The sequence below is a fragment of the Hippopotamus amphibius genome, chromosome 17, assembly GCF_030028045.1.
Source record: "Hippopotamus amphibius kiboko isolate mHipAmp2 chromosome 17, mHipAmp2.hap2, whole genome shotgun sequence".
NCBI lineage: Eukaryota > Metazoa > Chordata > Mammalia > Artiodactyla > Hippopotamidae > Hippopotamus > Hippopotamus amphibius.
The window spans coordinates 54491974-54544258 of NC_080202.1; the positions used below are offsets into that span (position 1 = coordinate 54491974).

The 52285-nt window shown below is 50.1% G+C and overlaps 1 protein-coding gene across 6 annotated transcripts; it reads left to right on the forward strand.

Annotated features, from left to right (window-relative positions):
• Positions 1 to 7591: 7591 nt before the first annotated feature.
• On the forward strand, positions 7592 to 43072 carry USP36 (ubiquitin specific peptidase 36). 6 transcript variants are annotated; one of them, XM_057716284.1, is made up of 22 exons: positions 7783 to 8832; positions 9666 to 9738; positions 9968 to 10130; positions 11746 to 12007; positions 12523 to 12744; positions 20391 to 20501; positions 21168 to 21270; positions 24080 to 24147; positions 24604 to 24674; positions 25357 to 25439; positions 26644 to 26755; positions 28701 to 28841; positions 29404 to 29504; positions 30391 to 30529; positions 33006 to 33653; positions 34267 to 34397; positions 35938 to 36513; positions 36970 to 37163; positions 39194 to 39295; positions 40008 to 40123; positions 40476 to 40627; positions 40909 to 43072. In XM_057716284.1, exons 4-21 carry the CDS (start codon positions 11755 to 11757, stop codon positions 40605 to 40607), a joined length of 3303 nt encoding a protein of 1100 aa, XP_057572267.1. In that variant the 5' UTR covers positions 7783 to 8832; positions 9666 to 9738; positions 9968 to 10130; positions 11746 to 11754; the 3' UTR covers positions 40608 to 40627; positions 40909 to 43072. The 6 variants fall into 6 exon arrangements, with proteins under 6 accessions (XP_057572266.1, XP_057572269.1, XP_057572270.1 ...); XM_057716283.1 differs by lacking the exons at positions 7783 to 8832; positions 9666 to 9738 and adding an exon at positions 7592 to 7732; XM_057716286.1 differs by lacking the exons at positions 7783 to 8832; positions 9666 to 9738 and adding an exon at positions 7592 to 7732 and having other exon boundaries at positions 36013 to 36513.
• Positions 43073 to 52285: the final 9213 nt, after the last annotated feature.

Genomic DNA, 52285 nt, shown 5'->3' on the forward strand with positions numbered 1-52285 from the left:
CCACCCTCTGGCCCACGTGTAGAATTTGTTATTCTAGGGTCGAGCTGGAAGCTTTGTGTTTGCTGCAGCTGCTCCCTAATCAGCAAGAAGACACTCATCGCTGCTGCCTTGTGAAGCAAGAAAGAGTTAATGGGACAAAGCATTGAATGCTGTCCACTGCAGAAATATCTAGATTGTTTTTTCTTTCTTTTTAATTGGAGTATAGTTGATTTACAATGTTGTGTTAGTTTCAGGTATACAGCAAAGTGATTCAGTTATACATGTACATATATTCTTTTTTGTTTTATTTTTTATAAATTTATTTATTTATTGGCTGCGTTGGGTCTTTGTTGCTGTGTGCGGTCTTTCTTTAGTTGCAGAGAGCAGGGGCTTCTCTTGTTGGGAAGCACAGGCTCTAGACGCAGGGACTTCAGTAGTCGTGGCATGCGGGCTCAATAGTTGTGGTTCGCAGGCTCTAGAGCACAGGCTCAGTAGTTGTAGCCCATGGGCTTAGTTGCTCCGCAACATGTGGGATCTTCCCGGACCAGGGATTGAACCCATGTCCCCTGCATTGACAGGTGGGTTCTTAACCACTGTGCCACTAGGGAAGTCCTATTCATTCCTTCTTAGATTCTTTTCTCATATAGGTTATCACAGAATATTGAGTAGAGTTCCCTGTGCTAGATAGTAGGTCCTTGCTGCTTCTCTATCTTAGAGTAGTGTGTATGTGTTCATCCCAGGCTTCTGGTTTATCCCTCCCGCAACGTTTCCCCTTTGGTAACCATAAATTTGTTTTCTATACCTGTAAGTCTGTTCCTGTTTCTTAAATATGGATTATTTTTTCCATATGATGAGGTCTATGGGTAAAATTGTTCAGAGGCATACTCAAATAATAATACAAAAACTTTCTGTGTCATACAAATGACCTTACTTGGCATTGGTGCCCGTCCTGACCTGCAGGCTACATTTGGGGTCGTAAACAACACAACTGTTTCATTTATTTTATGTATTTAGGTCAAACGTGACTTTTTAAAAACACTTTTCCTTATGGAACTTTTCAAACACATACAGAAATGCAGAGAATGACATAACAAACTCCGTGCACCCGTGATCCGGTTTCAACGATTTTCCCAATTTTCTTAAACTTTGCAAACAGTTTTAAATCAGTCTGAAAACCCACATGTGGGGTAACCAGATTGTTAGGGATTCTACCAGACATCACTGTTTCCCCCTCAGCCTTGCTCATTCTATGAAAGAAAAGCAATGGGGGCAGCTGAGGACAACCTGGCTCTCTGGTCGGAACCCCCAACAGACACATAGGTTCAAAGTGTAAACAGCAGCAGCCGCTCCAGGACCCAGTTTGAGAGACCACAATGGGGGGTGCGGTAGCGGTGGAAGAGCCACCAGGGCTGGTGAAAATCTTTCAGACATTTGAGGGGCAGGGTCTTTTCCCTCCTAACTATTCCTGGATCTGTTCATCTGATCTAACTTAAAATCAGACCAAGACAGTGGAGTTGCAAGATTTCAGTAGGGTCAGCTTTATCCCAACAGCGATGTGCTGTTGCCATGGTTTTGCGTTAAGACTTTCAAGCTCAAGGACAGGTCTATCTCTGGCCTCGGGTTCAAGCTTCAAGCCAATCCACAGCTCACCCTGTCACAGGCAGTTGCCTTGAATCATCTGACAGTGAAAGCCAGGGCTTTGATTTGGGAAATCATTTAGCTCTAATTGCACATTTTCTCCTCCAAGAAACAAATTGTGGAGAGAAAAAAAGAGACATTCAGAAGCAGGAGATAATTCTGCATGTAACAACTGGGAGGAATATTTCTTTCTAATTAAATGAAACAAAGGCGTGAGACAAACCCAAGCTGGAGTCTGCAGAATGGTGGGGTGTCGGATGGGGGTCAAAATCAGAGAAAGGGCAAGTGTTTGGAGGATTTGAGGACAGGATCCAGGATGGGGTGCAGAGGGAATGCTGCATACGTGACCTAGAAAGAAATCTGAAAGTTGCATTTTTATTTTTAGGCCAATCAACATGTCTTGCTTTGTCCTTTGAAGTAAAGTTGGGGGGTGGAGGGTGGGGGGCAGCAGGAACAAGATTCCAACCAGGGAGGCTCCCTAGAGACTCAGCCCCCAGTGTTTGTCTTGGGTGCTGATCACATTGGTACGCTCTGTCCAGCGTGTAGCAAAACCCCAGACTCCTAAACCAAAAGCAGGTTTCAACATCAACAAACAGTAGAGGCACGGGAGCCACTCTTATTAGAAATCCATGCTTCCAGACCTCAGAAGCAGGCCTTCCATGGGACAGAAGTCTTGGGTCTGCCATGGTAACTTTTTTGTGTACAAGTCCTGTCCATCTTCTTTCATGATCTGTCCCCAGTTCAGGAGACTCTGCTCCTGAACTCCCAAGGGCTACTGCTTGGGAAATTATTCTGATAAACCTATTAATTCCAGCCATAGCTAACGTTTATCCCATACCAGGACTTGTGCTAAAGGTTTCACGTACATGACCTCATTTAACACCTGCCAACTCTGAGAGGTGGTCCTCTCACCTCCCCATTGGATAGACAGGGAAACCCAGGCCTGCGGAGCTTGAGTTTACTGGCCACCCAGCCAGTCAGTGCCAGGGCTGGGATTTGAACGTAGTCAGAGGTGGAATCCTGGGCCCAGCTCTTCAGTAGGACACACACCTGCCCTCCTTCCTCAGCATCTCTAAGGACCAGGGACGGAGCCTCGAACAAAAACGTGGTTCATGTGGAAGCCGGTTCTACTCCGCAGATCAACACCTGTGCAGCTGCAGGTAGGGACGCTTGCCTTCCATTTGCAGGAAGAGCCTTCTAGTGGTTTGTTCTTATGTAACTGTTTTCAGAACAAGGGCAAACTGCTCTCCCTTTTTCTGAAATTTGAAGCAATGGTAACAGCAAAATCCTAGTATCAGTGAAGACACTTGATCACACCAAGATACCTTGTTCCAAGTTGTAATTTGTAAACTTAGAGAAAAGGATAAAATTCAATTATCCGGAAAATTCATCTCTATATGCTTTACCCTCCAAACCAGGACACTTTTGAGAGAGAAGGGGGTGCTATTAACAATTAGTGGGGTCAACAGGTGTAAAACAGCACTGTTCTGGGCAAACCATGATGCAGGGTCACCCTGTCACTATGGGACGCTTTCCAACAACACAAGGTGTACCAACCCCCCCGCTGCTGTATTCCCAGGTGCTAGGGCTTGTTCTCAGATGCAGCACCCCCACAACTCCGGGGCCCAAAAGCCTTATCCTGCCTTCCTGTGATCTGGGAGCAAAGGTGTACCAGCTAAGGCAGCTCTGGATGCTGTAGCAAATGGCCGAGTAGCCCAGGGACTAACACAGAGGAGTTTATTTCTTGCCAAGACCAATGGGGATGTTTGGTTGGCACCCTCCATGGCTGATTCAGGACCTGAGCTCTTTCTCCACTGCCTTCTGGTAACTTGGAGTCCTTTGTTTTCAGCCAGAAAGACTTTCAACCTCCTTGGCTTGGGAGTGACACCTACCACCTCCTCTCCCAGGCAGTGGATGGACTGAGTTACCATTTAACCATCCAGCACCATTCAACACCACTCAACAGGCAGCTTCTGGCCATGGCCCCTCTGCCTCTACCCACCTGCTTCCTGGACAGGCCCAGACGTGGCAAGGAGAAGTCTAGGTGGGCCTACTATGTGTTCCCTGGGCAATGCTGGGGGCAGAGGGCCCGAAAGCAAGGTGGCACCAGGACTTAAAAGACAGGATCTTAAACACTCTTGAAAAGTTTATATAATCTAGTCCTGAGACCAACAGATGCATGCAATGCTTTGAGGACAGCAACAAAGCCGTGCAAAGCACCACTGTGCTACAAAGAATAACCAGAGGGACGTCCCAGATGGTGCGGAGCAATGAAGCCCGTGCACCACAACTACTGAGCTTGTGTGCCACAATTACTGAAGCGCCTAGAGCCCATGCTCCGCAACAAGAGAAGCCACTGCAGTGAGAAGCCCACACACTGCAACAAAGAGTAGCCACCACTCGACGCAACTAGAGAAAGCCGGTGGGCAGCTAACAATTTAATTAATTAATTAATTAATTAAAAAAGAATAATGAGAGCCAGCTGAGGGGAAAGGAACAGACCAAACCCAACCCAGCAGCAGAAGCAACACCCAGATGGATAAAGTGAGAGGCCTTGTGGGGGAGTTTGGGGGAGGGAGGTGGGTTTGCAGAGAGGAGGGGGAGGAGTTATGAGAGCCTTGGGGATTGGGGATCGCCAGCTTCTATAAAGATTCAAGCAGGATTTCAGTATTAGCAGGTGGGGAAAGCTACTCCCAAACACACAGGGAAAATAGACATGTGTGGCATTTACTCTGGGTGAGTTTTCTTAGAGAGGAAGCTTTGCCTGGGAGGGGAAAAGGGAGGCAAGCGAGGGCCACCGCCAGCACAGGGATTTAAGGCCCTGTCGGCTACTTTTTGGCCAAACCACCAAACACAGGCCCAATCCCATTGCAGGCCATCTGCATGCAGGGGAAAGAAGGCCTAAAACAAAGCTCTGGGAGCCCTGCCACGTGGCTTTTCCTTGGTGAGTTCAACCAGACCTGGGTTTGGATCTAATTTGGCAGTTTCTAGAAACTGGAAATCGTTAGGGTCAAGTAGGCCCATGACTGATGTAAAAGTCAGAAGAACAATGATTACTTTACAATTAGAAATGTGATGTAGGTCTTTCCAGAAATGAGCGTAAATCTCTGGTCATCTCCAGGCTGTGAAACCGGGGGAGGGGTCCAGTCCCTTTTACCTCAACCTCCAAGGTAAAGGGCCCCCAGGAGACTTCTGGGCAACAACACTGTTAATTTGTTAACACACCTTTTTTAAGGTAAGTTCTAATTTGATTCATTTTGGTTACAGCTTTTTTTTTTTTAATTGAGGCTATTTTATTCTTTCATCTTCAGTGTTTCTCTAGTTTTCTCTTTCAGAATTTAGAGTTTATTCAATTTTCTCATCTCTAGTATTTTATTTGCCATTTATTTAGTTGGATTTCACATGTATCCACAGTGCACCTCCAGTGCACTAGGCCCAGGGACAGAAAGATGAAATGAGACATGGGGAGGGGACAGGGAGGAGGGAGGAGAAGTCCAGAGAACATTCCAATTGAATGTATAAGTGGAATGTGCCGCCAGCCAAAGGCAGCACCAACCTGATGTCAGGGATGGAGGGAATCTAGGAAGACTTCTTGAAGGAGGTGGCACCAGAGGATGTGGTTGAAGGACAAGCTGGAAAGGGAATTTTATGCCAAAGAGAAGCCTGAGCCTGGAGTAGAGACAGCCTGATTTGGCCTGGGAGGGCCCCTGGATTTAGCTTTGCTGAAAGATCCAGGGTAGGGAGTGGCTGGGGAGGAGGGGGAAAGGCAGGCAGGAGCCACCCCTGGAGGCTATTAGAGGCGGTGCTAAGGAGCTTGGCTTTTCCATCAGCAGGGGGGTGGGGGGTGGGGTGGGTGTGGACAGGAAATGGTTTCAGACAGGAGTGAAACGGGTTCAGGTAGGCCTTTTAAATATATTATTCTGTTTGGCAGTTTGAGCAACGCACTTGGCTACATAGTATTCCAGTAATGCAGGAGAACACGGACAGGGGCTTTACTAGGGCAATTGGATGGAGGGGAGGGAATGGCTTGAGGAATATTTGGAAAGTAAAATGAGCAAAATTTGTTAAGAACTTACATGGGGTTAGGAAGAGAGGGGAGCCCAGGATGCCGGTCAGGCAGGTGGATGTTGGGATTACCGTCTGCATCAGTTCAGGTCCAACCAGGAACACCAAAACCACTCTGCACAGCCTTTAAAACTGCGGGGTTTAAGGTAGGGATTGGTTACATCCTGATGGAAGAAACTCCCTGGGAAGCCAAGAAGGGAACAGCAGGAAGCTGTTAGCACCTCGAGGGTGGAGGGGCAGAGGGAGGGGGGGCAGAGGGAGGAGGCTACCCTACAAGAACCCAGGGAGAGGACAGGTGGGAGACTACACCACAGTATGCCTCTCTGGATGGAGCTGGAGCCACTGCCAGAAATTCCACTCAAAGCAAAGAGGGAGGGAAAGAAAGGCCTGCTTCTCCATTCCTCCGCCCCGCAGTCTCAGCAGTGCCCCCAAGTGGCCAGACCCACTAGGAAACCAGCTGAAAAGGACAGGGATTTGGTCTGAACGCCAGCACACCAGCCCAAGTAGGCAACAGGGCAGAAAGGAGAGGCAGCGGGGTGGGGGCCACACCGTTTCACAGATGATCACATGGAGACCTGTATTAGTTAAAAGAAGTGTCCACTCTAAATATATGCAATTTATTGTCTATTAACTGTATCTCAATAAAAGTTCTTAAAAAAAATAAAAAAATAAGTGTCCAAAGCAACTTGCTAATTAGGGCAGAGCTGGGATAAAACAGGTCTCATTCCCTGGCTAGTTGCCAGCCCTCCACCCCCCAACCTGCCCCCACACTTTTAATCACTCATTTATACATTGTATCAGGCCTGGAATAGTGAGAAGGTCTTTGTCTGAATCGTTGTATTACGGCACAGACTCGGGGACAAATCCCAATCTGAATTTCTGTAGTTGAGGATTCTCATAGACAAGGCAGAACTCAACCTCTGGGCTCCTGTGGGTTTATCTTTGTCTGCTTTTTCAAAAACTAGCACCTCCCCCCACCCCCGCCCCCAAGTGATTACTACAGGTGAATTTTGTTCCAGTTGCACCCATTCTCTCTCTCCATCGCGAGTCCCCATTTGAAGGACGGTTCGGGGAGGGAGCAGGACGACTAGCTCCAGGTTTCCAGCTGGCCCACCCAGGATCGCCCAGCCTGCCCTTCACGCTTGTCCGCCAAGGACACAGCAGATTGGGTTGTGTACTCCAAGTGCTGCTTTTTGGGAAAAGTCGTTTATTGTGGAGTAACAACGTTGCTTTGTTTCTGTGAGAGTATCTGGAGGTCAGGCCTGGAACCGCTCTTTCTCCACCTGCCCCGGGGAACCGGATGGATGGCAACCAAGCAGATTCAGCTGAAAGGGATTTTTTAAAATACTGCAAAAGCAAAGCGTGTTTGCAAACATTCAACCCAAACCTTAACGTAGTCGTCAAGGGATGACGCTCTTGGAGGAAGGGAGTGGGGTCAGGGAATTGCACGGGGACGGGAAAACTGCAGAGGTCCAATGCCTTCACTCTCGACCCCTTCATCCCAAGAGCTCTTTTCTCCGCCCTCCGGGCTTTACTGGGCCCGCTGCCCTCTGCTCGCCGGTCCCGTGTCTTAGTCACTAAATGCCCTAGAGGGTGCAACCAGGCCCCCACGCGCCACCGCCCCGACGGCAGGTGAGGCGGAGGACCGGCCCGGACGCCACGCTAGGTGTACCCGGCGCGCGGGACCCGGAAGCAAGCGCCTCGCGTGCTCTGCCGGAGCTCGCGGGGTGCCGGCCAAGAGGGCGGGGCGTCTGGGCACTGCGTGCTTGCGTCATCGCGTAGGCTGGCGGGGCCGCGGGATAGGGAGGTGACGTATCCGGCGCGTAAAGCGGCTGTGGGCGGGCCCAGGGAATACGGCCGACGCTAGCACCGCCTCTTAAAGTCGCCTGAGCCTTTCGGTGTCCCGCCGCGCGAGCGGCGGACCGCGGCTCCTTTAAGCGTCGCCGTGACACGTGTGTGAGGCGCCGGAGGCCCGGATGGTGCGTGTGCGGGGCCCGTGCCGAGCAGACGCCAGCGCTGCGGGCCTGCTGCCGGGCTGGGCGAGGGCCGGGTAGGCTGGGGCCGGGTCGGGCGGCGCGCGGGCCGGGTGGAGGGCTTCCGGCAGGCGGGGCGCGGGAATGTGCCGCCTGACGCGGGGCGCACCCGGGGACGCTTAGCGGAGACGTGGGTGTCTGTCCGTGAGGAGTCTGGGTGTCCACAGGGAGGCACCGGGGCTGCACCGTCCGAGAGGGGCTCCGGCGTCCACGGGGAGGCCCCGGGCTGCTCATCCACGAGGGGCTCTGTGGGCCACGGGGAGGCCCGGGAAGTGTTCCGTCCGGCCGGGCTGCCCCGGGTCTGCTCTCTGCTCTCCTTCACACACCCGGAGCGATCTGTGGTGCAGGGGAGAGATGCTCCGGCCCGGAGTGCAGGCGGCGGCGGAGGCAGCAGCCCGTGACGGTGTTGGGCACAGTTGTTACACACAGAAGTATCATCTATGCAGGATTCAGACTTTCTCTGGGATGGCTTAAGTCAGGATCAGGGGGAGGGCGTTCAGTTTTGGCGGCAGAGCTGATACCTTGTTTGTGCCCTTTTAGTAAGAGATGTGCGAAAGCTCACCCCTGGAGAGGGTAACAGTCCTCGCGGTCGTGGTCATGGTTATGGGGAGGGGGTGGGTACGAGATTTGAGTTTTTTAAATACCCATTTCTTTGGTTGGGTAGTGTTGGGTCTCCCCTGGCGTTCTAGGAGCTAGAGCAGCGGCTTTAAACAGAGGTGGATGAGAGAGGAAAACATTCTGGCCCTAACGTAGTCCACTGTCTGTAACGGATGTAGGGAATCAGGCCTCCAAGGAGCGGGGCGCTCAGTTTGCTCTTTCTTGGCTGGGGACTGATGCTTGCTCTGGTGAAGAGCCTCCTCTAAAAGCGCCTCAGGGAGGCCTCAGCCCTGTGCGTCTGGGGCTCCTCCCCGCCAGCACGTGGTTGACCCTGTGAGTCTTGAGTGCAGTTTATGCTGGAAAAGTGCATGTAAAGGGGGGAGGGAGAGAAAATGTGCTTGAACGGAGGTTGTTTGGAGGAACTTTGGGTAGCGGTGGAAATGTGCATGGATAAGTGTGAGCTGTTCCTGGACCGTGGTAAACCAGGACTGGAGAGAGCATCCTTCCCGAGTTTTGAAGGGTGTGTTACCAAGAGTGTACATCAGAGGGCTTGATGATTACAGGGACATTTTTCTCTGGGTTGCTGCACATCAGAGCGAAATCATTTTTAGGTTGTTGCTTAATGTTTCGGGTGGAATTGGTGATGTAGAGGTTTGATCTTTCTGTCGAAACTTGAAAAATTCTGTAAGTTCAAAATCTCTTGACTCTGTATTGAGGAGTGGGTTATGTGGGATAGGTGTTCTTTAAGTAATTTATCTCAAATTAAATTGGGTTAAATTTCCCAAGTTCTGTTTATCCTCTAGCTTCGAGAGGTTCCCAAACCCATGTCCACCCATGACAGAGTCCTCAGCAATGTGTGATCTTGACAAGAAGAGGGACGTTGTAGGGATTTTTCATGAAACAGAAATCCTACAAATTGTCTTCAGTCAGAGATCGTGTTCATTATGCTTTTTTTCTTTTCTTTTTTTTGCTGTTAATATGCTTTTATTTATGGACATCAGACACAGTATCTCTGAAACTTGCTGTAAAGTAAAGTGGGGACAGGAGAGAAATCGACTGGTCCTGCACAGTAATTGTTGACGCTGAATTAGGGGAGCATGGTGGTTCCCTGTGCTGTTCTGTCTACACCGTGTATGAACATTTTGCAGTAAAAAGTTTTTAAGCACCTTAATTTGCTGTAATCGTAGATTACAGATTGTGGTTGGTAATTAAGGAAAAAAACAGACAGCAGAGTGAAAATTTGGCAACTCTCATTGCGCCTTCGATTTTCTTTTTTTGTGGAAATCTTACTGGCTCATGAAATCTGAAAGTTGGAGATGATTAGCTGTTATCTCTTACGTGTTGCAAATGCAGTGGAAACTGGAGTTGACTGGTGAGGGTGAGGAAATCTTTATTCACTGGGCTTGTCACTGGCGTGAACGTTAAGGTATGAAACACAGGGCAGTGTTTTCATGTCATGTCCATTGAAAGCACTGTAGCTAGTCAGCTCATTTCTCCTGCACTCTTCCTAAGTCCCGCGCTATCCATATTCCTTCTGCCTTAATGCTGACTGTTCCCGGTAGGTGGTTGGCCTTCCTGCTCTGTGTCCGGGGAGTGGGGCTGATGAGACAGCGGGAAGAGAGCTAGCCTCATGTGACGCTCTGTTCACCCCACAGATTCTGACGCCCATTCTGGATGACATGCTTGTGGCTCTGGTGATTTAACAGGCCACAACCGGGGAGCACGTGATTTTGAGGGCCCAGCACTGTACCTGCCCGGTCCAGCCAAGCACCTGACTGCATGCTGCAGGAACAGCACGCCCAAGTTCAGACACCCCAGGTAAGCCCACATGTGGTCCAGCAGCCATGGTCCAGTTGGTGAGAGCTCTTAGATAATTCCCCTCAGGAAACCTTCTTTTATTTTTTTCGTGTCAAAGAGCTTGCGCTTACTTTTTTTTTAAAAATAATGTTCTTATATTTCTGTTCTTTACAGAAATTTTTATAGAAAAAGAAATTTGATCCACATACAGAATTAGATGCTCCATAAGCAAAATCTGGATGGTTTAATAAGAGGCGCTAGAGGGAGTCCTTTCACTCAAGCAGAGATTTGGGTCCACCTTACTAGTTGGGTCTTCTGGGTCAGGCCAGAGACCGCATGCCCGAGGGAGTCATCGTTTTTCTGATGGGAGTGAGCTGTGTAAAGAACCTGCTTTTCTAATTGTGACTCAAATAGTCCTTGAGCTTTGGCTGGGATGGTTGAGGTGAGAGTAGTGGGTGGGGAGGAAAAGTGGTAGATACAAGTATAGCAGTCAGAGGTGATGGGGGTTTCCGGTTTGTTACAGTTTCTACCCTGCGGCTTTAGGGACTGTGCCAGCACTCAGCTCTCACCCAGTGTGTGTCTCCCCATTATCCTCACAAGCACCTTTGACACTGTTTTTATTCCTATTTTACAAAAAACAGTCTCTAGCAGTCACAGTGATTGTCCCTGGAGTTTATAGTTAATCCACAGTGGAATAACCCAGGCCTGTGGCTTCCAGAGCCCGAGCTGCTGCCACGCCCCCCCACCTGCTCCGCGCCCTCCTTAAATTTAGGTGTCTTGTGTACACTGTTCTAGTCCTGTTACTGTCTTTTCTCTCTTCCCTCACTTTTAAAAAGATGATCTGTACAAACACCATCCAATGACACAAGCCACAAGTATCATCGAGTTTTACAGTGGCCACATTAAAAAGTAAAAATAAGCAAGTGAAATGAATTTTCACAATATGTTTTATTTCACCCAGTATACCTAAAATATGATCATTTTGGCATATAACCAGTCTTAAATTTACTGAACTATTTTGCATTTGCAAACTGAGTCTTCGAAATCCAATGTGTATTTTACACTTACAGCACATCCCAGTTTGGACCAGCCTCATTTCTCGTGTTCAGTGGGCCCAGGAGGCTCAGGGCCTTCGTTTTGAAGAATGCGGGTTTGAACAGATGAGTGTGCTTTTCTCACTCGCCACGCAAATTCCTTTATTACATGGATTTGTGTGTGACCAGAGTGTCTTGCGAGAATTAGTGTTTCTCTGGTTTTGAGCAGACATTAGAACCACATGGTCTCCTTTTGAGGGAAATTGCAACAAGCATGACATCCAAAGTCACTTGATGGTATTGGTTGAAGAGATGACGCTGAGAGGGTAGTCTGGCCTCCTACAGGACGAGTCTGTCTGTTTAGTGCTGTTTAGGAGGCACTTTGTCTTTTTGGGAGGAGATGTGTGGTTGCCCCTGTGTCCAAGTGGTCAGTAGTACTATGTCTTGTGTCTTAGGCGTCCTTTGTAAGGTTGGCAGCCGATCCAGAGCCGCCTTTATGGTGGGTCACATCCATAAGGCCTGGGAGGGGGTTTTCAGAGAAGGGATGCTCTGTTCCTGGGACCCACTTAGCTGCTGCTCTGTGTTCCTTCTTGTCCCCACAGTGATGCACCATGCCCATAGTCGACAAGTTGAAGGAAGCCCTCAAGCCTGGCCGCAGGGACTCGGCTGACGATGGGGAGCTGGGGAAGCTTCTGGCCTCCTCTGCCAAGAAGGTCCTTCTCCAGAAGCTGGAGTTCGAGCCAGCCAGCAAGAGTTTCTCCTACCAGCTGGAATCACTGAAGAGCAAATACGTGCTGCTGAACCCGAGGACAGAGGGAGCCGGGTGCCACAGGAGCGGGGATGAGCCACAGGCCAGGAAACAGGGTACAGACACAGAGTGTGCTGCAGAGAGGGCCTCGCTGTGTGCTGACCGAGTGGAAGGACAAGACCTTGACTGATTAGTAGGAACAAAGACAGAGTGTGGTCACTTGTGAATGCTGTGTGGGGGGTCAGTAGATTTTAGTTACAGAAGTATGGTACAGAGTTGGTCAGAAAGAGATCTGTGTCCTCAGAGGTTCAAGAGCAGAGCTTGGAAACTGGAAGGACAAGCGTGCTGGGCTTAGAGTGCCAGGGCCCGGTTCCCCCAGCTGCTTGTTCTCGGAACCTTGTCCTCTTGTCCATAGAGGGGTCCTGGGGCTCTGGACTGAGGCCATCAGGGAGAGCCGTGGGGTGACAGGTGTTTTCCTGGGCTTCAGCAGTGGATAACGGGAACCCAGTTACCCCCAGATGGTGCGTTCTGAGCACGTGCCTGCCGAGTGTGCCATGGAACTTGCTTTCGGTGGCCTGCCTGGGCCGCCTCTCAGGTAGCCTCCTCTCTCTCTCCCTCCCCCCTCCTCCAGGCAGCGAGCATGTGTACGAGAGCTGTGGTGACGGCATCCCTGCGCCCCAGAAGGTGCTCTTCCCTGTGGAGCGGCTGTCTCTGCGTTGGGGGCGCGTCTACTGCGTGGGCGCGGGGCTGCACAACCTTGGCAACACCTGCTTCCTCAACTCCACCGTGCAGTGCTTGACCTACACACCACCCCTGGCCAACTACCTGCTCTCCAAGGAGCACGCACGAGGCTGTGAGTGAGCACGGGGTGGGGGGAGGGGGGGGTTTGTGCACACGTGTGGCTGTGAGTGTGCACTCGCAGCGAGGCAGCTGTGGGTCCTCAGGACCAGATGGTCTCCCAATGGGGCAAACCCTCACGCTCACGGTGCTGCGATTTCAGCCTGGGTGAAATTTCGGAGTGAAGCTCACGCTGTGTAGTAATTGATAAATCCTAAAGCTGAATTGTGCCAGTTGCAGGATGGGCCATGGAAGAGAATCACGGTAGAGTAATGGTTTCTAAACTGGTCTGAAAATAATTACCTAAACAGAAAAAGGGGTTTTCAAGAGATACCTTCAAAATATGTATGTTCAGGTGTTTTATACATCTAAAACACCCTCCAAAGTGGAAATTGAATATGGGTAAAATAAAGATGAAAGGGAATATAACTTACCCAAACTGAAGAAAACAGAAAGTCTGAATAGCCTTCCAACCGTTAACAAAATTAAATCAGTGGTTAAAATTTTTCCCATGAAGAAAACACCAGGCTGAGACAATTTATTGGTGAGTTTTATGAAACTTTTAAGAAACAGGTCATTTCAGTGCTCACAAACTCTTCCAGAGAAAAGAAAAAGAGAGAAAGCTTCCTAGCTCATTCAGTGAAGTTCTCTTAACTTGGATAACAAAATTAAACAAGCACAATATGAGAAAGAAAAATTGCAGTCCCATCTTGTTCATGAATATACATGTAAAAATTCTAGATAAAATACTAGCAAATTCAATAAATTCAAATCTTTTTTTTTTTTTTTTGAGCCCTGGTTATAACACAGTGCTATAGTACAGATTTCTCCTTAGCACTTGTTGGGTTCTATGTGACTTTTGCCCTTAAACTAAGAGGCTTGAAATTTCCATGATTCTTAAGTTCTTTTTTTTTTTTTTGGCTGCGTTGAGTCTTTGTTGTTGTGAGCAGAGGCTATTCTTCATTGTGGTGTGCAGGCTTTTCAATGCAGTGGCTTCTCTTGTTGCAGAGCGCAGGCTCTAGGTGTGTGGAGCTTCTGTAGTTGTGGCACATGGGCCCTAGAGTGCATGGGCTTCAGTAGTTGTGGTGCATGGGCTCAGTAGTTGTGGCTCATGGGCTCAGTAGTTGTGGCTCGTGGGCTCTAGAACACAGGCTCAGTAGTTGTGATGCACAGGCTTAGTTGCTCCTCAGCATGTGGGATCTTCCCAGACCAGGGGTCAAACCCGTGTCCCCTGCATTGGCAGGCGGATTCTTTAATACTCCACCACTCAGGGAAGTCCCTCAGTAGTCTTAAACAGTGTGAGCAAATTGTGTTCATCCTAGTAATGCAAGGATATTCTAATATCAGAAAATCTCCAAATGTAATTGTGAAGCGAGCGTAGCACAACACTTACAAGCGCTGCTCTGGAGGCTGGCCTGCTGTGTACACATCGTGATTCTGCCACCTAGTAGCTGTGAGTCCTTGAGAATTACCTAACCTGTTACTCATCTGCAAAGTAATAATAGTATGTCCTTTGTTAGTGTAAAGCTTAAATGAATTATGTAAAGTGCTTAGAATAGTACTTGGCACACAGTAAGTTCTACGTAAGTGACTGCTAATCTTGCTACCTTAGTTGCTATCACTTTATTAACAGATTAAGAGAGAAAGATCACCAGAAAATAGGTGCCACCAAAAAATTGATTAAAAACCTCTTAGCAAGGCAGCAATAGAAGGGATTTTTTTTACTAATATTGATAGAAGGTATCTAACAAAAACTACAAAAAAACATTCCAATTAGGAAAATATTTGAAGCACACCTTTTAAAATAAGGAGAGAAGCAAGGATGGCCACTCTCTGCACTTGTGTTTGATGTGTTGGTCCCGACCAGAGCAGTGACACAGGAGACAGGAGGGGGGGTAACACTCTTGTTGGTTGAAGATGATATTCCTGCATAGAAAAGCAAAGGAATCCATAGACAAATTGGAAGTTTGGGGGAATTTCCTGGTGGTCCAGTGGTTAGGATTCCTGGCTTTCAGTGCTGAGGGCCCAGGTTCAATCCCTGGTTGGGGAACTAAGATCCTGCAAGCTGTGCGGTACAGCCAAAAGAAAAGAAAGAAACTGGGCACTATGACTAGATATAACATCAACATACAAAAGGTTATTTGAATTTCTCTGCACCAAACAAGGAATTGTTATCAAAAATTTTTTTGCTATTATAAAAAATTGTATCACAGCAACAAAAATGATAGTGTCGAGACCCAAGATATACGTGGAGAACCTTTACTGGGAATTTAAGGGCATCATATGATAACCTACACACATGGAGATTGCTGCCTTCACAGAGGGAAGCCTCAATATAATAAAAATGTTGATTCTCCCCCAAATTAATGTGGAGATTATTTTAGGTCCAGTTGATTCTAAAATTTATGTGGAAAAGAAAAGCGAAGGACCAAAATCACTAAGACACTTGTGAAGAAGAAAAAGAGAAGAGGTGTACTCTATCAGCTATAAAGTCTTCTTGTAAAGTTAGAGAAGTTAAAATGGCATAGAACTGAGTCAGGGAGGGAGGTACTGACTGATGGAAAGAGAGCCCAGAAACAGAGCCATGTATGTGTGAACACGTGGCATCACATAGCAGTTTTTCACATGTACATGTGTCTCCTGTTTTAAATAAATGGAACTTAAAAAAAATTAGGATTGACGTACAGAAAAAATGAAATAGAATCCCCATTTCACAGCATACTCACACCAAAAAATGGATTTAAAACTTATCAAAAGTAAAAATTATGCTTTTGTAACAAATGTGAGCAAGTGTCTTTCTGACCTTGGGTTGGGAAAAAGTACTAACCGTGAAAAAAATTGATGAATTCAGCTTCATTAAAATTAAGAACTTTTTATTCATGAAAAAACAAAATTAAAAGACAAACAGGGAGGGATTTCCTTGGTGGTGCAGTGGTTAAAACTCCATGCTCCCAATTCAGGGGTCCTGGGTTCGATCCCTGGTCAGGGAACTAGATCCCACATGCATGCCACAACTAAGGAGCCCACATGCCACAACTAAGGAGCCTGCCTGCTGCAACTAAGACCCCACTCAACCAAATAAACATTAAAAAAAAAAAAGATGAACAGGGAGCTACAAACAAGGAAATGACACCTGTAATGCGTAAACAACGAAGGGTTGGTACAAAGTATATATGCAGAACCACAGATCAATAAGAAAAAGAGAATAACGTAGTAAAAAATAGATAAACATTAGGAACAGGCATTTTATGGAAGAGGAAACTCATGGTCAAGGAGCATAGGAGATTGCTAGTAACCTCGTAATGAGGGAGGCGCTTTACACCTTTGTGATTGATGAAAATTTGGAAGTCTCATGGTACTGAAGGTCACAGAGGGTGGAGGTCAGTGACATTCTTTGTAAACTCCTGGTCTGAGTTGGCATAGCTGCTTTGGAAAACAATCTGGCATTCTCTTTTATATAATCTATACTTAGCAATTCTACTCCTACAGAAAAGCTCTGATACCTGTGCACCAGGAAGCCTACAGCAAAAAACTGTAAGCAACCCAGGTGCCCATCAAACAGAATGGGTACCTGAATTATATAGGCACATGTGGAATATTACACAGCAGTACAGAAGGATGGATGATCTCTCCATGAATGAGTCTGAATAACATAATGTCGCGCGAAGGAAGACGTCCCAGAAGACTGCATGCAGCATGAATTCCTATTTGTAATGCTGAAAAACTAGACAGGACAATTCGTTGTTTAGACATACGTACATGTGATAAACTTAAAAACAATAAATAAATAAAAGAGTGATTTTTAAAAGTAGGTGAATGATTGGAAGTCAGGGTAGAACCAGAGGCAGGGACATGGGTGTATGGAAGGAACGTTGTTATGATAAAAGTTTGGGATTGTGTGATGTGTTCAGGGATATTAGTTATGTTATTAAAAAAGAATGAAAGATGGCCAGGCTATGGGAACTGTTGTAGTATTTGAAATGTCTTGTAATGTTTCACAGCAAAAACTAGTTACTATATCAAGGCACAGTGCTCACTTCTAAGATGAAGGGGATTATAAATCTCTGTTTCCAGTAGTTATCTTGGTAGTGGCGGAGGTTGTGTTGGGTGGACTTCTACTAAGGTTTGACTGGGCTGTTTTTATCTTGTGACGTTGGCAGTGAGAGCCTCTCTCCTGAGCCTGCAAGTTGCTCTGCTGTTTTCTTGTTCCCTGTTCCTCTGGTCTTGGTTTCTCTGCAGGAATCTTTGAGCTGTTTTCAACTTTGGAAGGGTTAATGTAGTTAAAAGTGGGTAACATCTGTAAGTCCTCGTAACCTGGCACAAGTAAACTGCAGTATTTGGGGGCAAGCCCCTCCTCTTGTGAACAACGCAAGCTGACCTGGGGAGGGTGCCAGTGTCCCTCTGAGTCACTCTGTGAAACATCGGTAAGCCTTAATTTCTTGGCTTTTTTAGAGTAAAACATATTAAGAGAAGTTTTAGTATTTTTTTCCCCAGCACCTTACTCGATCCCCAAGTGACCCCCTAAGTGGGCTTGGGCCGTCCTCTCTTCCTCGAATTCATTGTTTGAAGATTCTCAAGCACCCAGTGAAGTATGGCTTGTACATGACAAGGGGCTGTTTGCACAGAGCCCCAGTCCTGCCACATGCCTGGACCACTTCAGGATCAATCCAGAAAAAAACACTGTGTAAAACATCCGGGAGGATTAAATCCTATTCTTTCGTACTTCTTCCCCAAATTTAAGTAGCAGTGTCCCCAGAATCTTGGATATGACTTTTTAAAGATTAACTAATTAATAAATTTATTGGTTGCGTTGTGTCTTTGTTACTGTGCAAGGGCTTTCTCTAGTTGTGGCGAGGGGGGGCTACTCTTCATTGTGGTGTGTGGGCTCATTGCAGAGCACGGGCTCTAGGCTCGAGGGCTTCAGTAGTTGTGGCACACGGGCTCAATAGTTGTGGCGTACAGGCTCTAGAGTGCAGGCTCAGTAGTTGTGGCGCACGGGCTTAATCGCTCCGTGGCATGTGGGATCTTCCTGGAACAGGGATGGAACTCGTGTCCCCAGCATTGGCAGGCAGATTCTTAACCTCTGCGCCACCTAGGAAGTCAGGATATGACTTCTGTATTTTTCTAAATTACCTGAAGAAAGTATCCACGTGCTGTGTAAATTAAACCTGCGTATTACCAGGGATTTGGGAAATAATCCTGTTTCGGGTATTTCTGACTGAAATTGTTACTTGCCCCCCCCCCCCCGCTTTTTTTTCTTTTTTTCTTTTTTTCTTTGCTGAGTCACATGGCTTGTGGGATCTTAGTTCCCCGACCAGGGACTGAACCAGGACCCTCTGCAGTGAAAGCGCTGAGTCGTAACCATTGGCCCGCCAGGGAGGTCCCAGTTGCCCTGTTTAAGAGTGATGATTTATTAGGCTAAAAGTCTCAGTGTTTTAGATAATGATTAGAGACTTAATTTCCACACAGCTTTCATAGGAATATCGTAACATGGATTAGACTTTGTAAGCGGGGGCTCTTTTGTTCATTTAACAGTTGTGCGGAGTTACGTTTATTATCTTAAATAACAGTAGGTTTTTTGCCTAAATTTGAGCCCTCTCCACAATAATTGCCATTTAAAAAATAAAAGTAATGAATGGATATAGTTAAAGTTGAGAAAACTCTAAAATGAAAAATAAAAGCCTCCCCTTTATGTAAAGGCAGTAATCACATGAACGGTTTTTCGATTTCCCTCCAAGAAGAATTTTTTGTGTAAATACTAGCATGTTTTAAAAATAAAACTTTTTTGTATATAACATAAAATTTACCATTTTAAGTGTACAGTTCAGTAGCATTAAGTATATTCACATTGTCATGCAACCGTCACCACCATCCATCTCCAGAACTTTTTCAAACTGAAAGTCTGTCCCCATTAAAAACTAGGTGCCAGCCTGCCCCCCCTCCCCCCCCCTTTGGTACCCTCCATCTTTTCTGTCTCTGTGGCTCTGACTGCTCCAGGTTCTTCATGTAAGTGGAGTTACAGTGTTTATCCTTCTAGAATGGGCTTATTTCACTTAGCATAATGTCCTCAAGGTTTCTCTTTGTTGTAGCAGGTGTCAGAATTCCTTTTCTTTTTAAGGCTGAGTAATACTCCACTTTATGTCACATTTTTTATCCATTCATCTGTCAATGGATGCTTGGATTGCTTCTGCATTTTGGCTTTTGTGAATAATGCTATAAATGTGGGTGTACAAGTATCTCTTTGAGACTCTACTTTCTATTCTTTTGGGTAAATACTTGGAAAAGGACTTGCTGGATTATAGGGGAATTCTATTTTTAATTTTTTGAGAAGCTACCATACTGTTTTCCACAGTGGCCGCACCATTTTATATTCCTACCAACAGTGCACGGGGGTTCCAGTTTCTCAACATCTTTACCAACATGTGCTCTTTTTGTTTGTAGATACTAGGATTTTGTGTGTGTGTGTGGTAAACAGGCTGCATGCTGTTTCCTTTTTGCTTTGAGATAGGTCTAAATAACTGGGTAATTGGGGGTGTTCAGGGGGAGAGTAATGGACTGGTGTGAATTTTGCGTTATGCGCTGGGTCTGTTTGGGAAGGTCGTGCACTATACAAAACTACAATATCTTGTAGCACTAAAGGTGTGCTTGCCCTTGGACCCAGAGATATATCTTGTAGGTGTATGCCTTAGAGAAACTGACACATGCACAAGGAGATGGGTATAGGACCATTCATCTCAGCGTTTGTGACAGCGGGAAAAGGGAGGGGTTGACATGCGGGGGCAGGCTGTGAGGATGAACTGTGGTCTGGGGGGTGATTAAAGAGCAAGTTGTTACAGTTTATAGAAAGTGAGCTTGAACATGCAGCTGCCGTATCCTGGTGAGTGCCATGCGTGGGAACAACGGTGAGCTGGTTGGGGAGAACGGTTACTGCTGCCTGCTGCCGAAGGATAAAGGACGTGGGGAATGGGGTTGTGAGAAGTTGAAAGGGGAATTCAACTATCACACTGGTGCTTGATCTAAAAATCACCTGAAGTGGGGTGTAGTCTTTGCTCTTCTCTGTGTATTTAAGATCATAATTGGCAGTAGAGGTAGAAGCGTAGCACCTTCTAGCCTAATGCCTGGGGGAACAAATAGTTTATCCATAGCAGGGGAGCTGGCCGCAGCCCAGGGGTCCCATTGCAGCCTGGGGGCTGTGTGTGGCCGGCCACTGGTGTTTGTGGACCCGTCCCTGCTGTATAGGTGCCGCCTGGGGCCGCAGAGCTGCAGAGTCAGGCCACGTAGGTTGGGGGAGCACGTGCTCAGGGTCTCCCCAGAGCTGGTAGAGCCCTGACATCTCCTGGAAGCGACAGACCAGAGGTTCCCTTGCTGAAGAGCAAATCAAGGGGGGTGTCGGGAAGCCCGACATATTCTGGCCTGTTGGCCATGTGATGCAATTTGGAAGTCAGAGAAAACGTTCTAAACTGCGCTTGGAAACTCAGGCTCCTTGGGCTGGGTTGAGACCGAACCCCCAGCCATGGAGAGGCCCAGTCCGGGTGCTGTGGGTGGCCAGGGGGAGGTGCTTGGGCTGGGCCGGCGGGCTCTGCTCTCTGCTGGGTGAGCGGCCGTGTGGTCAGCTCTCCTGGGAGCTCTCGCCTTAGCGTGCCCGCCTGTCCGTGCCCGCAGGTCACCAGGGGAACTTCTGCATGCTGTGCGTCATGCAGAACCACATCATCCAGGCCTTCGCCAACAGCGGCAACGCCATCAAGCCCGTGTCCTTCATCCGGGACCTGAGAAGTAAGAGCGGCTTCCTCCCGGGGAAGGGGCGTGGTTGTTGGGGGGGGGGAGGCAGGGAGGGAGGGCTCGGGAGGCGTCACGCACAGATAAAGCCAGCCCTGGGGCCGGGCATGGAACAGCGCATGCCACGTGGTGGTGACCCCTGCTCTGAAGATCAGGCGGGTTCGGCCAGGCCGGGAGCTGTGTGTTTTGGACCTGGAGGTGGGGAACAGGTTAGGAGGGGCTGCGAGGCCTTTCCTTAATGTCAGAGGAACCAGTGTCCACGAGCTGTGAAAGTCAGATTTCTCTTTTACTTGGCAGAAAAGATGGGCCCGTTGGTTTCTGAAGCCCATGTAGATTGTATGGCGATGACATGGTGATAGTCCACCGTGGTCTGTGTTAACCTGCAAAACCAGCTGAATTAATCAGTGGATCTCATGTCCTTAATGCTTGGTGTCCATCCGTGCTTTCTGTTAAGTGTAGAGGGTTTAAGCCCTTAGGTCTCACTGAGAAGGTAACGGCCGTGAGGGTGGTGCCTGGGACGTAGGAAGCCAGGCAGGGCTCCTTTTCCTCACGCGAGGTTAGTCCTGGGTCCACTAGGAGTTGGCGATGAGACCGATGGGAGTGGGACGTTTATAGAGAGTCAGGAGCTCTTCTCTGCTGGCCTGATCCTTCTTCCCTTCTTAGAGATCGCCCGGCATTTCCGCTTCGGGAACCAAGAAGATGCCCACGAGTTTCTGCGGTACACCATCGATGCCATGCAGAAGGCTTGCCTGAGCGGCTGTGCCAAGTACGTGCTCTGCCCCACCCCCAGGCTGCCTCTGTGGACATCAGTCCCGTGGCCCCCTGAGCTGAAGCTCAAGCAAAGGGTCGCACTGTTTCCCAGGAAGGGGCGTCGCCTGCTGCAGGGCAGGTGGTGGCCGTCTGTCCCAGTGACTCATGGAGGGAAATACTTTAATTTCTTCAAGGACCTTTTGCTACCACCAGGGACTTTTCCCATCTTTTTAAAAATCACCTCATTATTTTGGTACCAAGGATTGGGACAGAAGGAATTATAATGTCTTTGTGAAAGAACTTGAAAGCATGAAGGAAAACTTGAGGGTAAGGAGATTATATGATTTTTGCCCAGATTTGAGAGCACAGACAAGTGCACGTGACAATATTGTTGGTTGGTTGCCGAGTCTTCCCTTTTATGAAACAGCTACTGTCAAGAATGTTTTTGTATCATTCCTGGGTTTGTGGGTTCAGACAAAAGAAAGCAGGCAGGAAATGCTGCCTAGGCTTGGAATAGAACTGAGTCCTGGACTCTGGAAGTGCAACTTAGGAGTCATACCTGGAACGCCCTTCAGGAAAGTTCGTTGAGTTGTAGCCACGAGGATGGGAACCCTCTGTTTCAGCGGGTGAGACTTATGTAATTAAACCTGACCTGTCTTCCGGGAATGTGGTCTGTCTTTGGTGACCCCACGCTGGTTGGGAAGTGACTCTCTCCCTGGGAACGCACACTGGCGTTGCCTTTGCTTATATCAAAGGCCCTTTATTTCCCCTGGATTCCTGGGAATGTTTCTCAAGTTCTGGTTTATATATTTGATGGTACGGTGCCCTTTCCAGGTGCCCTTTCCGAGTTCGGGGCTGTTGGCGGTCTCGTGTCTCAGCCGCACCCCCCCACAGCTGTCCGCCCTTCCTGTGCCCCTCACTCTGTCTCCTTTAGTCCCTCCTCCACGTGCACCTCGAAGTTCAGTCTTCATTTCTTTCCTGAGTTCTGTGAACTTTTTCTCCTCTTGGTCATCAGTTTTAAGGCTTATTCAGGGTGGTCTTCCATCTCCCCACGCACTTGTTTGGGGTCTTCAGTTCAGCCTGGAGTTTTTGTCGCTGTCTCCTCTTTGCGGGGGTCTGATTCTTATCAGGTGAGGATTTGGCGATTCCCTCGGTTCTTGCTTCGGGCGCCCCCTTCTGGCCACACAGCGAAGCACACCCTGGAGTGGGGAGCTTTTCCTTCCAGGGGCAGAAGGGATCTGTGGTCTTGGTATTTTTATGTTTCTTGTCCAGGACCCTGGCTCTCCCATTTGTTCTCCTGCCCTACCCCCCACCCCCCAAGGAGCCTGTCTGCCTTCTCTGCCCGAGTCACTGCCTTGGGGGCTGGCTCCCAGCCATGTCCTGGCAGGACACCTGGGAGCCTTGCCTCACAGGAGGTGCCACACAGGCCTTGGGTCTCCTTGTCCCCCCTTCTTTCTCTCCCTTCCTCTGAGACCCTCGGTGGGAGCATCTGGGATAGCTTGTTGGGTCTGGCGTTATTTTCCTACTTCTGGGTAATTGAATGTCTGTGCTGTCCCTGCTTCCATCTAAACCAAGAGTGGGTCCTGTGTGGTCCTCTGGGCTCCTGTCCTGATGGGCTTCTGGTGACCTGGGGGCAATCTGGATTTCAGGAGCTGCAGCATACCCAAAGGCTTTCAGTGTGCTCTAAGGTTATGTCCTTGCTAGTTTTGGGACCTAAAATGTCCCTTCTTTTGATGAGTGGTGGTGACAGTAGATGGTAGCAGTTGATTTTTCATTTCCTAACTTTGCAGAATAAAAATCTGCTGACCCTGTGTTGGTCCTTCACGTGTTTTGGAGCTATACTCCTCAGCACGCTCGCGGCGTCTGGGCAGTGCGGCCATGCATAGTCAAGTGGCGTGAACAGGAGGCTGAGACCAGAGTGCCCGGCTCGCTTTTCTAGTGGCGGGAGGTAGCGCCTCTGGAGAGAGGAGTGGGGTTAGCAGCTGTCACGTGCAGCATCCCCCCCCACCCCCCACCGCCGCAGGAGGCAGAAGGATCTTCGGGAGATGGGGGGGGGGGGCAGGAGAGTGGGGCCCGGCTGGAGGGGAAGCTTGTCCCAGGGGTGGAGGGCAGTGGGCCTTGCTGTATAGTGCGGTGGTGACCCAATAAAAAGACCGAAAGGTCAGCTGCATTTGCTGCCCAGAGGTCTCAGGGACTCAGAAGAGTTGCAGAGAAGTAGATGAGATTGATTCAGCAAACGAAGCTGGGAGCAGAGGCTAGCAGTAGGTTATTGTTTCCAGAGTCTTCATTGCCTGAGTAGCCACGGTGCAGGAGCTGTGCTGCGTGCCCTCTGGAGCTCTGCTTCACGGCTCTGGGGCTGGGGCTTTGCGTGCAGGTCTGCCCAGCCCTAAAGCCCGCTCCCATCATCACAGCTGTCCCGCTGAGGGGGCTCAGAGGTGGGGTTGTCCCTGCTCACCCTCCGCGCCCCTTCCTCAGATAAGAGGTGAGGGCGTGTGGCCTCAAGAAGGAGAGGTGCCCATGCGGACTGAGGGGCTGAGCTGGAGGGGAGAGGGTTCGGGGGGTGGGGACGACCTATAGGTCCGTCAGGCTTCTTGCTCTGTGTGCCGTGGGAGGCGAGGCTGCCTGCTGAGAGGACAGGTGAGGTGGCTGCTGTGGGGAGCGGGCCGCGCAGGTCAGCGTGTGGGGAGGCCTCCAGGGGGAGCTGCCACTGGGTAGGTAGGACCTTTCCTAGCCTCGCGCTGAGCCCAGTGGTGGGACAGGGGCTGATGGGGGTGCCAGCCTGCTTCTTGGTCCGTCCTCCCCCTGAGGTCACGGTCTTTCTCCAGGTTGGATCGTCAGACACAGGCTACGACTTTGGTCCATCAGATTTTTGGAGGCTATCTCCGATCGCGGGGTAAGTGGAGATCCTTTCTCTGCCCCTTCTTATTGGGGATTAGAGTATTAACTGGAAACGCTTAGTATTGGCGACCAGCCCAACCCGCCAGGCTCCAGAGGGCTCCAGCCTGGTATATACACCACAGCCCTGCCTGGTGCTTGGCTGGGGGCCCCATTCCTGGGAGTGGGTTTGGAGCAAAGTGTCAAGAGCCTGTGGACGAGGGTGGTGTTGCTTTTCCTCGTGCTCCATAGTTGCTCAGATGTGGCTGCTGCCCTTGGGGTGGGAGTGAGCACCTCTGGGGCATCTGGGCAGGCTGGGAAGGCACCTTGGGGTTTGCCCTCCTCTCCTCTTGACCATTTCCCATCCCAAGATCTTGGGGGGCTGGTGGTGTGCCTCCAGTTCTCAGACTTGGAAACTGGGGGTGGTACCCCGGGGGCCCTGTACCCACCCCCCCGCCCCCTTGTTCTCTCGCAGTGAAGTGCTCCGTGTGCAAGAGCGTCTCAGACACCTACGACCCCTACTTGGACGTGGCGCTGGAGATTCGGGTACAGACCCTGTCCTGCTGTTTCATTTGTGTTAGGACAGGAAGACCGGAGGGCAAAGACCCAAAGAACAAAAACCGATAAGGGCATGTGATCCAAACAGATCAGGAAAGAAATACTTCGAATCCTACATTTTCATGTATTTCTTCCTGGCCATTTCCCTCTGCATGTCCTTTTTTTTTTTTTTATTTTTGGGGGGGTACACCAAGTTCAATCATCTGTTTCTATATATATATATATATTTTTTTTTTTTTTATTTTAACCAAAAAGAAGGAGGAGGAAAAAAATGCAGTTTTGTGCCCTTAGGCATGAGTAGCGACCGCACTGAGTGCAGGGCTTGAGCAGGGAGGCCTGGGTGTGCTGGGGCAGCTTTCACACACAGGCTGCACGTTTCGCAGCCGCCTTCCTTCCTGTGGGAGGTGAGCTCACCTCAGCCTGATGTCTGGATCGGACCATTGTGGCCTTGGGGCTGTGATCCTGGTCAGCAGAGAAGGGGTAACAGCCTGGCTCCCTGTGCCTTTGAGGTGGTCTGACTCCCAGAAGGTGGCAGCTAGCAGGCCAATTCTTATGCAAGTGAGGTGTTGTGATTTGTTTCCTCAGCCTGAAAAAGGCCTTACATTTGGCGTTTCTGAGTCAGCCTTTTTCTTCTGCTGTTTATTCTATTCCCTGTTTTTGTCCTTCTCAGCAAGCTGCAAATATCGTGCGTGCTCTGGAACTTTTTGTGAAACCAGATGTCCTGAGTGGAGAGAACGCCTATATGTGTGCGAAGTAAGTTTCGTTTTGCTCGTGACAAAAAGATCAAGGCGGCCAGAAAGACAAAATATGTCACCTAATCTGACATGGCTGCCGTCCCCTCCCTCCCTCTCACCCTCAGAGGTGACCACTGTCCACATTCTTTTTTTTTTTTTTGGTGACCGCGCCTTGTGGCTTGCGGGATCTTAGTCCCTCAGCCAGGGGTTGAACCTGGGCCACAGCAGTGAAAGCACTGAGTCCTAACCACTGGACCCCCAGGGGACTCCCAGCCGCTGTCCACATTCTTGAGTGGTGTAAATCTGTCTTAAAACTAAAAACTTCTAAACAACACAGATGAAGGGATAGCTGTGGTTGTCATAGCTGCAATTTATGTGGCTCTTACTCTGTGCCAGTCCCTGTTCTGAGGACCTCACGTGCACTTGCTCGTGAGGCGGGGACTATTACTATCCCCATTTCACAGGAGGAGAAAACTGATGCACAGCAGTGGAGTGACTGGACGTGGCCCTCTGATCCAGAGGCCGTCCTGCCTCCTTGTTGAGCCGTGTTCTGCAGCTTCTGTTTTAGGCTTGAGTTGTCCTCGGCATTTTTCCATTTCAGCAGAGGTTACTCTGACCTCGTTCTCTTTAGGGTTGTGCAGTCTCAGCGTGTGGGTGCGTTACCTTACATCTAGGTCATTTGAAAACTCTGATCACTAAAGAAAGTTTTTCTCACTATGCTTTTCAGGTTGATGATTCTGTGCCTAAACCCTGCTGTTTATCCTCTCAGTTCACACCCGCCCCCCCCCCCCCCCCCCACCTCCCTTAGCTCTAGAAGCCATCACTTTTGCCTCTGTCTTCTCCCCCTTCATTTCCTTGTCTTCTGTCTTTGCTTTTGGTGATTTCCTGCCTGCCTGTTTATCTCTTGGCCACATCTGCTCGAATTTGCTTTTCCTGTGTGAGCCCAGAGTTACTTTTCCATGCATCTTATTTAGTCTCCGAGTTGGGAGAGTACTTTGTTTTTGCTTTAGAATCTCCACCTTTTCTCTAGTCCTTGTTGCCCTGCCATAGCTTTCCTTTCCTTAAGTGACATTGATTTGGTTTTTAAGGGTGCAGAGGGCACAGTCTCATGTAAGAAGACCCCTTATGAAAGAGCAGTTCCTGATATTCTGATACTAACCTAATGTGAGGACAGCAGTCCTCAGAGCACGAGCTGATAGCTCTTCCTTTCCCCTTCCTCGCAGATGCAAGAAGAAGGTTCCAGCCAGCAAGCGGTTCACCATCCACCGGACATCCAATGTCCTGACGCTCTCCCTCAAGCGCTTTGCCAACTTCAGTGGGGGGAAGATCACCAAGGTGGGCGCTCACAGCACTCAGGCTGCTCAGTCAGCACTTTTTAAAAGTGCTTCCAGGGATTCAAGTCCCTGGAAGACAGGGCCCAGGAGTCTGCATTTTTGCAAAATCCCTAAATGATTGCTCTGCAGTCAATTTCAAGAACTTTTTTGCCCCCTAAGCTCTGCTTGTGCTTGGACTGTTCCTGCTACGGAAGGTCTGGGTGGCCTTAAGAATCAGTGTGATGAACACAGCGCTCTGTACCTCTCATCTCCCATGTCCTGTTTGTCTCTAGAGCAGGTGCAGCTGCACATGGTGCCTTTTTGTGGAGTGTAGAGTAAAAATTTACCTCTTGCACAGTGGTGTTTTAATAGAAGATGCCTTGTTTCGTAAGGGTCTGGAGATCTGTTCTCAGTTGGAAGAGCCTAGCTGTGTGGTTTGGGGCAAGGCACCTGTCTGAGCTTCAGTCTCCTCGCTGGCAGTGGTAGTGGTTAGGTCAGCATTTCCCAAACTGGTGTTCTGCAAAATGGTAGTATGGTACCCTGAAAGACAGTGTTCTGTGTTCAGCTAAGTTTGGGAAACTCCAAGCTGAAGTTAAAATTGTTTTTTTTAATTGCAGACCTTCTCAAAGCCTTTATTAAGCCGTGTTGCATTTTGAATCTCCACGGGGAATTTATTATGAAGAATTTGCTAAACTCACTTATTGAGGGGGTCACTCGTTCCTCCGTTTTACTAACACTTATGTGCTTCCATGTCACCACACCGTGCGAGGCACTGGGAAATCAGGAGATAATCTGTGCTGAGGGAAGTCGTGTTGCTTCTGCCCCGAGGAGCTCATGTTTCACCATAACATCTCCTGGAACTGGTTTTACATTAGGACACAGTTTGAAAAACACTGGTCTGTTTGATTTCAGCCCTGTGTCTAGCAAGATTGGACTGGTGCTTATGAGCCTATTGGGTGTATTGGCTTTTGAGATTTTGAGATTGTCAGTAGACAGGACACACATGTCAGTGAATGTCATATTGTGTTGATCTAAAGAAGCCAGACACAAGCGGGTACCAACCTTATGAAGCCCAAGCACAGGCAGAAGTAACCACTGGCCATGGAACTAGGAACAGTGGGTGCTTGAGATGGGTGTACTTACTCGGGGTTTTCTGGGTTCGTGTCTGTCTCCTGGATACAGTCAGTGTACACTTGTCAGAACTCACCAAACTGTGCTCCTGAGAGCTATGCCTTTCACTCTGTGTAAACTGTACTTCATTTTTTTTTTTTTTGGCCCCGCACTGCACTGCATGGGGGATCTTAGTTCCCAGACCAGGGACTGAACCTTGCCCCACCCCCAGCATTGGAAGTGCAGAGTCTTATCTGCCAGGGAAGTCCCTGTACTTCATTTTTTAAAAAGTCTCTGTGTGCACAGGCAGAAATGCTAATATATCTGTATTGTTCAAAGATCATTTTTGATAATATTTTCTTATGAAAAATTGTTGATTTCTGAAGTAAATTATGGCATGACCTTCATTCCCATCCACTCCATTAAGACTGTAACCTGCCGTTTCAATCGGCCATGTGGAGTCAGCACCTGTTTTCCTGAAGCCCTGAGTCCCGGCACTGTCCCCTGTCCTTCCCCTGCAGTGTCCCTGCACGGTGGCAGGAAGGATAATGAACAGCTTTTCTCCTTTCACACGTGGGACCCGGGTAGTGAGGGAACTAATTTGGATGCACAGCCAAGACAGGAGACTGTAAATCACTTGTCAGGGCAATAAAGTAAGAGTTTCTCATGGAAACACCCATAGAAAAGCTGCACTTTTCTGATTCTTTTTTTTAATCACTGACTAAGGGAGGCTCCTGCCTCAGCCTTGTTACCTGCCTATTGCCCCACATTGTTAAAGACCAGCTGATGGAGAGGGCAGGTTGACCCTTACTCTCAATGATGAATTGTAATAGCCTTTCCCTTGGCTTTTCAAACAGGATGTGGGCTATCCGGAATTCCTGAACATCCGTCCATATATGTCCCAGAGTAATGGTGAGCCTGTTATGTACGGGCTGTACGCTGTCCTGGTCCACTCGGGTTACAGCTGCCACGCTGGGCACTATTACTGCTACGTGAAGGTCAGTGGCTCCTGTGTTCATGTCCAGCTGCCTCCTGGGGGCTGGTTTGCAGTTCCTGTTTGCACAAGTTCAGATGTGACCTCTGTAAAACGTTTATTCTGTGGAAAGTGGCAGTGTTTTGTCATTGTGTCCAGGTCCCGTTGTTGCTTCTTTGTGAAGTGCAAAGACGTGTTTTAAACCTGTCCCACTAGGATCTGTCCCACTCTTGGCCTTGCGATGAGACACTGGAGGGGGGCTGCTTCCAGTGCCCTGTCCGTAGACCCCTGGAGAAATCTCGGAAAGCCAGATATTGGTGGGAGAGGCTGTGCCAAGCAGACCTGCCAAAATAGCCTTCTGGAGGGAAAGCTCGCATCTTTTGGGGTTCCATGAAGGAAGGGGGACTCCAGCGCACTTGGGGGCACATCAAGTTAGACAGATACTTGACATTTTATGAAATCGTTGCTAATGCATTAGCACTTGGATTTATGTGGCAGTTAAAAGATTTTTTTCCTTTTCTTCTTAAAAGTAAAGATCATGAAAGTGTTGATTGTTTTGTTTTTGTCCATGCCCTGTGCTGCTTCAGGCAAGCAACGGACAGTGGTACCAGATGAATGACTCCTTGGTCCACTCCAGCAACATCAAGGTGGTTCTGAACCAGCAGGCCTACGTCCTCTTCTACCTGCGGTAACCGACTCCCCACTGTCACCCCTTCCCCCAGAGCTCTTGCCTCTGCTCTGCTCTCACCCTAACCAGCCTCCCTGGCCTTTTTCTGTGTGAAAGTAACTGGGAATTCTGCAGGAGGGAAGCTATTGGAGCAGCTCTCCTCCTGCTAGTCAGGTGTAGTGGAGAGCAGCCACTGGGAGGGACACTTAGACCACGTCCACTTGGCTGTTAAGTCAAAGCCAGAGCCTTTGGGAAGGTCAGAGCAGGAGTCCATCTGCCCCACGACGAGGTGACTTTGAATATAAATGGAAAGGTTGGGTGTTTTATTATTGCCCCAAATTAGATGCGCTCCATCTGGATACTGGCTGGCCTACAGACCTTCCTCTGTAGGGCAGTGATCACGGCGGGCAGTGAGGTAGGTTGTCGGAGGGGGAGGCCTTTGGAAGGTGCCTTTTCTTGGGACTGATTGTCACCGACCTAGAGGAGGAGAACGTGGAGAAGGGAAGTGTTCTGCTGCTCCAGGATGGCTTTCTGATAGACTGAGAATCTAATCCCGGAAGAACTGAGTAGTCTGCTCCCTGCTTATACTGAGCAGAATCTGAGGCTGTGGAGTAAGTTTTCACGGTTTCAGTGCAGAGTCAGGCTTCAGAGAAGCACGTTGGGATAGTCATGGTTCCCTCTGACTGTTTTTCTGCCTTTGCCTGGCTTGTGGGACCTTAGTTCCCAGACCAGGGATTGAACCCAGGCCATTGCAGTGGAAACCTGGAACTCCCTGCCTGCCCCCCCCTTTTTTTAAATGAAATTATAACCTTGACTTTCATATTCTGATTCCTTCTCACACTCAATTTCAGTAAAGCTTCTACAGCTCTAGCAAGGCAGTCCCTGACTTGTACTGTTCCTTTGACAGGATTCCAGGCTCTAAGAAGAGTCCTGAGGGCTCCATCTCCAGAACAGCCTCGTCCCTTCCTGGCCGCCCCGGGGTGGTTCCAGACCACATCAGGAAGAATATTGGCAATGGGACCGCAACCTTGCCACTGACTGGAAAGGTACTTGTTTAAGAGGATTGGTATAAACATAGCTGTTCTTTCTGCCCGTGCCTTTCGGGGGATCGTGGAGCCCCCAGACCTTTTTGTGCTGGGGAGCTCAGCCTGATGGAAGGAGAGTGCAGACAGCAGTCCTGCTCCATTCCATGTTCTCTCTGAGATGGGTCACGGAGCCAACCCTGGTGAGACAGTGAATGAGAGGAAGAGGGGACAGTGATGAGAAAACCTGACTCAGCAAATCAAGACTGAGCATCCGGGTGTGTCCCCGCCTCAGAGCAGCTGCCACGCAGAAGTGCCATGACAGGTTCCCTGAGCAAATCTCTGGCCTTAAGCATCGGGGAAAAATTATTTTATCCCCACGTTTTATGTATGTATGTGTGTACGTATGTATGTATTGTCTGTGTTGGGTCTTTGTTGCTGCGTGCAGGCTTTCTCTGGTTGCAGAGAGTGGGGGCTACTCTTCACTGCAGTTTTGCGGTGGCTTCTCTTCTTGCCGAGCATGGGCTCTAGGTGCGCGGGCTTCAGTAGTTGTGTTTCGCAGGCTCTAGAGCACAGGCTCAGTAGCTGTGGCGCACGGGCTTAGTTGCTCCTCAGCATGTGGGATCTTCCCGGACCAGGGGTCAAACCCATGTCCCCTGCATTGGCAGGTGAATTCTTAACCACTGCACCACGAGGCAAGTCCCTATTCCCACACTTTAATACTAAAAATGTGAGAAGTTTGTACCAATGTTAATTTCCTGATTTTGTTAATTATATTGTGGTTACGTTAAGAGAACGTCCTTTGTCTTTAGGAATACTCGTGGGTGTATATGGAGGTAAAAGGACGTTGTGTCTAAAATTTACTCAAATGTTTAGGAAAATGTATGTGTACATATACATACATACACATATGTGGAAGGAGAGAAAGCAAGAAAGCTAATGTGGTAAAGTGTTAACAGTTAAGAGATACCCTTGAAGTTATTTTTGTATGTATTTGAAATTTTCCGCTAAAAAAAAGTTAAGAACTCAGTTTTATTAACGTGATGATAGCAGTTTCCTTGTTACAACATAATTCATAATTCAAAAATAGAATGGCCCTCTCTATTGACTGCTTCTGTGATCCTTTCCCTTCAGTCTGAAGATGAAATCCAAATTCAGGCTCCCGGGGCCTTCACAAGTCTGCAGGGGTTTTAGTCATTTACACAAATCTGTTTCCCTTCCAACATTCAAGAAAGTGGAAGCTGAGGTAGAAGCATTGGCGTTGATGTCGCAGTGACAAGCCATGACCCAATTCCAAAGGCGATGGTCACTGTGGCCAGAGCAGGAGAGCCGGAAGCCTCAGGTGTTGCTTAAAGGAACAGCGAGGGGCGTGAGGGTGCCTGAGGGCGAGCTTGGGGCCCCCCGGGTCAGGCCGCCACAAGGCCACTTCACTGACCCTGCATGTTTTCATTATGAAAACAACTTTGCAAACACACTGCAGTTGCACAGAAGTTATTTTACTTTAAATAACATTGTATAAGTTCCATGTACTAAATCCTCAACAAATGAACAGGTTTTGCAGTGCAATGGGAAGATCTTTTCCCTTTAGGAAGAATGTTAATAAAGAAATGATGACTTTAAAATCACTCTGTGGTCTGTGCAGAGGATATGGATGTTTAAGTGATTCAAAATAGTATCAAATTAGCAAGTATTTTGGGAAAAAATTGTTGCTGGTAAGAGTACAGTAAATGCAGTGAGGCAGTATGCATCCTAATTTATGAAAATGTTAACAGCCTAGTAATTTCTTAAAAATTAGCATAGGGTACTAAGTAGAGAAGAGGATTCAGTCTTTTAATTGTTCATTCAGCAGTTTCTAAGCACAGGACCTTGACCTGATTGGGGTTAGGGGTGGGTGGCCTTTCATGGTGGACAGCACCGACGCAGGCCTCGGGGAGCGTTTCAGTGGGGGGTGGTGTAGACCCAGTTGTAACGGTGATACGGAGAAGGGTGGGGCACTTAGCACCGGACTGGTCATTTCAAGGATACCTGGAGCCAGTCTAACTTATAAACTCTTTGTACAGTGAGATGGTCACTAGTCAAACACGTTAAAGACCTTTGTTGAGGGCCTAAGTATGAAGGTGATAATGGCATATGGTGAAACTGGGGCGCACCTGTGTGCTGTGTCAGAAGAAAAGACCACAGGGAGAGTACACCAGCATATTAATCGAGGGTTACGTTTAGGTAAGGGAACTTGGTAAATTTTTTCCCTTTATATTGTTGTATTTCTCAAATCTTGATGAAAACGTACTGCTTTCATAGTAAAGGTGATTGTAAAGATCACACCCATACACACACAACTCAAAAAATACTGAGAAGTAGTAACGCTGTCTGTAGCGTGTGTGCACATAGATGATTTGTCTGGAGTTGCTCCCCAGAGCCCCCGCCTGCTGTCCTTTGTGGGGGCCTGGCCGGCCATGCTCCCTCCGGCTTTGACCGTGTCCTCTGCTTTGCTCCCCTCTAGAGACCAGACCCTGTGACAGTGAAGACGCCACAGACTCCCGAAGAGCTTGGCGTGCCCATCGCCAGGAAGGGCTCTGTGCCGGGCCTGAAGTCTCAGAATGGATACACTCCTCCCAAGCCGCCCCTGGGGTCCCCTTCCCCCAAACTCTGCAGAACGCCCACCCATGCACCAACCATTCTGGATGAGCCCGGAAAGAAAGTCAAGAAACCAGCTGCCCTGCAGCACTTCTCCCCGCCACTAAAGACCTCCCCAGGGTCCCCCAGCAACGGCGAGCCGGGTGGCAGAAGGTGTGAGGGCCGCAGGCCGGGCTCCTGGGACGGCAGGGCCGCCCGCTCTACCTCACCCTGGCCCCTGGCCACGGGGACCACCAACGGGCTCGGGCCCAAGGTGGGTGACGAGGGCCCCACTGCCGAGAGGAGGGCCTCCAGCCCCACCAGGCCCCCCCAGGCCCCCCGGAGCGGAGCCACCCCTCTCGGCGATTCTCAGGGAACCCACTCTGCCACCACCGGCCCCACCAAGGTGCTGCCGGCCCGAGAGGACACCGAACTGGTGAAGGCCAAGTGCCCCGACCTGAGCAGCGCCGCCCCCGAGCCCACCAACACCATGTCTCCTCCGCCGGCCAAAAAGCTGGCCCTTTCTGCAAAGAAGGTGGGTGCGTGGGAGGCTTGGCCTGGAAGGGTATCACTGGGGGTTGAGGAGCAGGTTGAATTTTAGTTCAGGAGGTGGGATGGCGGTGTGGGGGCGTTTGGCTGCCCGAGGAGCCGAGACATCAGGCGTCCCCGGGCGGTGGAGGGCTGTCTGGGCATGGGCAGTTTGTGACAGCTCTGTCATTGGATGAGGCCAGTGGCTGATGGAGGGTCGGGGGCCACACAGCTGTCCTCCATCTCCATCTGTGGACGGATGTCATAAGGGAATCTCGGGGGACAGGCCCTGGCAGGGAGCTCTGAGCACGGGAACACACGAGCCTCAGGCTGGCTGGCCCCTCTGGGTGCAGCTCGAAGCTCTGTGATGTAATTGTCGTACTGAGATTTTTGTTTAAACTTCCTTCCTTTTTTCCTTTTTGTTTCTAACCAAAAACACTTCTGATTCTTCTTCTACCATTCTCCCACCCCTCACTCCCCCTTTTTTTGTTCTTCTGTCCTCTCATCCTTCTTTCTGGGCTCTTTTCTTTTTTTTTTTTTAATTTTATTTTTATTTTTCCTCTTCACTCACGGCAACCTTTTTTAGACCACCAAGTTTTTATTTATGTCAATAACTGCAGGCCAGCACCCTGCGGAGGGCAACCGGCAATGACCTCTGTCCACCTCCCCTCTCTCCATCCTCCGACCTCACTTCCCCCCGGAAACCCACTCACCCCGTCGTCGCCTCCACCTGGCCTGTCAGTACAATCCGGTAAGCGGGGCAGCCGCTCCTCTCCCCGGGGACAGCACGCAGGTCTCCCTGGTGTCTCCTCTCTCCTCCTGCCAAAGGGGCAGAGGTGGCTTGGTCTCTGCAGTCCTGGCTTTTTTACTTTGTCTTCATCTTCCATCGTCTGCCATGTGCCCATGGTTACAGGTGTGCTGTCAACTGGTCTGCCTGTGGCCCCCCCGCCCCGGGACAGGACCCCGCAGTGGAAGAAAAGGGGGGCATTCAGACAGACCCCACGTGAGCTCAGGGTTCTGTGTGCTGGTTGCGTCTCCCAGCTGCACTCCCGAGCTTATCTTAGGTGGGGTGGGTCTCTTGCCCTGGTCCTCAGGGCCTCCCGAGGGGGCTCCAGGGGCTGCTGCAGGAGGTGAGGTTCTGTGGGAGCTTTTCAGGCTCCTGGGTAGATGCCCCTCTGGAGGTTTGGGCGGTCGCCTCCTGGCCCACTCCACACAGGGGTGCTCATGTCCCTTTTATGTGTCCAGGGCAAGGCCCAGAATTACCAATAGCTGTCTGAAGGTTGAAGGGCTATCAAGGCCTTTGGCGGCTGAGGAGGGAGGAAGGAAGGAAGGAAGGAAGGAAGGTGGGGGCGAGGTCATGAGGTGGTTTGGACAAGTTCAGCATTTGCTGCAGCGCCGATGTGCCCTCCCTGCCCTCCTCATTCGCGGTCCTGCACTCAGGGCCCCGCTGTTCCCTTCACCCAGCCCCACCTCTCGCTCTCACTTCTGGCACAGGGGTTTTGCACGTGGTAGGTCCTTAAACATTAAGGACATTTATTGGGTGTTTTTTCTTTTGTTTCTCTGACATACAACTTTTTTTTTTTTTTTTTAAATTCCACATGTCGTCGTGCAATTTGTATGTGGCCATGAGTCTGTTCTGGTTTAGATGATGATGAGACAGTCCTGTTTATTTAATAACCCTTGGAGATGGGCGTTATTGTCACTCATTCACGGATGAGAAAATTGTGGCCCAGAGTGGAAAGTTGACTTTTCCAACTTGCTTCGCTGGCAGGAGGGAGATCCAAGAGTCTCACCTGATTTGCCCTAGATCCTGCCCCTTACTCATCTTGCTGAATAATCTACCTGGAAAGTCTGTTTTCCTGATTTTCCTGAACCCCAAGTTTCAGAGAAAAAATCCTAGAAGGGTAATAAATGTAGACTTCTACTTGCCTTTCTTTTAAGCTCCCTGCCTGTGCTCAGACACCTGACACTTGTGGAGGCTGGACATTCATTGCTTAGTGGAGCTTTCCTCTCAATACATTTGTATTGAAAATTTAAAACATTAGAGTTTGTAAAAGTACTTTGAACTGCCTGGTAACAAGAAACTAAGAGAAGTATAATGATTTTTATTAACTTTGATCTTAAGGTTTGAGTTTGATTGTTAGCCTGTGTTTTCTAACTTCCCTGAAATGTATGTGTATCTGAGGTTTACAGGGAGAAATCATTTAAAATACTTACCTGAAAGGGAAGGGGCCAAGGGAGGGCAGGTGGGGAGAACTGAGCCTGTCCTCACTGCCTGACTGTCCCTACAGGGCTGTGTCACCTGCTCCCAGACCATCCAGCCATCTGAAGCCCCCACTCATCCCCTGCTCCCTGTCACTGTCCAGCAGCCCCCAGCCTCTCGGGACATCAGAACCACAGAGCTGCTCGCACACCTCTGCTCCCCTGCCTCAGGTCAATGGGGGCTTCCGGGCCCCACCACACCAGCTGCCAGAGGCCAGCAAGTTCCCCCAGAGCCTCTGTAAGAAGAGGAGGAAGACCCGCCTGGGAGAGACACAGGGCAGGGGCTCAGAGACCTGCACGGCCACGGTGGCCCCTCCCGGGAAGAGGAGGAGGAGGAAGAGGAAGCACACAGGGGACACGGATGCCTCCGCCCCACAGGAGGGGCGGATGCCGGGGCCGCCCTGGAGCCGTGAGTGCAGGAAGGAGGGCCGGGCGGAGCCACCAGCGGACAGACTGGAGGAAGAGGGCGGACAGCAGCCGGGGAACAGCTGGCCTGAGGGGCGCGTGACCGACGGCCACCATGTGAGCAGCAGGAAGAGGAGGAGGAAGGGAGCGGAGGGCCTTGGCGGAGAAGACTGCCTCCCCCGGGATCCACCTTGGCACGGGTGAGAGCAAGGAGCCAGATGGCCTTGCGCCTCCATCACACATACACAGTCCCTTCCCAGTGGGTGCAGTCTGGAAATGCAGGTGTTGCCTGGACCACTGGGATGAGACCGTGTCTTCAGGTGTCCCCGGGGGTGGCAAGTGGAGGCAGAGTTCTGGACCCAGCCAGCGCCGTATGTGCCAGGAGGTCACGTGACCGGGGCCGGGCTGGACTGGAGTCCTGTTGTCCATTTTGTAGGAATTGCCTTGGATTAAAAATGCACTTGTGTGCTTTTCCGGGCTGTGGCCGTGAACAGCCAGCATGCTGTGTCCTCGTCAGCTTCGGGTGGTGTCTCCTGGTCAGGTTTAGGTGGTGTCTCCAGGGCTCTTCTGTGGGGCCAAGGCACATTCATCAAAGTTCATGGGGTATCTGGGCCTCACTTTGCTCAGAGCTGACTGTCCGCATTCTGACTTCCTAGGAGCTGCTCTCCCTCGGACGTCATCCAGCCAGAGACGATTGCAGCATCACCAAGGAAAAAGAAAAAGAAAAAAAGGAAGCAGGAGTCACGGCAGGAAGTAGACGAGAGTGAGCCCGAGGGCCAGAGGGGCTCTGCTGTTCCTGAGGGCAGGCCCTTGCCGGCTGTGAATGGCCAAGCTCCTGGGGGCCCCACAGGTGTGCACTGGGCAGGGCGGGGGCGCTGGGGTAGCAGGGGATGGGAGCCAGCCTGCCGTGTGCCTCCTGAGGCAGGTGTAGTGCATTGGGAAGGGCCCACAGGAAGACCTTTTACCTCTGCCCTGGTGCCAGCTGTCTGCCCACTTGTGCCTCCTTACCTGGCAGGTGGTTCAGCCAGAACTACCCCATGAGGAAACGTAGGGTACATGTAAACTTTACACGTTCTGTGAGCTCAGTGTCTCTTCTGGTTCAAGGCTGTTCCCATCTAAACCTTCCCACTGGAATGACTTCTGGGCCACCCAGCCCGGTGTTTTTCTTTGCCGCTTGAACTTGGAGCATTGGGTTCAGAAGCTTACCTCTCTGCCCCTCTTCGTACCAGGACTTTCTGAAGATCACGTGGCCTCTTGCTGTTGGGGTTCTGTGGCTGTGCCCGGGCTGAGGCCCTTGCCAAGCGGCTTGTTCACGTTTTGTTTTCTCTTTTTCCTTCGTGGCTGGCTGGGCTCTCCTCGTGGAATGTGTCTGTTAAGCGAGGGAAGAGAAGGTCCTTAGCACCTCAGGAGGGGGCCCCCAGGTGACAGATTCTCTGGAATCTGCTGTTAGTGCTTTGGGGGCACTGGAGGTTGGTTTGTAGTTTAGCAGACTCCAGAGAAATGAATTCGTGAACAGACATGGAGTTTAATTAATTACATAGCAAAGCACTAACTGCTAAGCAGTGAGGAATGGCCATATCAGGCGACCCGTGTGTCATTGGAGAAAAGGCTGCAGAGAGTGGCTGTCATCAGATGGGGTCACTTTGTGAGCACGTTGGCCAAGCAGGAGGTGCTGCCAGGCTGCAGGGCTCCCCACCCAGTGCAGCGCAGGAAGTGCGCGGTGGCAGGTGCTGGGGCTGCAGGGGCAGCCAGTGCCCCATGTGTTTGCTCACAGTCCCAAAGTGGGGGTGGGCATTTGTGACCGGAAAGAGGCCAGAGCGAAGGTTGTGGGTGGCTCCGAGTGGCTGGGCCAGAGCTGTGCTGAGGAGCAGCTGGAGAAGGCGGCAGGGACAGGCTGGGGGCGGGCGGTGGACCCTCTCCTGCTCGGAGTACTGAGCCTACAGGGCACCAGGTCATTGCCAAATTGGCAGCCCAGAGAGACGAGGTCAGGCTTATGTTTAGGGAGGTGAGTCTGTTCTGACAGTTGTGGATGGTTAGGGGGGCAGGGCAGAGGTCAGGACCAGCTCAGACATCGTCTGATGCCTGATGAGGGGCGGTCAGTGCTGTCCATGCAGATGTCCTTGTTGGCCGGGCTCTCCAGGGACAGGTCTGGGAGACAGGAGCTGCCCTGAGAAGCTGCGGTGGTGCCTTGTGGTCCCTCCAGTTCGTGCTGCTCTGCATTTCTGCCCGTTCCCTGCAGGCAAGGAGCCTCCATCTGAAGCTCCTTCTCTCCCTTCCTCCATCAGACCAAGGACTCACTGCTACCTGTAGGGTTTTGTTTTTGTTTTATTTATTTATTTATTGCTTGCTTGCTTGCTTGCTTGCTGTGTTGGGTCTTTGTTGCCGCACATGGGCTTTCTCTAGTTGCGGTGAGCAGAGGCTACTCTTCATTGTGGTGCACGGGCTCCTCATTGCTGTGGCTTCTCTTGTTGCTGAGCACGGGCTTTAGGTGCATGGGCTTCAGTAGTTGTGGCGCACGGGCTTAGTTGTTCCGCATCATGTGGGATCTTCCAGGAGCAGGGATGGAACCTGTGTCCCCTGCATTGGCAAATGGATTCTTAACCACTGTGCCACCCAGAAAGTCCCTGCCTGTAGGTTTTGTGTTTTGTTTTTGGTGTTCAGGTTTTCGTCTTTTCCAGAATTGATTTGGACCAGTAGTCTCTTCTCTTGAGAAAGAATAATCAACTCCCTTGTCACAGGCAGGGAGGAAGAACTTGCTTTTACGCATTCTTTAGAGAATTTGTCATTAGTAAGTTCTGCAGCTCTGTTGGAAATAAAAGCAGTATGATCATTTCCTGGGTGGTTGATTTTAAATGTATATAAATGTTCCTCTGATTGCAGGGCTAAGACAGACTCCTCTTGTATCCTGGGACAGAGAGAGAGAATCTGATGTGGTCCAGGAATTGCTCAAATATTCATCTGATAAAGCTTACGGGAGAAGAGGTACTGATTTTGAGACTGGACTTCTGTTTTCTGCAGTTGGCTTATGAGAATGTAGAGAGGCCTGAAACGGACCTCCTATGTTGAGCCTTATGCATAGGAATTGCTTGTCTCTGAAGATGGAAAGAGGCGTGTAAACGTCTGTTATATCCTCTCTGACCCCCACAGCCACGGCGTGCAGGTCAGGAACACTGCAGGCAGGTTTTGTCTGTGGAGGGATCCAGAACAGCGTCCCCTTGCGGACTGGGAGCGGGGGCAAGGGCAGAGTGTGCACCTCTGGGAGGGCAGGCCAGCTGGGGAGGGTGTTAGAATCCCCGGGTCAGGGAAGACAGCAGACCAAAAGACTCGTCCAGCACTCGTGCTCTAAGTTCTTATTTGGAACGTTATTTTTCTAGCTCGGACCTGGAGAAAGAACATGAGATCTTTGTTTCTCAAATGAGGGCATGGGTTTAAAAAGAACTAAATTTTGAGGGTTGGTGGTAGAGTTAACAGTGTTTGCTTTTAAGTGACAGAATCATTGAGTGTCCTGCACTCCAGAGACCACCCTGTCCCTCCCCTTTTCCTTCTTTGTGTTCATTTTCATCAGAAGGTGGCACTCAGAAAATTTTGAGTAATTAGGAGTAGACCAGCCTAGTTTGTAAACTTCATTCTTGAAGTAAATCCACAGGGCAGCTGGGGACCCCCACAGGTCCCAACGAGAGTGTCTGTCTTGCAGTTTTGACGTGGGATGGTGAGGTGTCAGCTGTCAGTCAGGACGCCATTCAGGACAGCAGGCTGGCCCACACGGCCACGGTCATTGACGACTGGGACGAAGAGTTCGACCGAGGGAAGGTGTGACATCTGGCGGGAGGGCATGCCTCAGAGTTGCTCAGCTCAGGGGGTGCCAGGGAGGACTTGGATTTTCGGGGCTGTTTGAAGTGGCAGCAGTGTTGCAGAGTGGCTGCGGGCGAGACTGGAGCCAGGCTGCCGGGCTCAGGGGGCTCTGGCCTCCAGTTGCTCCTGCTCCTCCATCAGGGAAGTGGGGGTCATGGGGACGCCTCCCGTGGGTTACGGGGAGAGTAAATCCGTTAGTTTAGGTCGCACATTGCAACTCGTGCTGGCACATAGTAAGCACTTGGAAAGGAGCCACTGGGAACCAAGGGAGCCCTTTTTGGGAATTGTGACACTGTGATTCTTGACATAGGAAAAGAAATTGAAAAAATTCAAGAGAGAGAAGAAAAGAAACTTCAACGCCTTCCAGAAACTTCAGAGTAGACGGAACTTTTGGTCTGTGACTCATCCAGCTAAGGCTTCCAGTCTCAGCTATCGCCGCTGAATTTGCTGCTGTCAAGATAGGTCAGAGAGAGAGAGAGAGAGAGAGAGAGAGAGAGAGAGAGAGAGAGTGTGTGTGTGTGTGTGTGTGTGTGTGTGTGTGTGTGTGTACACGCATGCGCACGTGCGTGTGGTGTGGTGTGGTGTGCACACATCGGTCACTTGCGGACGAGGACCAGGCTGTTCCCAGGCTCTATCTCGTGTCGTGTGTCATTGCCTGTGTTGGACGTGCACTCCAGGGGTGGTGGTGGGGACCCCCAGGGTCTTGTTTCTCTCCATCAAGAACGATGTTCTTTGCCTCACAGCCTCCGGAGATGAGGTCCCTTCCCAGGGATTATCTGTCTGGACTGAAGAGCCACTTGCCGTGGACTTGCTGGCCCTGTCGGCTCCAGGCCTGCCATGGGGGGATGGCCCACAGAGGCCCTGGGCTTCTGTGGATCAAGACTTCTGGTGACACAACACACACTGTGACAGACCACACGGTGACTCATGTAGCAGGGGCATCACAGCGACTGGGACCCAGGATGGGGCCAAGTGCCCTGTGATGCTGGCCAGTGGCATCTGGCCCAGGGCTGCGGGGGAGAGTGGGGAGGACGGCGGCTGCACCTTCCCAGGGTGACCTCAAGCTCCAGAGATGACAGCGTGCAGGCAGTTGTTCTTCTCGATGGGCCATCCGTCCTCCACTCCTGGCAGCTGGCACGCCGTCTCATCCTGCGCCTCCCGCTTCCTCAGGCGGGGGTTCTGTATGCCTTACCTGTCCACTCTCAGAAAGTTGGAGCCCCAGGCTGGCCCCACGCTGCTGCCTCTCCCTTTTTTGGAATTGGGGGGGGGCAGCCCTGCCATTGCATCTCCCTGGCAAGAAACTCCAGACCCTTTCAGGAGAGCAGGTAGCTGCAGGGTGGGGGCCAAAAAGATGTGCCGACACATCTGCTTCTCAGGCTGCTACTTGTTTCGAGGTGGCTTTGCTGGACCCTCCCTTGCAGCTGCAGTAACCCAGGGGTCCTTACTGAGGTGGTGGTCTTGGGGTAGATTTCTCCTTTTATTTTACTACTTGATATAAAACATTTATTTTTGACCAGGCCTGTGGCTTCCATTAGCAATATGTTTCCTCTCCCTAATATGCAAAGAGTGGCTTTGTTTCCTCAGTTTTGTGAGCGCTGTTTGAATTTAGATGATGGTGTAACTTGAGAAGATCACGATCGCTCTTTTATCTTGCTCAAGCTGTGCCTGCCAACTTCTAATTTAATAAACATGGGAAGTCCTCAGTGAGGTGATACTGTTCAGAAGAAAGACCAGTGTCCCAGTGGTAGAAGGTGTGGACGTGAATCTGAAGATTATCCTCAGCACGTCCACACTTCGTCTCCTCCTGGGACCGCTTCACGTGGGAGTGGACCGATGCTTGGTCCTGTCCTTCGAGTGGTCTCCTCGGCCTGAGACCCGATGCACTTGTCTGGCCCCCACTTTCTTCCTCACGGAGCCTCGCCCTTTGCTCTGGCGCGTGTTCTGGGGCCTGGGGGATCCTGGCGGTATCGAAAAAGCGTTACATTTTTTATACGGGGAGATATGATCACTTTTTCACGTGGGTCGTTCTTTCTGTTTTTTCTTTCTGTTTCTGTATTTCTCTTTTAAAAGGTGGGGAGAATAATACCAGTGGCGTGCGCTGGGGCCGCCCTGAGCCCAGCAGATGGGAACCAGGCTCTGCCTGGACTGGTCCAGGAGCCTTTTTGCCTTTTTCCAGAGGACTGATTCCCGCATGTCAGCCACACCTTGCTCAAAGCCGAGGGGCCCACCCCAGTGCCCTCTGGCTTTGTCATTTGTCATCTCGGGAGGGAAGGCAGGTGCCTCTGTGGGAAGGTTTTTTTTCTCTCTTGAGATGTTGACATTCATTCCTGTATGAACTATTTCCCTGCCCATATTTTTGTCATGTGTGTGTAGGTGAAAAAAGAATTCAGTTGTTTGCTAGCACAGAATTTATCTGCTTTCTTTCTCTCCCTTTTCTTCAAATCAGTCTCTTCCTTTCTCCACTATATAATTATAAAGCCTTTTCCTGAGAAAAACGTACCCATTTTCTGCCGGGCAGTGATGAGCACTGGCCTGAATCTGCAGCATTTATCACAGTTAAGTAGGCTAGTCCTGCCCTCCCACAGAGAATCATCAGCCACACTGGGAGGGAGGGGACAGGCCCAGTGCGTGCAGATCCTCGGTGTACCTGTATAAAGAACTAAAGCTTCTATATGGCGGTCACTTGATTGACTTAGCACGTGGGTTTAATTTAACTTCCTGTTTGGTGGGGGGACACCTCTCCCGGTGGCCCCAGGTCCCCTCGCTCCCTGCCTCTTGGCTGGGGCTCTGGTCACACTGCAGCCCCGTGTGTACGTGGAGCCCGTGGCCGGTGACCTGCATCTCCTCTCCAGAGGCTGAGGGGCCCCAGATGTTGCCAAGTTCTCGGTGCAATAAAATGACGAGTTTTTGTGAGTCCTGCCTGTGTCTTTCTTTTTTCCTTTGACTTTCAGAAGGTTCACCCCCTCCCCCAGGCTGCTGTCCCAGTTCACATGGGAGGTTGGCCTCAGGCGCTTCCTGGTCACCCGGCTGTGAGTGGGCGTCGGGCACCTTTAGCAGTCTGTGCAACAAACCCTAGAGCAGGTCTTCGTTAAGAGTAAAGGGGAATGAAGAGGTTTGTGTGTCTTCATACATAACATTTATTTGAATTGAAGAAGGCAGGAATCCTTTGAAGTGGCTCCCTGAGCTTTGTGGGTGATTTTCAACGAACTCCAAGTTGAAACTTGGAAACGGTTATCATTCCACTGAGGTTTGTTGTTTGAGAATTTTTTTTAATGGAATGTTTGGATTTCTGCAGGGAAAGATGAGGAAGAAATCATGGGTTTTACTCAACTGTTAAGTTTTCCTCACGGCTGGCAAGGGTGACCCAGGCCTCCAGTTTGGGGACCCCCTCCGCAGCCTGGCTCGTGTGCAGCGAGATGATCAGGGCCCTTTCAGCCCCTCCTGACCCGAATGGACATGCCCAGCTGCTGCTCCAGCCACGCGCTGGAGGCCTTGGTGAGGAAGACTCATTGCCTGCATGGACTGGAATTCAGCGTCGATACAGGAATGTAATTTGGGTTCACGGAGATGTTGTTGGTCTTGTCACTTGACAAGAGCAGGAGGGTCAGAGTCTGGCTGATACCAGTCCTGGGAGTCAGGGTAAGGCTGGGAGGGGCACAGGTGCCTGCAGAGCCCTCTGTGATTAGGAGGTTCCAGGTAGCAAGAGCAGCGCCTGTGAACGGGTGGCGGAAACTAGTGTAGTGCTCGGTGGAGGCAGGTTGCCGGTGAGTGGATTCTGGTACCTGATTCCTGTGGTTCCTTACCTCTTCCTTCCCTTCAGCAATGCCCCAAAGCTTCCCACCCAAGCATGCCCCTCAGACATGGGGACTCTCTCTACCTCAGTCACTGCGGGGGTTTGGCCAGACAGCTCAAAATGAGGACAGCAAAGAACAGGTGAGGGGCTTCCCTGGCGGTCCAGTGGTTAAGACTCCTCATTCCTGATGCTAGGGGCACGAATTAGATCCCTGGTCAGGGAACTAAGATCCCGCATGCTCCACAGCGCAGCCAAAAAAAAAAGAACAGGTGGTGAGGTCTTAGCTGGACCCAAGGCAGAGGCAGGGCTCGGCAGGTGGGAGAGAGCTTGAGCCAACTGATGCAGCCCACAGGCTTGTCCGACCAGCCGAGCTTGTGTCCAAAGGTTCCACGTCACAGGCTGAGCAGCGGCTGGAGTTGATCCACTACAGATCTGGGCACGGGCCATACAAGCAAGACCATAGCTTTTCCATGTTGCTACCAAACTGATGGTTCTGGGTGCGCAGAAGATGAACGAGGCCACGTTTCTCACTGGCAGCCTGTGGTCTCCAGCTCAGAGCTGACGGCCCGTGGGAACTAGGAGGAGGGTGTGCCAACTCTGCCTGGTGAGGCCCCGGGGACAAGGGGAGGCTGTGAACAGGGTGTTGACCGGTGAGTAGGCTCCGGCTGGGCTCACTGGAACGACGCTGTCAGGTGACAAAACAAAAGCACAGGGTACTTCTTGGATGATAATTTCAGCAGGAACCTCATCACACCCGCCTTCTTTGTGTGCCTTTCAGGTTACGGTGAGTGCCTGCGGTATTTTCAGCAAGCATCTACAAGGTCTGATTCACTCTTTACACACCAGAGGCTGATGGCAGTGTGCATACAGGCTGGGGATGGGGGTGGAGAAGACCGGTGAGGATGACCAGTCCAACAGGCTGACCAAGAAGTGCTCACATCCGGAACTATGACCTGGCAGTAACAGGAGAGGTGGAGCCACTTGGGTATTTGGAGGTAGAATCAAGAGCAGAGGTAACAGATAAGGTGGAAGGTTCAGGGCGGGGGGAAGACCTCTGGCTTAGGAAGTCAGTTGAGTGGTAGGGCGCGTCGTACCAGAAAGGCAGGTGGGTGACAGATTCCGAGGCCGTGATGCAGACAAGCCTGCAGTGTTTGCCTGTTATTGGAACAGAGGACAGGGAGAACCATGGGTGTGAGGAGTTGACTGGGGAGCATGGAGTCTCCCCCGATTAAGAAAAACTGCAGGTGTCTAGATACCTGGGGAACCAGGTGAGCATCCATTAGAAGCTCGGCCTGACCTTAGGAGTCAGGAGTGAGCAGTGAAAGGCCGGCTGGTGCAATGGACTAAGGAAGGCCAGGATGTGAGTCTTACCCAGTCTTGGTAGCTTGGACAGCCTTGGTGTAGACGGGACCTGGATGAAAGGAAGTTCTGTTAATCCTCTCCCCCAGACAGCCTGAGGGTATGTCATGTGACACCTGGTGGGAGTTCAGCGGTGTGGTTCTCCCTTGGCCTTCGGGGCCTTGTGGCTGGTCACCTGCACTGGCTCCTCCCTTTAGCCCACACTTGTGCCTGGAAGGACCCCTGCTGCACAGATCCTGCTTGGCCCCAGCCACGTTCTGCTCCTTCCTACCCCACTCCTGCATCAGGACCAGCTGGTGCCGTCGGGGAGGAACATCCAGCTGCCCAAGGCTGGTTGCCATGCTTCGTTAAGCTCTGTTTCAGGGGGCCCCTCTCTCCCATCCCTTTAGAGGTTATTGCACGTTTGTGCCCTTCCACTGCCCATGTGCCCCATGTTCTTGGCAAATGATTTTCATCCACTGCAAGAGTTCCCTCCTGGACTTCCTAGGTGGCGCAGTGGTAAAGAATCCGCCTGCCAATGCAGGGGACACCGGTTCGAGTCCTGGTCTGGGAAGATTCCACATGCCACGGAGCAACTAAGCCCTTGCGCCACAACTACTGAGCCTGTGCTCTAGAGCCCATGAACCACAACTCTTGAGCCCATGTGCTGCAACTATTGAAGCCCACGCGCCTAGGGCTGGTGCTCCACAACAAGAGAAGCCACTACAATGAGGAGCCCACGCACCACAATGAAGAGTAGCCCCCACTCATAGCAACTAGAGAAAGCCCATGTGCAGCAACGAAGACCCAACGCAGCCAATAAATAAAGAAAGAAAGGAATCTATTAAAAAAAAAAAAAGTTCCCTCCCACTCCAAAATAAAACAGGGAAACCAGAAGAAACCAAAACCAACTTCTCTCCCTCTCCATGTGGTCTACTCTCCCTCTAACCTAGCAGTTCCAACACTCATGGAGCCCAAAATCACCTGGAAGAGTTATTTAATACTAATTTAATTTAATACGAATGTGAAGGCAATGGGAATCTTGAGGGTGGGGCTTGGGCATTGGCATTGAAACCCTTCCTGAGTGATTCTACGGGCAGCCAGCATTGAGAACTCCTGTGCTAGTCCCGGGTTTGAGCGAGGGTCAGAATCACCAGGGGGCTGTTAAAACACAGGTTGCTGGGCCCCATTCCCCAACATTCTGACTCGGCAGGCCTGCGGTGGGTCTGAGATTTTGCATTTCTACCACGTTCCCAGGGGATGCTGATCCTGCTGCTGGGCAGGGACCACACTCATAGTTCTGATCTGATGGTTCTTACATGGAATGGTCAGTAGGACCCTCTGCGGGGACCTCAGCTGTGCTCTCCAGGCCAACCTCTTCCATCCCTTGGGGACCTTGCCTCGGTGATTATGCCGTCTGCCTCCTGTGTCTCGCTCTTCCCCCTTCCTTCTCTGCTGAACATGTTCAAGTGTCTGCCATCCTAAAAAAGCCCCCTTGTTTCTATGTCCCCTCCCAGCCACCCTCTCCCTCCACTAAGCTTCGATTTGCCTTCTGCTTCATTCTCCACGGTCTTTAGTCTGCCTTCTGCCTGCATCACTCCACTCAATGACGCAGTTCCCAAACCTGATGAGCATTTGCTGCGACTTCTTTTTAGGATTTGACACGGTTCACCCCCCCTCCCCTTCCTAAAGAGCTCTTCTTTTTCTGTCCCTTAATATTAAATCTGTTGGATCTGGTGAGCCCTGGAGACTTAGATGTAGCCAGAATCAATCCACTCCAATCAATATACCCCATTGTCTAATCAATATATCTCGAGGCACATTTTTCCTGGATACCCTACTGGCAAATCCGTGGCCCAGACAGAGTTCCTCGTTTTGTCTGCCCTCCTCTTACCTGTGTCCTGCTCCTCCTGTATCCCTCCCGTGGCTGGGGGCCCACCATCCACCCTGATGCCAAAGCCAGAAATGCGCCCGCCACACTCAACAGCCCCCTCACGTCACTTCCACACGTCAGTGACAGAATTCTGATCTGACAGAATTCTGATCTGACAGAATTCCACCTGGCTGTCGGGAAAGTCCTCTTTTTCCATCCCCACTGCCTGACTCTATTGGAGTCACCACTATTTTTCTCTTGGACTCGAATCACCTTCTAACCAGTTCTCATACCTCCAGTGGACCTGCTTCCTGGTCTGCCTTCCTGGCCCCCAGGACAGTCCTTCAAGACAAGAAGTCCTAATCAATTCATTCCTGTCCTCAGGTTTCCCAGCACCTGTCACAGCTGTGTTGTTGAAAGGATGTGTCAGCCTTCATCATCCTGTGCTAACCGTTGGGACTGTTAAAATGCACCTTGATGTGGCTTTTTGCTCTTCCAGTGTTAGAAATGATTGTGATTCATGTACTTTATTCTCCCCTCTTACATGTATTGCTCTGTTGTTTTCTCCTTACATGGCCTCGGTTAGACACTTGCCCTGTGCAGAGACTGGTGGGTGTTGTCTCCAGTGGCTCCCAAATTCCAGGCCCACAGGAAGTCTGATTGAAGGGTTGAGCCCAACAGAAGCCTAGTTGGTGACCGTGCCCTTGGACTGGGCTTAGAACTCAGCCAGCCCACCTCTGTTGAGTCCCTGGCCCAGAGCCCTCCTTGCACCATCCTCCTGACGTGGCCTCTCTGAGCCCCTGCCCACCCACCCCCCCATCTTTGTTTTTTTCACAGGTGAAAACATTTTGGCATGTCTGGGGGGAACTGGAGCATTAGCTCTTCTATTTGAAGTGAAAGCCCGGACTGTGTGGCACACGGCCAGCTGTCTTTTGGGCGGCAGGGGAACAGTTGGTGACAGCTGGATACAATCAAGATCCATTACAAACAGATTTCAAGTGCCATTCACACACAGAAGAAATTGCAAGCTTTAGCAAAATAAAATCTGGGGATTTTCAAAGCAAGACAATGCCCCGGCCTTGGCCCATGTGAGCTGCTCGGTTTTCGTCTCTGCAAGCACCTTTCCTTCCCCAGCGCCACCTCCTTCCCGAGTGCAGGCTGGCGAGGCTGGTGGGGCTCCGGGGGCTGGCAAGAGCTGCCCCCAGGCCAAGCTGCCCGGGCCCTGTCTTGTATTATTGAGGACACTTGTCTAAACCTGGGTGGGGAGGGGTCAGAGGCTGGCTGCCCAGCCTCATCAGCCTCTTGCCTTGGTCTCAGGGAGAATGAAGGTTCACATAGTGGTTGGTGAGTGATGGCTGGCAGGCTCAGCTGAGCCCATTCCTCTTCTGTGAAGCAGGTGTTATCTAAGGTAACCGTCCCTCCCGTCCGAGCCCTGGCATTGGCAGAGCTCTGAGTAGTGGCTCATCAGGTTGCCGTTTACAATATTTTTTTTTTTTTTGGCCATGCCGCGTGACATTCTAGATCTAGTTCCCCAACCAGGGACCGTGCAGTCTTAACCACTGAACCACCAGGGAAGTCTCACTGTTTATAATTCTGTACGGAGCGAAGGCCTTAGGATGTGGTGGTTCCTATGGTTCTGTTGGCCTCAGCAGACTGTGTTCCTTTAGCACGTCGAGGGGCAAGGGTGTCAGTGCTCATGCAGGGAGGGGATACTGTCCTCCCCTTTCTCACAAGACCCTTCAGCTTGTACCGCCCACTTGGCCCCCTGCTGCCTCACTCGTCTTGATGGGAGAAGAGAAAGGCAAGGAAATAAAACCATTTGTTTTATTTATTTATTTTTAATATTTATTTCTTTGGCTGCACTGGGTCTTAGTTGCAGCATGTGGGATCTTCATTGTGGCATATGAACTCTTAGTTGCAGCATGTGGGACCTAGTTCCCTGACCAAGGATCAAACCTGTGTCCCCTGCATTGGGAGCTTGGAGTCTTAGCCACTGGACTACCAGGGAAGTCCTGAATCATTTGTTTTAGAAAAAGGAACCAGATAAAATATGGGCATGAAGAAGAACGGAAAGGTAACAGTAAAATCCCTTACCATGGTATCTTATATCTAAGCCCCCTCTAAAATGTTTATTTAAGACATTAATTAATTAATTAATTAATCGGTTGTGTTGAGTCTTCGCTGCTGCACGTGGGCTTTCTCCAGTTGCGGTGAGCAGGGGCTACTCTTCGTTGCAGTGCATGGGCTTCTCATTGTAGTGGCTTCCCCGTCACACAGCATGGACTCTAGGCGCACAGGCTTCAGTAGTTGTGGCTCGAGGGCTCAATAGTTGCGGCTCTCGGGCTCCAGAGAGCAGGATCAGTAGTTGTGGCGCACAGGCCCAGTTGCTCTGTGGCATGTGGGATTTTCCCAGACCAGGGCTCAAACCCATGTTCCCTGCATTGGCAAGCGGATTCCCAACCACTGCACCACCAGGGAAGTCCCTAAAACATTAACTTAAAATAGGTAATAATATCACATGATATGACGTATATGTGGAATCTAAAATATGACACAAATGAACTTATTTACAAAACAGAAATAGACTCACAGACATAAAAAACAAACTTATGGTTAATAAAGGGGACAGGGGTTAGGGGAGTGATAAATTAGGAGTTTGGAATTAGCAGATATACACCACTATATATAAAACAGATAAACAACAAGGACCTACTGTAGAGCACCGGGAACTATATTCAATATCCTGTAATAAACCATAATGGAAAAGAATATAAAAAAGAATATGTGTGTGTGTGTGTTTGTGTGTATATATATGTGTATATATATATATAATTAAATCACTTTGTTATACACCTGAAACTAACAGAACATTGTAAATCAACTATACTTCAGTAAAAAAACAGATAAAATAGGTAATACATGCATATGGTATATAATTTAAGAGCTGTGTGTTTCCCAGGGCTGCCATAACAAAGTCCCCCAGACTAGGAGGCTTACAACAACAGAAATTTATTCTCCTACAGTCTGGGGGCTGGAAGTCTGAAATCAAAGTGTTGGCAGGGCTGCACTCTCTCTAAAGAATCCTTCTTGGCCTCATCCAGCTGCTGGTGACCCAGGCATTGCTTGGCCTCCCCAATGTCTGCCTCCCTCTTCACACGGCCTTCTCTGTGTATCTTTGTGTCCTAATCTCTTCTTAGAAGGACACCAGTCATTGGATTTGGGCCACCCTAATGATCTCCTCTTAACCTGATTACATCTGCAAAGACCTTATTTCCAAATAAGATCACAATTCACAGGTACTGGAGGTTAGGGCTTCAACATACCTTTTTGGTTTCACAATTCAACCCCTAAGTGTATGGAAAGGTATGTAATGAAGAGGTGCCCACTCCTTTTTTTTTTAATTAATTTATTTCGTTGCACCTGTTCTTAGTTGTGGCTTGTGGGCTCCTTAGTTGTGGCATGCAAACTGTTAGTTGTGGCATGCATGTGGGATCTAGTTCCCAACCAGGGATCGAACCTGGGCCTCCTGCATTGGGAGTGAGGAGTTTTTTGTCTTTTTGTTTTTTAATTATTATTTTATTTATTTATTTTATTTATTTATTGGCTGCGTTGCATCTTCGTTGCTGCACATAGGCTTTCTCTAGTTGCTGCAAGCGGGGGCTACTCTTCATTGTGGTGCGCTGGCTTCTCATTGTAGTGGCTTCTCTTGTTGTGGAGCATGGGCCCTAGGCGCGTGGGCTTCAGTAGTTGCGGCATATGGGCTCAGTAGTTGTGGCTCACGGGCTTTAGAGCACAGGCTCAATAGTTGTGGCGAACGGGCTTAGTTGTTCCGTGGCATGTGGAATCTTCCCAGGGCAGGGCTCGAACCCGCATCCCCTGCATTGGCAGGCGGATTCTTTACCACTGCGCCACCTAGGAAGTCGGAGGGAGTGAGGAGTCTTAACCACTGCACCACCAGGGAAGTCCCAAGAGTCTCCCACTCCTGTTTCCCTGGCAACTGGCTCTCCTCCCTGAGGCAGGGTGGCCCCCAGTCTCCCCTGTGCCCTGTTAGCCACAGTCCGCGCTTGTCCACTGGTTTGGGAGCCCCGAGAAGGCACGGCTTTCCAGCTGCTCCCTTTGTTGCTGTGTCCTCAGTGTCTTGAACAGCGCCTGGCACAGCACTATGCGTCCCCCCCACCCCTGCCCCCTGACAAATATTTGTCAAATTGCTGAATGTACAGTGTAAACAGTGTAAACGTACATCACATGTCGACGTATTTTTGTTAGGAATGGAAATATATCATACACCCCTGTTCTGTCCTTGGTTTTTCCACTTCATACAGCTTGTGGAAATCATCTCAATGTCGGTAAATGCGGAAATCAGCCTCAATCTTTTAAAAGCCTGCAGGTGTGCCCTTATATGAAAGGATCGGTATCCAGTAACCTGTCCCTTTTTGAACACTATTTCTGAAAAAGTTTGAAACATCACAGTTTAAGCACAGGAAAAAAATACATTTGGGTTACCTCTGCTCACAAGCCTTCCTTCATCATTCTAATTTTTGAGATGATTACATAAGGCAGGGACAACGGAAGGGAAGCACCAATTAAAAAAAAAAAGTTGTCAGGCGGACCAATAGAAAGACGACAGACCACAGTGAGAGGCCTGCAGGGAGCCCGGACCCACTGTCTTTTTTTTTTTTTTTTAATTTCTTTTTTTAATGTGGACCATTTTTTTAAGTCTTTATTGAGTTTGTTACAATATTGCTTCTGTTTTATGTGTCGGTTTTTTGGCCACCAGGCATGTGGGATCTTAGCTCCCCAACCAGGGATCAAACCCACACCTCCGGCATTGGAAGGTGAAATCTTAACCATTGGACTGCCAGGGAAGTCCCCAACCCAGACCAGCAGATTCCAGACGCACGGCCAGTGCCCTCATGGCTCCCCTGCTCCCTGCCTCTGGCTCTCCCTTTGAGGTCTCATTATGCTCCAGAGGCTGAGGACACAAGTAGCAAGTGAAGCTGACCTCATGGCTCTCATTCTACACTGTGACCTCTGTGGTTCTCAGTTTCTAAATCTGCGGTATGGAGATAACAGCTCAATGAACCCCTGAGCCAGGAATGTGAGCTAATGGAGGGTC

Excerpts from the sequence above, each read along its gene's own strand:
- USP36 (XM_057716283.1), top strand. The coding sequence starts at position 11,755 with ATGCCCATAGTCGACAAGTTGAAGGAAGCCCTCAAGCCTGGCCGCAGG. Across the intron at positions 21,271-24,079 it reads TGCCTGAGCGGCTGTGCCAA|GTTGGATCGTCAGACACAGG; the intron begins GTACGTGCTCTG and ends GTCTTTCTCCAG. Across the intron at positions 30,530-33,005 it reads CCTTGCCACTGACTGGAAAG|AGACCAGACCCTGTGACAGT; the intron begins GTACTTGTTTAA and ends GCTCCCCTCTAG.